This window comes from Phoenix dactylifera, chromosome 2 (genome assembly GCF_051530095.1).
Source record: "Phoenix dactylifera cultivar Ajwa chromosome 2, Ajwa_hap1_PhDact_Kaust_v1.1, whole genome shotgun sequence".
Taxonomy (NCBI): Eukaryota; Viridiplantae; Streptophyta; class Magnoliopsida; order Arecales; family Arecaceae; genus Phoenix; species Phoenix dactylifera.
In genome coordinates this window covers 54904412-54976500 of record NC_143191.1, presented here as the reverse complement: position 1 = coordinate 54976500, position 72089 = coordinate 54904412, and the positions used below count along the sequence as shown (strand labels likewise).

Below are 72089 nucleotides of genomic sequence, written 5' to 3'. Positions count from 1 at the left end.
CCCTTTGAGTTCCAACCTGATTAGGACCTCTCCTAATTAGCCACGCCACCCACATAATTTTAGAGTGTTGCCCAAGGTGACAAGCCAAGAGGGGGGGGGGGGGGGTGAATTGGTTTCTTTTAATTTTAACTATCTTACTTATGTTAATTAATGAGTTAGTGAAATAAACAACTCACAATACAAACAACAAGAAGTATAGTGGTTCGGTGCTCTCCTTAGCACCTACGTCCACTCCCCAAGCGACCCCTTGGAAATTCACTATAATCCCGCGGATTACAGTTGGATTGTTTTCCGGGCTCACAATCCAAAAACCTTTACACTTTGGTTTTCCGGGTTCACCAAAAACCTATGTTGGTTTTACGGGCTCACCAACGAACCTATGTTGGTTTTTCGAGCTCACCAACGAACCTTTACAATTGGTTTTATGGGTTCACCAATCAACCTATTCCGTTGGTTTTGCGGGCTAACCAACCAACCTTTACAAGTAGTTTAATAAACAAAGGAAGAAGATTTAAACTCCTAGATGAGCAAATATAACAATATAATCTACAAAGAAGAGTTTAGAGAATATTTATCGCTTGATGTGACTTCTCTCTTCTTTGTCAAGGATGCTCCACTCTTCAAAGGTGGATGGAGCTCTTGATGACTCTTTGAATCTGCTCAACCACTTTCTTTTTATTCTTGAATGAAGCACTTGGATGAAGAAGATTAGGGCACTTTCTCTTTCTTGTGTACTCTTTGATATTCTTTGGAAAGGTTATTCTATCTGATGAATAGTGCCACTTTAAATAGTTTCCTTCATTCATTGGACAAGCCCCAATGGTTAGAATTCAAAAACTAGCCGTTACTCACTGTTGGAAGGACAAAAAGTACTTCTGCAGAACTAGCTGTTATGCTTCTGCCCGTGTTTGGGTCGGCTCAACCTGTCCTTGGGTCGACCCAACTTTCACTTGGGTCGACTCAAACTTTCCTTGGGTCGACCCTTTCAGAAACACAGAAACTTGCAATTCAGCCTTCCTTCACTTGGGTCGACCCAACCTTTCTTTGGATCGACTCAAGGTTCAGTTGGGTCGACTCAACTTCTTCTTGGGTCGACCCTCTCAGGGTTTCCAGAGAACCTTTTCTGTCATCTGTTCTGTCTTGCCTTTGGGTCGACCCACTCAGGGTTTGGGTCGACTCAAGCTTGGGTCGACTCAACTTCATCTTGGGTCGACCCTCTCAGTATTTTCAGAGAACCATTTTTTGAGTTGTTGAGAAGCTTGATGTTTGGGTCGACTCATGCTTTCCTTGGGTCGACCCAACTTACTGTTCATCTGTGCCATATTTGCAGAAGTGTGCCAAATATTTTCTTGATGTGCCGGGGTCGACCCAATCATCCTTTGGGTCGACTCAATCCATACTTTGCTGCATCTCAAGGTTAGATTCATTCATATAAACAATGAAATGTATCTTCATCAATTTATACAAATATACTAAGAGTAACAGACTTATAAATGAAGTATCAATTTAACTTATAACATGCTCTCGATTATTTCTTGTTAATCATCAAAATAACACTATCATCCTCAATCTCCCCTTTTTGATGATTACAAAATATAGAGTATGAGCCTATTGATACTTATCTTAAAATCAGTTTTAAAAGGGCTTAACTTGCTGAATTTCAGCTTTTCAAAATATAAGAGTGAAGTCTCCCCCTATATCATTCAAATGTTTCCAATTTGACTTTTTGAATTGCTCCCCCTTTCATTTATGTTTTATTAAAGATGAAACTCCAAAAAATTGAGATAAAGCATGAGTTTCAGGTTATGTATCGAGGTGTGAAAGGTGCGTGCCAAATTCTGAAATTCTATGTGCCAAATTCTGAAATTTGATAGAAATTTTTGATTTGATCATTTTCATTGTTACAAATTGCTCTCCCTTAAATGTATATGCTTTTCTTTATAATTTTTAATTTGTTTTACAAGTTATTTCTCTTTTCTTACACAATTTCTTTACTTCTCCCCCTTTTTGTTATCATCAAATAGGTGCATGGGAATAGACACAATAAATAACATGCATTCAAACTTCATTGATCAAAATAGGAACATTTTAGTACATTAATATCAAAAACAAAAGCAAATACAATGTTCCTCAATCAAAGTTTAAAGATACATGATAAACACAAAATACATATGAGAACTAGATACCTATCCTAGGCTCTAAACAGAAGTACTAATATCAGCCTCGGGAGTATCTAATGGCTGGGATCTAGTCCTCATCCTCCTAGTGTATGTAGCGAGGGGAGGTCGAGCCTGGTGAGACTGTGTCTGGCGTGGAGCACGACGAGCCTGGTGAGTCATCCTACTCCAGAACTCATCTGTATCTCTCGGAGGAACAGATGACGATGGTCCAGCCTCTGAAGGTGCAGTAGGATGATCCATATGCTCCTCATCCTCAGGGATAGGGTCTCCAATATCTGGTGCATCACCCTCTGGTGCCTCATCCTGAATTCCTGCTCCAGTATGAACCCACTGCCCGTTCACTTTCTCATAGCCCATACGTATAAGTGTCCGTGCAGTGTATGTATCAGTAAAGAACAGATGCATGGATGCCTCCCCCTCGACAGATATGCCGTGCTGTCGAAAAATCAAAGTGAGTATCATACCATAAGGCAGGAATACTCTGGAGTTGCAGATCACCTTCCTCATCTGCCTCAGGATCATGGCCGGGAGATTCAGGGGAATACCTTGAATAATATGCTCCATCACTACTAGATCTCGCTCTGTGATGAGATCGAATCTTCCGCTCTTCGGAAATAAAATCCTATTTATGATACTGAGCAGTAATCTCATTTCAGCAGATAGAGAGCTTGCTATTACCTTCTCCGAAAAGTCGAAGTCTTCATTTTCCATTATCAACTGCAGGGCTCTCATCTTGTTTTCTGGCTTTTCTGGAGTGGCTCCTTCGCAGGAAAGATGAAGTAGCTCACTCAAACTCTCCTCGGAAAATCGAACCCTAACTCCTCGAACTTCCGAAATAAGCCCTCCCATTCCAGTTTTGAGGAAGGCATAGAACTCCCGAACTAATTCGGGGTAGATCATCACATCTAGGGAGCAAAGATACTCCCAACCTTGCCTTTGGATCCATTCCCTCAAACGGAACCCTTCTTGATCAAAGAACTCGGAATGGATCCTTCTCCCCGTTGTAACTGGTCTCCCCGCAAATCTTGCAAGTATTACTGAGGGGGAAGGAGGAGGAGGTGGCTCTGCACGTGCCTCACGTTGTGGAGACACTGTAGATGGCTCCGTAGCATGTCTTTCCTCACGTTGGATCCGTGAGACTCTTCCGGATCTCTTGGCTACGGCTCTTTTGGGTCCCATTTCTCCAAGATCATAAAGTAATCTACTGTTTGGAGATGATTGGAGGAGTTTGGAGGTGGCTCTGCACGTGCCTCACGTTGTGGAGACACTGTAGATGGCTCCGTAGCATGTCTTTCCTCACGTTGGATCCGTGAGACTCTTCCGGATCTCTTGGCTACGGCTCTTTTGGGTCCCATTTCTCCAAGATCTTAAAGTAATCTACTGTTTGGAGATGATTGGAGGAGTTTGGAGAGTGGAGAATAGGATTTTCAGAAGAGGACAAAGGCAAACAGTGCCCTCTAAGAGCTCTCGGGTCCCCCTTTTAACAGTGGGGTCCCGACGTTGGGTCGACTCAAGAATTTTCTTGGGTCGACTCAACGTTGGGTCGACCCTATTCTGGGTTGGGTCGACCCAAGTGCAGAATTTTTTCTTTTCTCTTCCTTTTTGCTTCTAAAAATTTTCCTTGCTTCCAATCCTTATAAATTCTTTCTGGGACAATGATACATGAGTAGGGAATCTATAGATGACAAGTTTGACTCATGTTTCATGGGTTTTTAGAAATGGGAGGAATGTATCATGAGACAGCTTGCTCCCTTTTATATCTCTTCAATAAAAAGGATCGCATATGCCTAATTCCCTCCTTAGTGTGCAGAATTTATCTTCACTCAAGGGTTTTGTAAATATGTCGGCTAATTATTTTTCAGTGCATATATGTTCAATACATATGTTTCCATTTTGCACATGATCCCTAATAAAATGATACCTTATTTCTATGTGTTTGGCTTTAGAATGTTGAACCGGATTTTTAGTAAGATTGATGACACTCGTATTATCACACTTAATAGGAATATTATCTAGCTTAACTCCATAGTCCTCTAGTTGTTGCTTAAGCCATAGTACTTGAGCACAACAACTACCAGCAGCTATATATTCAGCTTCAGCTGTTGACAGTGCCACTGAATTCTGCTTTTTGCTAAACCATGATACTAAGTTGTTTCCTAAGAATTGATATGTACCACTAGTGCTCTTCCTATCTAATTTGCATCCAGCAAAATCAGCATCTGAGTATGCAAGCAAATCTAGACAAGAGTCTCTTGAGTACCATAATCCAATATTCGTAGTTCCTCTTAAATATCTAAGGATTCTTTTAACAGCACTTAAATGTGACTCCTTAGGATCTGATTGGTATCTAGCACATATTCCTACACTAAATACGATGTCTGGTCTACTAGCAGTAAGGTAGAGCAAGGATCCAATTAGTCCTCTATAAAGCTTAATATCAATACTCTTCCCTTTTTCATCTTTGTCTAGCTTACTAGTAGGATTCATTGGAGTACCTACTCCTTTATGATTTTCATTCCCAAACTTCTTTAGTATCTCCTTTGTATACTTAGTTTGATGAATGAAAATTCCTTCTTTAGTTTGTTTGATTTGTAATCCTAGAAAGAAACTTAGTTCTCCCATCAAACTCATTTCGAATTCTTCATGCATTAAATCAGCAAATTCTTTGCAAAGAGTATCATTTGTGGCACCAAAGATTATGTCATCTACATATATTTGTACCACTAATAGATTTTTGTCCTTTCTTTTGAGAAATAGTGTTTTATCTACATTTCCTCTACTAAAGTCATTATTAAGCAGAAATTTGTTTAATCGATCATACCAAGCCCTAGGTGCTTGCTTTAATCCATATAATGCCTTATGTAGTCTAAACACATGATTTGGCAATTCATGATTCTCAAAATCAGGAGGTTGTTCTTGTTAGGAACCCGCCCATGCCGCTGATATTTCAAAAAAAATCAGATGGCAGCGGAAGAGGCATGTGCGGGATCGACGTTCATCGCATGAACGTTATTTCATGAACCGCTCGTAGTTAGGCAAGAATTAAAAACTTTAAAAATATTTAGAAGATCAGATCTTCACCTTGTGCGGTAGATGATCACCGCAAACTGAAGTTCGTGGTTTTAGGATGAAGGTTCGTTTGAAGCCGTTCAAACGTCCGGCCTCTACGGGTATCCACACGAAGCAGAGGACCGATCAAAGCTTTCTTGTCTTCCCGGGGTGCTAGCTCCCTTGCAAAGACTTCTTTTGATGGCTGATTTCCTCTCTTTCAATCAACCCTTGATTGTGCTTGAGAGGAGGAAGAAGAAGGATGAAGAATAGGAAGAGGAACGAAGCCCCTGCAGCCTTTTGCTTTCCCTTGCATTGGATGAAGCAAAAGAGGAGGGAGGAGGCTGCCTAGCTTTCTTCTTTTCTTCCTCTTTGCATGCGGCTGAAGACCAAGGGAGGAGAGGGGGCGACGACTGAAAATAAGAGGGCTTCAATCCCCTAGGGTGCCGCCACTCACTCCCTTTTAAAGGCATCTAGGGCTCCTACAATTTAGGAGCCCTTGATGTTTTACCAAGAGGGGCGCCGGCCCCTCTTGTGTTGCCGCACCAAAGAAGAAAAGGAGGAGGGGCGCAAGCCCCTCCTTCTTGTGATGCCCTAATCCTCTTTAAGTTAGGTTTGGAAGGCCCTAATGTGGCTAAGTCCTAATCCAATTAGGCTTAGTCCAAGGGTGAACCAATTTGGGTTCAATCTAGGTAAGTCCTAATCCAATTAGAACTTAAATCAATTTTGACTCAATTGAACTCTTCAATCCTAATCCAATTAGGAGTCTTATTGATTCATTAGATTAATAATTAATTGTGACTTAAGAAATCCTAATCCAAATTAGGACATATTTAATTTTAGTCCTAATCCAATTAGGACTCTATTTGAATCCGAAGTCCTAATCCAATTAGGTCTTCTAGGAATCCTATTCCAAGTAGGAATTCAATTTTAATTCAAAAATTCTAATCTAATTAGGATTGTAGGAATCCTATTCCAAGTAGGAATCCCAGTCCTACTCCAACTAGGATTCCCAGTCCTAATCCAATTAGGACTCTAGGAATCCTACTCGAAGTAGGACTCTTGTTTTAAGTCCAATTAATTAATTCCCTTTATTCCTTCTTCAACTGAATATCAATCAAATTGATTACTTATGATTCCTAATCACGATTCAACCATCGGATCGGTCAATACTTCTAGTTTGTGTGACCCCATAGGTTCTACTCTGACTGGTAGTGAGATATATCATGATCTCTATCATGATATCATTGAAAACTCCTTTCAATGGATTGGAACGATTCCAACTCTACTCATTAGGGTTTATCGATCATCGAGATAATCCCTATGAGTCCCACCATCCACCAGTGACACCTAGCAGCATGTAGTGGCTACCCAGTAGAATAGAATGATGAACCTCTAGGTGCAGTTATCATGTGATACAGTCCTACTATCGTGGATCCCTACAGGACGGAGGTCATGGACAACTCGTCAAACCCCATCGTCTGTCATATGTGAAGATTTATTCGACTTAAGTTCGAGAGTGGAAAACTCCTTTTCCACTGTGCATACTGCCCCGGCCGAGGTCTTACGAACTCAGTCTTATAAATCACATAGGATCTCTCCTTATCTATCAAGGTCGATAGATTCCTTATAGGTGGATACCCTACTCCTACAGTGAACTTACTGCAGCCAATCTACACTGCATGGACCCATATGGCTAGAAACCATGTATGTGTGCAGTCAAACTACAATAACCTCACTGTGAGTAGCCGAAGTGTTGCCCAAGGTGACAATCCAAGAGGGGGGGGGTGAATTGGTTTCTTCTAAGCTTTTGGTGCTTTTAAAACTTTCTTAATTGAATGCAGTGGATGCTTTCTTAGGTTATTTGAGTAAGTGAAACTAATGCAAGAATAAAGGATAACACAAGAGAGAATAGAGACACAAGCACAATGCAAACACCACAATATATAGTGGTTCGGTGCTCTCCTTAGCACCTACGTCCACTCCCCAAGCGTACCCTTGGGATTTCACTATAATCACGCGGATTACAGTTGGATTGTTTTCCGGGCTCACAATCCAAAAACCTTGTTGGTTTTGCGGGCTCACCAACGAACCTATACACTTGGTTTTCCGGGCTCACCAAGAACCTTGTTGGTTTTGCGGGCTCACCAACGAACCTATACAACTTTGGTTTTACGGGTTCACCAAAAACCTTTGTTGGTTTTGCGGGCTTACCAACGAACCTTTACAAAGTGTTTAAGCAAATGAGAATAAAAGATTTAACTCCTAAATGAGCATATAAGACAATGTGAACAATAAGAAGAGTTAGAAAGAAATTATCGCTTTGAAGTTCGCTTGCTCTTCTTTGCCAAGAATGCTTCACTCTTCAAGGGGGGAAGGAGCTCTTGATGCCTCTTTGAATGTGCTCAATCCCTTCCTTTGATTCTTGGATGAAGCTCTTGATGAAGAAGATTAGGGCTCTTTTGGTTTTCTTGTGTATGCTTTGATATCCCACTCAAAAGTTGTTTATCCTAATGAATAGTGCCCCCATAAATAGTTTTCAACCTTCCTTGGACAAGCCCCATCCGTCAGATTTGAAAAACTAGCCGTTACAAGCCTTGGGAAGGACAAAAAGTACATCTGCAGAACTAGCCGTTACTGTTCAGCCCGTGTTTGGGTCGGCTCAACCTGTCCTTGGGTCGACCCAACTTTGCCTTGGGTCGACTCAACCATTTCTTGGGTCGACCCTCTCAGTAACCACAGAAACCTCAATTTCAGCCTTCCTTCCCTTGGGTCGACCCAACCAATTTTTGGGTCGACTCAAAGTTCACTTGGGTCGACTCAACTTCTTCTTGGGTCGACCCTCTCAGTAACTCCAGAGAACCGTTTTCTGTCTGTCTTTCTGTCTTGCCCTTTGGGTCGACCCTCTCAGGGTTTGGGTCGACTCAACCACTGTGTGGGTCGACCCTCTCAGTGAATCCAGAGAGCATTTTTCCTTGGCGTTTTGAGGTTCTTTGGAGGTTGGGTCGACTCATCCTTGCCTTGGGTCGACCCAACTCACTGTTAATTTGTGCTGTTTTTGCAGGAGTGTGCCAAATGATTCCTCGATGTGCCGGGGTCGACCCAATCAACCTATGGGTCGACTCAATTCACACTTTGCTGCATTCTTAAGGTTAGAATCATCCAAATGAACAAGATCATATATATTTTCAATTAAGCAAATGTACTGAGAGTAATGAACTTATAAATGAAGTATCAATTTTAACTTATAGCATGCTCTAGATAATTACTTGTTAATCATCAAAATAACACTATCATCCTCAATCTCCCCCTTTTTGATGATTACAAAATAAAGAGTATAAGTCTATTGATACTTGTCTTTAAAATCAGTTTATAAAAGGGATTGAATTTCAGAATTTCAGCTTTTCATATATATAAGTGAAATCTTCCCCTATATCATTCAAAATTTGCCAATTTGACTTTTTGAATGCCTCCCCCTTTCATTTATAATTCATTAGTAATGAAACTTCAAAAATTTGAGTTAAAATATGAGTTTCAGCTTATGTATCGGGGTGAGAGAGGAGCGTGCCAAATTTTGAATTTATATGTGCCAAATTCTGAATTATGATAGAAATTTTTGATTTGATGGTTTTCATTGTTACAAATTGCTCCCCCTTAGATATATAAGCTTTCTTATGCGATTTTCAATTTGTTTCCCCATTTGTTTCTCTTTTCTTTTCATAACTTCTTTACTCACTCTTTCTCACAAAAGTAATACTCTTTCTTCTCAAATGAAATACTCTTTCTTTTCGTCTCCCCCTTTATATACTCTTTCCTTCTCTTCTCTTTTATATACTCTTTCCTCTTCTCCCTTTATATACTCTTTCCTCTTCTCCCTTTATATACTCTTTCCTCTTCTCCCTTTATATACCCTTTCCTTCTTTTCTCTTTTATATACTCTTTCCTCTTCTCTTCTCCCCCTTTTTGTCATCATCAAAAACATATATATGGGAAAAGATGCAATAAAGAGCAAATTTCAGACTTCATTGATCAAAATAGGAACATTTTCATACATTAATACCCAAAACAAATATAAGTACAATGTTCCTCAATCAAGATTTAAAGATTTAAAGGAAAGACAAGATACATAAGGGAAGAAAGAAAAATACACATGAGAAAAGGCAAGATACATATGAGAACTAGATTTCTAGCCTAGGCTCTAAACATAAGTGCTAAAATCAGCCTAGGGGGAATCTAATGGCTGGGATCTAGTCCTCATCCGCCTAGCATAAGTGGCGAGGGGAGGTCGAGCCTGGTGAGACTGGGTCTGGCGTGGAGCACGTCGAGCTGGATGACTCTGTGCCGATATCTCTGACTCAGCAGCCTGTGGCACAGAAGGTCCATGTGTCTCTCTCTCTCTCCTGAGTGCTCCAATCTGCTGCCTCAGATCACTGATATCAACAGACATGACATCCAAGCGGGCGTCCAATCGGCTCGTAAGCCCGTCAGTAATAGTCCTCGCCTGAGCTGTCATGAGCTCTGTCATCCTGCTCCAGAAGTCATCCGTATCTGTCGGAGGAGCAGATGACGATGGTCCAGCCTCTGAGGGTGCAGTAGGAAGATCCATAGGCTCCTCATCCTCACCCTCTAGTGCCTCTCCCTCTGGTGCCTCACCCTGAATGCCTGCACCAGTATGTATCCACTGCCCGTTCACTTTCTCATAACCCATGCGTATGAGTGACCGTGCAGTGTACGTGTCTGTGGGTTGCAGATTCTTGAATGCTTCCTCCTCGAGAGGTAACCATGCTGACGGAAGATTAAAGTAAGTATCATACCATAAGGTAATGATACCCTGTTGCTGCTTATTACCTTTCTCATTTGCCTCAATATCATGGCCGGAAGATTTAGGGGAATCCCCTGAATCATACACTCCATAACTGCAAGATCTCGTTCTGAGATGAGATCGAATCTCCCGGTCTTCGGAAATAAAATTCTATTTATCATATTAAGCAACAACCTCATCTCGGCGGAAAGAGAACTAGCTATTACCTTCTGAGAGAAATCGAAGTTCTCATTTTCCATGATCAGCTGAAGAGCTCTCATTTTGTTATCTGATCTTTCAGGAATAGCTCCCGTGCAAGGTAGGTGTAGAAGCTCACTCAAGCTCTCCTCGGATACACGGATCCGAATCCCTCTAACATCTGAGACAAGCCCTCCCATACCAGTCTTGAGGAAGGCATAGAATTCTTGGACTAGCCCGGGGTATATCACTACATCAAGGGAGCAAAGATACTCCCATCCTTGTTTTTGGATCCATTCCCAAATGCGAAATCCCTCTTGGTTCAAAAACTCCGAATGGATCCTTCTCCCGGTAGTAACGGGCCTCCCCGCAAATCTTGCAAGAATCACTGAGGGGGAAGGAGGAGGAGGGACCTCCGCACGTGCCTCACGTCGTGGAGACACGGGAGAAGGCTCGGTAGGGCGCCTTTCCTCTTGTTGGACTCGGCTCACTCTTCCGGATCTCTTGGCTACGGCTCGTTTGGGACCCATTTCTCCAAGATCTTAAAGAAATCTACTGTTTGGAGGAGTCTAGTGGAGATTGGAGAGTGGGGACAAGGATTTTCGGAAGAAGACAAAGGGCAAACAGTGCCCTAGATGTGCTCTCGGGCCCCCTTTTAACAGTGGGGTCCCGACGTTGGGTCGACTCAAGAATTTTCTTGGGTCGACTCAACGTTGGGTCGACCCATGTTCTGGGTTGGGTCGACCCAAGTGCAGAACTTGGTTTTCTCTCCCTTTTTGCTTCAAAAAAGTTTTCCTTGCTTTTAATCCTTATAAGCTCCTTATGGGACATTGATACATGAGTAAGAAATCTATAGACAACAAATTTGACTCATGTTTCATGGGATTTTTGAAGTTAGAGGAATGTATCATGAGACTACTAACTTCCTTTCATATTCATTCAATAAAAGGATCACATATACCTAATTCTCTCCTAAGCATACAGAATCTATCTTCACTCAATGGTTTTGTAAATATGTCGGCCAATTGTTTTTCTGTGCATATATGCTCAATACATACATTTCCATTTTGCACATGATCCCTAATGAAATGGTACCTTATTTCTATGTGTTTGGCCTTAGAGTGCTGAACTGGATTTTTAGTGAGATTGATAGCACTCGTATTGTCACACTTAATAGGAATATTTTCTAGTTTAACTCCATAGTCCTCTAGTTGTTGCTTGAGCCATAATACTTGAGCACAGCAACTACCAGCAGCTATGTATTCAGCTTCGGCTGTGGATAGTGCTACTGAATTCTGCTTCTTACTAAACCATGATACTAAATTGTTTCCTAAGAATTGACATGTGCCACTTGTGCTCTTTCTATCTAATTTGCATCCGGCAAAATCTGCATCTGAGTATGCAAGCAAATCTAGACATGAGTCTCTCGAATACCATAATCCAATGGTGGTGGTTCCTCTTAAATATCTAAGGATCCTCTTGTTGGGAACCCGCCCATGCCGCTGATATTTCAAAAAATTTCAGATGGCAGCGGAATCGGCATGCACGGGTTTGACGTTCATCGCATGAACGCTTGTTTCGAGACCTTTCGTAATTAGGTAAGAATTAAAACTTTTAGAACTAATAGGAAGATCAAATCTTCACCTTGCGCGGGTAGATGATCACCGCGAATCTGAATTCGTGGTTTTGGAAGAGGGTTCGTTTGAAGCCGTTCAAACGTCCGGCCTCTACGGGTATCCACACGAAGTAGAGAACCGATCAAAGCTTTCTTGTCTTCCCGGGGTGCTAGCTCCCTTGCAAAGACTCCTTTGATGGCTGATCTCTTCTCTTTCTTTCAACTCTTGAAAGTGCTTGAGAGGAGGAAGAAGAAGAAGGAACTCAAGGAAGAAGAACACAGCTTCTGCAGCCTTCTTTCTTTTCCCTGCGTTGGAAGAAGGATTGGAGGAAGAGGAAGACGCCAACGCTTGGACCTTGCTCTTCCTTTGCTTGCGGCTGAACCAAGAGAGGAGAGGGGTGGGTGGCGGCAGCAAGAGGAGGATGAAAAGCTCACTTCGGGCGCCGGCCTCTAGTCCTCTTTAAAAAGGGATTGGAGCTCCTAACTTTTAGGAGTTCCAATGACAACCTACCAAATAAGAAGGGGGCGCCGGCCCTAGCTCCTCTCTTCTTGTCGCCCCAAGCATTTGGAGAGGGGCTGATGCCCCTCTTAGTTGGTTAACCTAATCCTCTTCCAAAGAGGATTAGGTGCCTCTCTCATGGTTTCATCCTAATCTAATTAGGATTGGCCAAATTGGGTTCAATCTATGCTAGTCCTAATCCAATTAGGACTTGAATGAACCATGACTCAATTGAACTCTTCAATCCTAATCCAATTAGGAGTCATGTTGATTCATTAGATTAATAATTAATTTAGACTTAAGGAATCCTAATCCAATTAGGATTTGTTTAATTTTAGTCCTAATCTAATTAGGACTCTATTTGAATCCGAAGTCCTAATCCAATTAGGATTTCTAGGAATCCTACTCCAAGTAGGAATCCAATTTTAATTCAAAACTCCTAATCTCATTAGGATTGAGGAATCCTATTCCAAGTAGGAATCCCAGTCCTAATCCAATTAGAACTCTAGGTATCCTACCCGAAGTAGGATTCTTGTTTCAAGTCCAATTAATTAATTCCCTTTGTTCTTCTTCAACTTCTTTCAATCAAATTGATTTCTTGTGATTCCTAATCACGATTTCAACCATCGGATCGGTCAATACTTCTAGTGTGTGTGACCCCATAGGTTCTATTCTGACTGGTAGTGAGATATATTGTGATCTCTATCACTATATCATTGAAAACTCCTTTCAATGGGTTGGAACGATTCCAACTCAACTCATTAGGGTTTATCGATCATCAAGATAATCCCTATGAGTCCCACCATCCACCAGTGACACCTAGCAGCATGTAGTGGCTACCCAGCAGAATGGAATGATGAACCTCTAGGTGCAGTTAAACATGTGATACAGTCCTACTATCGTGGATCCCTACAGGACGGAGGTCATGGACAACTCGTCAAACCCCATCGTCTGTCATATGTCAAGATTTATTCGACTCGAGTTCGATAGTGAAAAACTCTTTCTCCACTGTGCATACTGCCCCGGCCGAGGTCTTACGAACTCAGTCTTATAAATCACATAGGATCTCTCCTTATCTATCAAGGTCGATAGATTCCATATAGGTGCATACCCTACTCCTACAGTGAACTTACTGCAGCCAATCTACACTGCATGGACCCATATGGCTAGAGACCATGTATGTGTGCAGTCAAACTACAATAACCTCACTGTGAGTAGCCGAAGCACCGCAGGTCAAAGGACCAGTCACACTACTGCAACATCAAGCAAGTCACTGACGAGTGGATAGACATCCAAGTGACTTCTTGTATTGGTCACGCTCAGTACCCTTGTTCTCTAACAAGCACCTGCACTATCACTTCAGTGTCCCTACACTGTGGACTCAAGTCTCGTCCATCCAGAAGGAGAGTGATCTGTGCACTGATCGGATCGATCACCGTCCTCGTGATGATCCTTTGATCAGGAGCATTTAGAAATTAATCATCAATGATACATGGCTCAAATTCTCAACTCTTGAGAATATGTATCATCATCTTATTAATTTCTTGGACGATTCATAGACACATAAACAATATGAATGAAAAAGATGCCTTTTATTTATTCAATAATAAATAGTCAAGTACAAAATTATGTCCCTAGAATCAACAATGTGTCAGCCAAATTGGCTTCTAGGGCATACATCTAACAATCTCCCACTTGCACTAAAGCCAATTGGTCATATATCTTAGGCCCATCTTCTCAAGGTGGGCTTCAGTCTTTTGCTGACTCAGCTGCTTAGTGAAAGGGTCTGCCACGTTATCCGCGGAGTCTACTCTCTGCACCTCTACATCATAGTCGCGTATGAAATGGAAGTGCCGCTCTATGTGCTTGGACTTCTGATGAGACCATGGCTCCATAGCTAGTGCTATGGTGCCAATGTTATCGCAGTAAAGTGTTATGGCATCTAATGACATTACACCTAACTCTGCAATTAACTTTTAATCAGAAGGTTTCCACTGCATCCTTAGATACGGCTTAAGATTCAGCTTCTAAGGTAGAATCTATAATGATCGGTTGTTTGGAACTCTTCCAATTTACTGAACCACAATTGCACATATTCTGATGTAGACTTTCTATCATCAATATGTGTGCATCCTTCTACCTTCAACTCTGATCTTCTCCCAAAGACCAAGAACATGTCCCTAGTTCTTCTCAAGTACTTAAGACTGTTCTTCACAGCTATCCAGTGCTTCTTGCCTGGATTCGACTGATATCTGCTTGTGACACTCACAGCAAGAGCTATATCAAGTCGTGTATACAGCATGGCATACATGAGGCTTCCTATTGCCGATGCATAGGGAATCTTGCTCATGCGTTGAATCTCTTCAGATGTGTTGGGGCACATCTTCTTGGAGAGATGAATTCCATGTCTTAGGGGTAAGAGACCCCTCTTGGAGTTTTCCATGCTGAACCTCTTCAGCACCTCCTCTATGTACATTTTCTGTGACAGGCCAAGCATCCTTTTAGATCTATCTCTATAGACCTTTATTCCCAAAATATAGGATGCTTCCCCAAGGTCTTTCATGGAGAATTCTTTTGACAACCAGACCTTGACCGAGGTTAGCATGGGAATATCATTCCCAATCAGGAGAATGTCATCTACGTACAGTACGAGAAAAACGACAGCACTCCCACTAACCTTTTTATAAACACATGGTTCCTCCTCGTTTTTGATGAAATCAAACGTTTTGATTGCATCATCGAAACGAGTGTTCCAACTCCGAGAGGCTTACTTTAGTCCATAGATGGATCTTTGCAGCTTGCAGATCTTGTGATCTCCATCACTGGAAGCGAAACCCAAAGGCTGTTCCATATAGATATCTTCATCATGATATCCATTCAGGAAAGCAGTTTTTACATCCATCTGCCAGATTTCATAATCATGAAATGCTGCAATGGCAAGCAATGTTCGGATGGATTTTAGCATGGCTACAGGTGAAAAGGTCTCCTGATAGTCAATGCCTTCGCGCTGACTATACCCTTTCGCCACAAGCCTTGCCTTATAGGTCTCTACCTCTCCATCCGAACCTATCTTCCTTTTGTAGATCCATTTGCATCCAATAGGTACAATACCTTCTGGTGGATCTACTAAGGTCCAGACTTGGTTGGAATGCATGGAGTCTATCTCTGACTTCATAGCTTCCAGCCATTTCTCGGAATCGATATCAGATATCGCCTCGTTGTAGGTTTTGGGATCCTGTATGTGATCCCTATCTCCCACTAGGAACATTTCCTCAGTATCCTCTTCAAGTATACCTAAGTATCTATCGGAAGGATGGGAGACTCTACTAGATCTACGAGGTGGTTGAGGGACATCGTGTACTGGCTCTGTATGAATGGGTTCAATAGGATCCATGACTCGTTGCTTTTCAGAGACTTTCTCTTCAAGCTCAATTTTCCTCCCACTGCCTCTATCAAGGATAAACTGATTTTCCAAGAAGATGGCATGACGGCTCACAAACACATTGTGATCCTCTGAGACGTAAAAATTGTATCCTAATGACTCTTTAGGATATCCTATAAAACGAGCACTTATGGTCCTAGCCTCTAACTTGTCCGCCTGTAGTCGCTTGACGTGGGCCGGACATCCCCAAATCTTGAGATGACCCAGACTTGGTTTCTTACCATGCCATATCTCATACGGTGTGGTAGGAACGGATTTAGAGGGAACTCTATTTAACAAATAAATTGCTGTAAGGCATCTCCCCAAAGGAACATAGGTAAATCAGTGAAGCTCATCATGGACCTGACCATATCCAATAGGGTCCGATTCCTCCTCTCTGACACCCTGTTGAGTCGAGGTGTACCCGGAGGTGTCCATTGTGAGACTATGCCGTTTTCTTTGAGATAGTCCCGGAATTCTCCACTAAGGTATTCTCCTCCCCGATCTGATCGAAGAGCCTTAAGAGGTTTTCCAGTTTGTTTTTCTACTTCATTCTTGAACTCTTTGAACTTTTCAAAAGATTCAGACTTGTGTCTCATAAGATACACATACCCATACCGTGAATAATCATCGGTAAAGGTAATGAAGTAGGAATAACGTCCCCTGGCTAGCATATCGAATGGGCCACATACATCTGTATGTACTAGGGTAAGTATTTCAGTGGTCCTCTCCCCATGTCCTACAAAGGGCAGTCTAGCCATTTTTCCTTGAAGACAGGACTCGCAAACTGGATATGACTCGGAAGTCAATGAGCCTAAAAGCCCATCTTTATCCATTTTGTTCATTCTATCTTCTCCAATATGGCCAAGTCTGAGGTGCCACAAATATCTTTGGTTTATCTCATCTCTGGATCTTTTGGATCCTTTGGCACTCACATCTTGCTCGGTAACATTCACAGATACATCCATATGTAAATGATAGAGACTGTCAATCATAAAACCACGTACGACTATTTTATTTCTCAAATAAATAGAACAGCAGTCTTTGTCAAATGTAAAAACATGACCTTCCTGTGCTAGACATGAAACAGAAATCAAATTTCTGCTAGCAACAGGTACATAATAACAGTCTCTAAGTATTAAACTAAATCCAGACGGTAGTCGCAGATGGTAGGTGCCCACAGCCACAGCAGCAACTTTTGCCCCGTTGCCAACCCGAAGGGTTACCGCACCTTCTGCCAGCCTTCTACTTTCCTTTAGACCCTGCATGGTAGTGCACAAATGAGCACTAGAACCAGAATCTATAACCCAACTAGAAGTAGAAGAAACCGTTAGATTAGTTTCAATAATGAGCAAGTCTATACCTTCTGAAGGTGTGTCACCTTTCTTGTTCTTTAGGCTCTCGAGGTATGAAGGACAGTTTCTCTTCCAGTGGCCTTCGACATTGCAGTGGAAACATTTTCCTTTGTCGATAGCCTTTTTCTTTTGAACTTCCTTCTTTGGCTTCTTGTCTTTCTTCTGCTTCTTTGCAGGCTTCTTTTTCTTCCAAGTAGACTTTCTCTTGGAACCAGAAGTCAACTCAGCAGCGAGGACATTGCCCCTTGAACCTTTCAAGGCTCCCTCAGCAGTTACCAACATGTTGATTAGTTCAGTCTTAGTGCATTCAATCTTATTCATGTGGTAGTTTACTATAAACTGACCAAATGAATCAGGAAGTGACTGTAGGATCAAATCCACTTGCAATTCCTTGTGCATGTCCATACCGAGCTTCTCAAGCTCCTCTAGGTCCTTGATCATGGTCAGACCGTGATCATGGACAGACTGCCCTTCGCGCATCTTCGCTTTGAAAAGCCTCTTGGACACTTCAAAACGAGCTGTGCGACTCTGCTCACGATACAACTCTTGTAGGTGTGCCAGTATGTCCCTAGCAGTCTTTATATTTTCATGCTGGCATTGGAGTTCATTAGATATAGATGCCATCATATAGCATTTTACTCTAATGTCATCGTCCAACCACTTTTTATGCATCTCACGCTGAACATCAGTGGGACGTGCTGGTAATGTGGAGATATCTGAATCGAGTATATAGCCTATCTTCTCACAGTCCAAAACTATTTTGAGATTTCTAAGCCAGTCCTTGTAATTGGTTCCGGTCAGTCGGTTGGTCTCAAGAATACGGGTCAAAGGGTTTGAAGCCGACATTGTATCTGCAGAGAGTAAAGATTCTAGTTAGACTTTTGTACTTGATCCTAATCTGTCCTAAGGTCTTTTAGAACAAATTGTGACTCCCACTATTTTCTCGAATTCCTCACACTCCCCTGGTAGGAAAACGGAAATCCCACACGACTAGGGTTTCTAGTGGGTACTGCGGTCCCACCGATTTACATGCCACCTCACCTAACAGTTATTGGTGACACATAGATGGATGAGTGTACAACTTTTGTACAATGCTTCTCAAGCATGTTGCAGTGCAACTTGGTCTCTAAGCCATGAAGACCTCACCTAACAGTTATTGGTCCCATTTCTTAGTTAAGTCAGACCCACTGTATAACCGTAGGAATAAAGTCGTCATTGGGTCCTCACCTAACAGTTATTGGTGCCCAACCCCACCTTTACCCTACAACATCTCATGTCTATAGAGAGGTTGAGCCCCCCAATGCAACTTGACCACTGTATCCAGCCGAGACAAGTCAACATCAGAAAGGCCTTAGCAGCTCTACTACAGTGGAAGACCTATTGACTTAATATTGGTTAATCAGGTCTTAGTGTTTGCAACTTGAGCCTTTCATAAGAGGTAATCGAACAATTGGCCAGGTAAGCAGGTGGGAGGCTCCCCTTACTCAGAGAGTAAGGTCCTAATTAAGTAACCACCTTTCATGCTTTCCTAGACACCAATTAGATCAATTAATCTAATATGACTTGCTCATGTCGGTTCACTCTCGACTTGATTGAGGAGGTTTTGATTTAGGTCTCAATTGGGTTTGCTACATCACATGTAAACCTATCTACCCGACTCTCATTCACATCACATGCAAACGGCGCATTACAGGCAGTTATAATCGCGGCAATAATTAAAGCTAAACTTTAACTAGGTGATGATCATGGATTCTAATTAGGTCGTATTACAAGCACATGCACATCAATCGATCAAGTGGTCTTCAACTCTTGAATTGGATCCAAGCTTCTTTGATTCGATCCTTGATCAACTCTTGATCCCATCGCCATCAACCGCTTAGACCCCTGTTCATCCCATGCATCGTCTTCGACTTGATCGTTGATGTACATCACATCACAGAAATACAACCAGATGTAAAATAAAAATAAAAATAATTTACATCTCCTTTTAGGAGGCACGCAGGCCTCTCAAAACATCAAATAAGATGCATGCAAGCATCTGAAAAATTACATGACATCGCAGATCACATCGCAGGTCATTACATTTGATACCAAAAGGGGTTGAATCCTATGATCATCACCGTATGCTACAATTATAATTTCAGATCTGAAAACTAACTGATTATATCATGACATAGGTCGCTGATCATGCTAATCATGATTCTAAACTTTGTAATCCCATTAACAATGCAATTAGAATCATCTTTTTATCACATAAAAATCAGCATGTAAAAAATCAGCACCCCTGAAAAAATCTGCATGCAGAATTTTTCAGCATGCATGATCATTTAATTTTCAGATCTAATATGCCTTTAGATATTTAATTCTTACCTTAATCTACGAAGCCTAGGCTCTGATACCACTGTTGGGAACCCGCCCATGCCGCTGATATTTCAAAAAATTTCAGATGGCAGCGGAATCGGCATGCACGGGTTTGACGTTCATCGCATGAACGCTTGTTTCGAGACCTTTCGTAATTAGGTAAGAATTAAAACTTTTAAAACTAATAGGAAGATCAAATCTTCACCTTGCGCGGGTAGATGATCACCGCGAATCTGAATTCGTGGTTTTGGAAGAGGGTTCGTTTGAAGCCGTTCAAACGTCCGGCCTCTACGGGTATCCACACGAAGTAGAGAACCGATCAAAGCTTTCTTGTCTTCCCGGGGTGCTAGCTCCCTTGCAAAGACTCCTTTGATGGCTGATCTCTTCTCTTTCTTTCAACTCTTGAAAGTGCTTGAGAGGAGGAAGAAGAAGAAGGAACTCAAGGAAGAAGAACACAGCTTCTGCAGCCTTCTTTCTTTTCCCTGCGTTGGAAGAAGGATTGGAGGAAGAGGAAGACGCCAACGCTTGGACCTTGCTCTTCCTTTGCTTGCGGCTGAACCAAGAGAGGAGAGGGGTGGGTGGCGGCAGCAAGAGGAGGATGAAAAGCTCACTTCGGGCGCCGGCCTCTAGTCCTCTTTAAAAAGGGATTGGAGCTCCTAACTTTTAGGAGTTCCAATGACAACCTACCAAATAAGAAGGGGGCGCCGGCCCTAGCTCCTCTCTTCTTGTCGCCCCAAGCATTTGGAGAGGGGCTGATGCCCCTCTTAGTTGGTTAACCTAATCCTCTTCCAAAGAGGATTAGGTGCCTCTCTCATGGTTTCATCCTAATCTAATTAGGATTGGCCAAATTGGGTTCAATCTATGCTAGTCCTAATCCAATTAGGACTTGAATGAACCATGACTCAATTGAACTCTTCAATCCTAATCCAATTAGGAGTCATGTTGATTCATTAGATTAATAATTAATTTAGACTTAAGGAATCCTAATCCAATTAGGATTTGTTTAATTTTAGTCCTAATCTAATTAGGACTCTATTTGAATCCGAAGTCCTAATCCAATTAGGATTTCTAGGAATCCTACTCCAAGTAGGAATCCAATTTTAATTCAAAACTCCTAATCTCATTAGGATTGAGGAATCCTATTCCAAGTAGGAATCCCAGTCCTAATCCAATTAGAACTCTAGGTATCCTACCCGAAGTAGGATTCTTGTTTCAAGTCCAATTAATTAATTTCCTTTGTTCTTCTTCAACTTCTTATCAATCAAATTGATTTCTTGTGATTCCTAATCACGATTTCAACCATCGGATCGGTCAATACTTCTAGTGTGTGTGACCCCATAGGTTCTATTCTGACTGGTAGTGAGATATATTGTGATCTCTATCACTATATCATTGAAAACTCCTTTCAATGGGTTGGAACGATTCCAACTCAACTCATTAGGGTTTATCGATCATCAAGATAATCCCTATGAGTCCCACCATCCACCAGTGACACCTAGCAGCATGTAGTGGCTACCCAGCAGAATGGAATGATGAACCTCTAGGTGCAGTTAAACATGTGATACAGTCCTACTATCGTGGATCCCTACAGGACGGAGGTCATGGACAACTCGTCAAACCCCATCGTCTGTCATATGTCAAGATTTATTCGACTCGAGTTCGATAGTGAAAAACTCTTTCTCCACTGTGCATACTGCCCCGGCCGAGGTCTTACGAACTCAGTCTTATAAATCACATAGGATCTCTCCTTATCTATCAAGGTCGATAGATTCCATATAGGTGCATACCCTACTCCTACAGTGAACTTACTGCAGCCAATCTACACTGCATGGACCCATATGGCTAGAGACCATGTATGTGTGCAGTCAAACTACAATAACCTCACTGTGAGTAGCCGAAGCACCGCAGGTCAAAGGACCAGTCACACTACTGCAACATCAAGCAAGTCACTGACGAGTGGATAGACATCCAAGTGACTTCTTGTATTGGTCACGCTCAGTACCCTTGTTCTCTAACAAGCACCTGCACTATCACTTCAGTGTCCCTACACTGTGGACTCAAGTCTCGTCCATCCAGAAGGAGAGTGATCTGTGCACTGATCGGATCGATCACCGTCCTCGTGATGATCCTTTGATCAGGAGCATTTAGAAATTAATCATCAATGATACATGGCTCAAATTCTCAACTCTTGAGAATATGTATCATCATCTTATTAATTTCTTGGACGATTCATAGACACATAAACAATATGAATGAAAAAGATGCCTTTTATTTATTCAATAATAAATAGTCAAGTACAAAATTATGTTTCTAGAATCAACAATGTGTCAGCCAAATTGGCTTCTAGGGCATACATCTAACACCTCTTAACTGCACTTAAATGTGACTCCTTAGGATCCGATTGATATCTAGCACATATCCCTACACTAAATACAATGTCGGGTCTACTAGCCGTAAGATAGAGCAAGGATCCAATAAGTCCTCTATAGAGCTTAATATCAACACTTTTTCCTTTTTCATCCTTGTCTAGTTTACTAGTGGGATTCATTGGAGTGCCAATTCCCTTATGATTTTCATTACCAAACTTCTTCAGTATTTCCCTTGTATACTTAGTTTGATGAATGAAAATGCCTTCTTTGGTTTGTTTGATTTGTAATCCTAAAAAGAAGCTTAATTCTCCCATCAAACTCATCTCAAATTCTCCATGCATTAAATCAGCAAATTCTTTGCATAGAGTATCGTTAGTGGCACCAAAGATTATGTCATCTACATATATTTGTACCACTAGTAGATTTTTGTCCTTTCTTTTGAGAAATAGAGTCTTATCTACATTTCCTCTACAAAAATCATTATTAATGAGGAATTTACTCAATCTATCATACCAAGCCCTAGGTGCTTGCTTTAAGCCATATAATGCCTTATGTAATTTAAACACATGATTTGGCAATTCATGATTTTCAAATCCTGGAGGTTGTTCTACATATACTTCCTCCTCAATAATGCCATTTAAGAATGCACTCTTTACATCCATTTGATATAATTTAAAATCCATAAAACATGCAAATGCTAGAAGTAATCTAATAGCTTCTAATCTAGCTACAGGAGCAAATGTCTCATCATAATCTATTCCTTCTTCCTGATTGTATCCCTTAGCTACAAGTCTGGCCTTATTTCTTATGACTACACCATTTTCATCTAATTTATTTCTAAATACCCATTTTGTTCCAATTACTGAATTATGCTTTGGTCTTTCAGTTAATGTCCATACATTACTTCTTTTAAATTGATTTAGTTCCTCTTGCATGGCATTTATCCAGTTAGTATCTTTTTCAGCTTCTTCATAAGTTTTGGGTTCTAATTGTGAAACAAAAGCAAGATAATCATTTAAATTTCTAAGAGAAGATCGAGTTCTTACCCCTTGAGATGGATCACCAATAATTAAGTCTTTGGGATGTCCATGTGCATACCTCCATTCTTTTGGCACATCTTGGGGTTGTGGTGGCACGCAATCTTCTCCCTTATCTTGATTTGGCACATCATCAATTTTTAACTTCTCAAAGTCGATAATTCCTGTATCATCATCAACAGAGTTTTCTTTCCTAGCAGACTCACTATCAGACTCATCAAATATGATATTGACCGACTCTTCCACTACTAGGGTTCTTTTATTGAATACTCTGTATGCCTTGCTAGATGTGGAGTATCCTAAGAAGATACCTTCATCTGACTTGGCATCAAATTTACTTAAGTCCTCCTTGCCATTATTTAAAATAAAACATCTACACCCAAACACTTTAAAATATTTTGCAGTTGGTTTCTTATTCTTCCAAAGTTCATAAGGAGTTTTCTTAGTTATAGGTCGTATTAAAACTCGATTTAAAATATGGCAAGAGGTGTTTATAGCTTCAGCCCAAAAGTACTTTGGAGGATTTGACTCGCACAACATTGTGCGTGCCATTTCTGCCAATGTCCTATTTTTCCTTTCAACAACCCCATTTTGTTGAGGCGTTCTAGGTGCTGAAAATTGATGTGATATTCCATTTACAGTGCAAAATTCCTCGAAGTGTTGATTTTCAAATTCCGTGCCATGATCACTTCGAATTGCTATCAATGTAATTTTCTTTTCATTTATTATTTTATTATACAGTTTCAAGAATTCAGAAAATGCTTCATTCTTATGTGCCAAAAATGAAACCCATGTATACCTTGAAAAGTCATCAACAATAACTAGTCCATATTTCTTTCCTCCTAGACTTGTAGTTCTAGTAGGTCCAAATAAATCCATATGTATGAGTTCAAAAGGTCTAGTTGTTGATACTACATTTTTAGATTTGAAAGATGATCTAGTTTGTTTTCCTAGAGAACATGGTCCACATATTTTATCTTTTTCAAAAATCAATTTTGGCACATCCTTTATTAGTTCCTTCTTAACTAGTTTTGATATTAATTCCATACTTGCATGTCCTAGTCTTCTATGCCAAAGCCAACTAGTTTCATTCTTCTTTTCTTCATTAGTCATTAAGCATAAACCATTTTTCTTACCTAATTCATGAAGATCTACTAAATAAATGTTTCTTTGCCTTTGTCCTACAAGTACAATGCTATTATCCTTAGGATTTGTGATAATGCATACAGATGCTTCAAATGTAACTTTAAATCCTTTATCACAAAATTGACTTATACTAAGAAGATTATGTTTCAAACCTTTAACTAATAAAACATTTTCTATAAAAATAGATGGAGCAATGAAAATTTTACCCTTTCCAATGATATGACCTTTACCATTGTCTCCATAGGTAACTACTCCACCTTTCTTTGGTTCCAAAGTGACAAACTGATCTTCGTCACCGGTCATGTGTCTTGAACAGCCACTATCAAGATACCATCGTTTTTCCATTTTATCAGCTGTAAGACACACCTGCAATCAAGATCAAGAACAAACTTTAGGTACCCAAACTAAGTTGGGTCCTTTAGGGTTAGTACTCCATGTTCCTTTTGGAACCCAAATTTTCCTGAATTTAAACTTTTGATTATTACTTGATTTGTTTTGACTAAGCTTTTTAAAGTTACATTCATATGCTTTATGTCCTATCTTATTGCAACAATAGCAAGTAACATTTTTATTTTCAGCTTTTACAAAAATATTCTTTAAGAATTTTTGTTTTGTATTTGGTCTATAGCCTAAACCTGCTCTATTATATACAGCTCTTTGACTATCAAGTATCATATTTAACTTGGTAGAACTAAGAGTGAATTTATCTACCAAGGATTTATACTTTTCAGCATCTTCTTTTAACTTAGTATTTTCAGCAATTAGATTCTTGTTTTCATTTTCAAGTTTCCTACTTAATGTTTCATAGTTATTAGATAGTTTCATTTTATCTTTAATGAGAGATTGATTTTCTTCTTTTAGAGCTTTATTTTTATTAATTACTTTCTTATGTTCTTCCATAAGTTCTAAAAATGCATCATGTAATTCATCAACAGTAAAATCACAGTCAAGTTCAGAATCTACCTCATCGTCATTGGCCATATGACATATTTGGGCCGTGTCTTGATGATCTTCATCCTCTGAACTTGATTCCTCACTCTCACTCCAATCAGCCATAAAATTTTTCTTTTTCAATTTCCTTGCCATCCACTTCAAGTCTGGGCAATCTATCTTATAATGCCCGGGTTTATTACACTCATAGCAAATAGGGGTTTCTTTCTCCTTTTCTTTATCCTTACCCTTTTCTTTGTCCTTACCCTTCTCTTTGCTTGAGTTACCTTTAGAGAAGGGCTTCTTTTTATGGAATCTATTCTTACCTCTCATGAATTTTCTGAACTTCCTTCCAAGTACTGCCATCCCTTCCTCATCCATATCCTCATCATCATCTGAATCTTCTGATTCAGATTGTTGTCTAGGGGTGGTAGTCTTTAGGGCAAGGGGCTTTCTTCTCTTGACCTCATCTTCTGAGTTTTGCCTCATTGTCAACTCATGGGTCATGAGTGACCCTAGAAGCTCCTCTAGCTGCAGTGCGTTGAGGTCCTTCGCTTCTTGTATGGCGGTTACCTTGGCCTCCCAATTCCTTGGTAGAGACCTGAGAATTTTACGCACCAAATCAGAGTTAGAGTAAGATTTTCCTAAACTTTTGAGTCCATTTATAATATCAGTAAAGCGAGTAAACATATCAGTTATGGATTCGGTAGAATCCATTTTAAACAATTCATATTTATGTACTAATATATTTATCTTTGACTCCTTGACTTGATTGGTCCCTTCATGTGTGACCTCAAGTCTATCCCAAATTTCTTTGGCAGTGGAGCAAGTGGATATTCTATTGAATTCATTTACATCTAAGGAGCAATAAAGTACATTTATTGCTTTTGCATTTAACTGTGCAAGTCTTCTATCATTTTCATTCCAATCCATTTCTGGTTTGGGTATGATGGTGCCTTCTATATTGAGGGTGGGTGTGTGAGGTCCTCTAGTGATTACTTGCCATACCTCATAATCTGAAGCTTGAATGAATATCCTCATTCTAGCTTTCCAATATGCATAATTTGTGCCATTAAATAGAGGTGGTCTATTTGTGGATTGCCCCTCACTCATTGCACCTCCCACTTGGGTTGCCATGATCTTTAACTCTTGATGGTTAGATCAATGAGCACTATTAGAGCACCTCGCTCTGATACCACTTGTTGCCCAAGGTGACAATCCAAGAGGGGGGGGGGGGGTGAATTGGTTTCTTCTAAGCTTTTGGTGCTTTTAAAACTTTCTTAATTGAATGCAGTGGATGCTTTCTTAGGTTATTTGAGTAAGTGAAACTAATGCAAGAATAAAGGATAACACAAGAGAGAATAGAGACACAAGCACAATGCAAACACCACAATATATAGTGGTTCGGTGCTCTCCTTAGCACCTACGTCCACTCCCCAAGCGTACCCTTGGGATTTCACTATAATCACGCGGATTACAGTTGGATTGTTTTCCGGGCTCACAATCCAAAAACCTTGTTGGTTTTGCGGGCTCACCAACGAACCTATACACTTGGTTTTCCGGGCTCACCAAGAACCTTGTTGGTTTTGCGGGCTCACCAACGAACCTATACAACTTTGGTTTTACGGGTTCACCAAAAACCTTTGTTGGTTTTGCGGGCTTACCAACGAACCTTTACAAAGTGTTTAAGCAAATGAGAATAAAAGATTTAACTCCTAAATGAGCATATAAGACAATGTGAACAATAAGAAGAGTTAGAAAGAAATTATCGCTTTGAAGTTCGCTTGCTCTTCTTTGCCAAGAATGCTTCACTCTTCAAGGGGGGAAGGAGCTCTTGATGCCTCTTTGAATGTGCTCAATCCCTTCCTTTGATTCTTGGATGAAGCTCTTGATGAAGAAGATTAGGGCTCTTTTGGTTTTCTTGTGTATGCTTTGATATCCCACTCAAAAGTTGTTTATCCTAATGAATAGTGCCCCTATAAATAGTTTTCAACCTTCCTTGGACAAGCCCCATCCGTCAGATTTGAAAAACTAGCCGTTACAAGCCTTGGGAAGGACAAAAAGTACATCTGCAGAACTAGCCGTTACTGTTCAGCCCGTGTTTGGGTCGGCTCAACCTGTCCTTGGGTCGACCCAACTTTGCCTTGGGTCGACTCAACCATTTCTTGGGTCGACCCTCTCAGTAACCACAGAAACCTCAATTTCAGCCTTCCTTCCCTTGGGTCGACCCAACCAATTTTTGGGTCGACTCAAAGTTCACTTGGGTCGACTCAACTTCTTCTTGGGTCGACCCTCTCAGTAACTCCAGAGAACCGTTTTCTGTCTGTCTTTCTGTCTTGCCCTTTGGGTCGACCCTCTCAGGGTTTGGGTCGACTCAAGCTTGGGTCGACTCAACCACTGTGTGGGTCGACCCTCTCAGTGAATCCAGAGAGCATTTTTTCTTGGCGTTTTGAGGTTCTTTGGAGGTTGGGTCGACTCATCCTTGCCTTGGGTCGACCCAACTCACTGTTCATTTGTGCTGTTTTTGCAGGAGTGTGCCAAATGATTCCTCGATGTGCCGGGGTCGACCCAATCAACCTATGGGTCGACTCAATTCACACTTTGCTGCATTCTTAAGGTTAGAATCATCCAAATGAACAAGATCATATATATTTTCAATTAAGCAAATGTACTGAGAGTAATGAACTTATAAATGAAGTATCAATTTTAACTTATAGCATGCTCTAGATAATTACTTGTTAATCATCAAAATAACACTATCATCCTCACGAAGCACTGCAGGTCAAAGGACCAGTCACACTACTGCAACATCAAGCAAGTCACTGACGAGTGGATAGACATCCAAGTGACTTCTTGTCTTGGTCACGCCCAGTACCCTTGTTCTCTAACAAGCACCTGCACTATCACTTCAGTGTCCCTACACTGTGGACTCAAGTTTCGTCCATCCAGAAGGAAAGTGATCTGTGCACTGATCGGATCGATCACCGTCCTCGTGATGATCCATTGATCAGAAGCATTTAGAAATTAATCACCAATGATACATGGCTCAAATTCTCAACTCTTGAGAATATGCATCATCATCTTATTAATTTCTTGGACGATTCATAGACACATAAATAATATGAATGAAAAGATGCCTTTTATTTATTCAATAATAAATAGTCAAGTACAAAATTATGTCCCTAGAATTAACAATGTGTCAGCCAGATTGGCTTCTAGGGCATGCATCTAACAATCTCCCACTTGCACTAAAGCCAATCAGTCATATATCTAAGCTCCATCTTCTCAAGGTGGGCTTCAGTCTTTTGCTGACTTAGCTGCTTAGTGAACGGGTCTGCCACGTTATCCGTGGAGTCTACTCTCTGCACCTCTACATATTTCTTCTCAACATAGTCGCGTATGAGATAGAAGCGCCGCTCTATATGCTTAGACTTCTGATGAGACCTTGGCTCCTTAGCAAGAGCTATAGCGCCATTATTATCGCAGTAGAGTGTTATGGCATCTGATGTCATCACGTCCAACTCTGCAATGAATTTCTTAAACCAGAAGCCTTCCTTAGCAGCTTCAGAGGCGGCGATGTATTCAGCTTCCATAGTAGAATCAGCAATGATCGGTTGTTTAGAACTCTTCCAATTCACCGTACCACCATTGCACAAGAACACATATCCAGATGTTGATTTCCTATCATCGACATCAGTCATGAAGTCTGAATCTGTGTACCCTTCTACCTTTAACTCTGATGATCCTCCAAAAACCAAGAATAAATCTTTAGTTCTTCTCAAGTACTTAAGAATATTCTTCATAGCTGTCCAGTGTTCTTCACCTGGATTCGACTGATATCTGCTTGTGACACTCACAGCAAGAGCTATATCAGGTCGTGTACACAGCATGGCATACATGAGGCTCCATATTGCCGATGCATAGGGAATCTTGCTCATGCGTTGAATCTCTTCAGATGTGTTGGGGCACATCTTCTTGGAGAGATGAATTCCATGCCTTAGGGGTAAGAGACCCCTCTTGGAGTTTTCCATGCTGAACCTCTTCAGCACCTCCTCTATGTACATCTTCTGTGAAAGGCCAAGCATCCTTTTAGATCTATCTCTATAGACCTTTATTTCCAAAATATAGGATGCTTCCCCAAGGTCTTTCATGGAGAATTCTTTTGACAACCAGACCTTGACCGAGGTTAGCATGGGAATATCATTTCCTATCAGGAGAATGTCATCTACATACAGTACGAGAAAAACGACAGCACTCCCACTAATCTTTTTGTAAACACACGGTTCCTCTTCATTTTTGATGAAATCAAACGTTTTGATTGCATCATCGAAACGAGTGTTCCAACTCCGAGATGCTTGCTTTAGTCCATAGATGGACCTTTGTAGCTTGCAGACCTTGTGATCTCCATCACTGGAAGTGAAACCCAAAGGCTGTTCCATATAGATATCTTCATCAAGATATCCATTCAGGAAAGCAGTTTTCACATCCATCTGCCAGATTTCATAATCATGAAATGCTGCAATGGCAAGCAATGTTCGGATGGATTTTAGCATGGCTACAGGTGAAAAGATCTCCTGATAGTCAATGCCTTCGCGCTGACTATACCCTTTCGCCACAAGCCTTGCCTTATAGGTCTCTACCTTTCCATCCGAACCTATTTTCCTTTTGTAGATCCATTTGCATCCAATAGGTACAATATCTTCTGGTGGATCTACTAAGGTCCAGACTTGGTTGGAATACATGGAGTCTAACTCTGACTTCATGGCTTCCAGCCATTTCTCGGAATCGATATCAGATATCGCCTCGTTGTAGGTTTTGAGATCCTATATGTGATCCCTATCTCCCACTAGGAACATTTCCTCGGTATCCTCTTCTAGTATACCTAAGTATCTATCGGGAGGATGGGAGACCCTACTAGATCTACGAGGTGGTCGAGGGATATCGTGTACTGGCTCTGTATGAATGGGTTCAATAGGATCCATGACTCGTTGCTTTTCAGAGACTTTCTCTTCAAGCTCAATTTTCCTCCCACTGCCTCTATCAAGGATAAACTGGTTTTCCAAGAAGATGGCGTGACGGCTCACAAACACATTGTGATCCTCTGAGACGTAAAAATTGTATCCTAATGACTCTTTAGGATATCCTATAAAACGAGCACTTATGGTCCTAGCCTCTAACTTGTCTGCCTGTAGTCTCTTGACGTGGGCCGGACATCCCCAAATCTTGAGATGACCAAGACTTGGTTTCTTACCATGCCATATCTCATACGGTGTGGTAGGAACTGATTTAGAGGGAACTCTATTCAATAAATAAATCGCTGTGAGTAAGGCATCTCCCCAAAGGAACATAGGTAAATCAGTGAAGCTCATCATGGACCTGACCATATCCAATAGGATCCGATTCCTCCTCTCTGACACCCCGTTAAGTTGAGGTGTACCCGGAGGTGTCCACTGTGAGACTATGCTATTTTCTTTGAGATAGTTTCGGAATTCTCCACTAAGGTATTCTCCTCCTCGATCTGATCGAAGAGTCTTAAGAGGTTTTCCAGTTTGTTTTTCTACTTCATTCTTGAACTCTTTGAACTTTTCAAAAGATTCAGACTTGTGTCTCATAAGATACACATACCCATACCGTGAATAATCATCGGTAAAGGTAATAAAGTACGAATAACGTCCCCTGGCTAGCACATCGAATGGGCCACATACATCTGTATGTACTAGGGTAAGTATTTCAGTGGTCCTCTTCCCATGTCCTACAAAGGGCAATCTAGCCATTTTTCCTTGAAGACAGGATTCGCAAACTGGATATGACTCGGAAGTCAATGAGCCGAGAAGCCCATCTTTATCCATTTTGTTCATTCTGTCCTCTCCAATATGGCCAAGTCTGAGGTGCCACAAATATTTTTGGTTTATCCCATCCCTGGATCTCTTGGATCCCTTGGATCCTTTGGCACTCACTTCTTGCTTGGTAACGTTCACAGATACATCCATATGTAAATGATAGAGACTGTCAATCATAAAACCACGTGCAACTATTTTATTTTTAAAATAAATAGAACAGCAGTCTTTGTCAAAAGTAAAAACATGACCTTCCTGTGCTAGACATGAAACAGAAATCAAATTTCTACTAGCAACAGGTACATAATAGCAGTCTCTAAGTAATAATTAAAACCAGACGGTAGTCGCAGATGGTAGGTGCCCACAGCCACAGCAGCAACTTTTGCCCCGTTGCCAATCCGAAGGGTTACCGCACCTTCCGCCAGCCTTCTACTTTTCTTTAGACCCTGCATGGTAGTGCATAGATGAGCACTAGAACCAGAATCTATAACCCAACTAGAAGTAGAAGAAACCGTTAGATTAGTTTCAATTATGAGCAAGTCTATACCTTCTGAAGGTGTGTCACCTTTCTTGTTCTTCAGGCTCTCGAGGTATGAAGGACAGTTTCTCTTCCAGTGGCCGTCGACATTGCAGTGGAAACATTTTCCTTTGTCGTTAACCTTTTTCTTTTGAACTTCCTTCTTTGGCTTCTTGTCTTTCTTCTGCTTCCTAGTAGGCTTCTTTTTCTTCCAAGTAGACTTTCTCTTGGAACCAGAAGTCAACTCAGCAGCTAGGACATTGCCCCTTGAACTTTTCAAGGCTCCCTCAGCAGTTACCAACATGTTTATCAGTTCAGTCTTAGTGCATTCAATTTTATTCATGTGGTAGTTTACTATAAACTGACCAAATGAATCAGAAAGTGACTGTAGGATCAAATCCACTTGTAATTTCTTGTGCATGTTCATTCCGAGCTTCTCAAGCTCCTCTAGGTCCTTGATCATAGTCAGACCGTGATCATGGACAGACTGCCCTTCATGCATCTTTGTCTTGAAGAGCCTCTTGGACACTTCAAAACGAGCTGTGCGACTCTGCTCACCATACAACTCTTGCAGGTGTGCCAGTATGTCCCTAGCAGTCTTCATATTTTCATGCTGGCATTGGAGTTTATTTGACATGGATGCCATAATATAGCATTTAACTCTAATGTCATCATCCATCTATTTTTGATGCATCTGACGCTGAACATCAGTAGGACGTGTTGGTAGTGTGGGGCTATCAGAATCGAGTATGTAGCCTATTTTCTCACAGTCCAAAACAATTTTGAGGTTTCTTAGCCAGTCCTTGTAATTGGTTCCGGTCAGTCGGTTGGTCTCAAGAATACGGGTCAAAGGGTTTGAAGCTGACATTGTATCTGCAGAGAGTAAAGATTCTAGTTAGACTTTTGTACTTGATCCTAATCTGTTCTAAGGTCTTTTAGAACAAATGTAACTCCCACTATTTTCTCGAATCCCTCACACTCCCCTGGTAGGGAAACGAAAATCCCATACGACTAGGGTTTCTAGTGGGTACTGCGGTCCCACCAATTTACATGCCACCTCACCTAACAGTTATTGGTGACATATAGATTGATGAATGTACAACTCTTGTACAATGCTTCTCAAGCATGTTGCAGTGTAACTTGGTCTCTAAGCCATGAAAACCTCACCTAACAGTTATTGGTCCCATTTCTTAGTTAAGTCAGACCCACCGTATAACCGTAGGAATAAAGTCGTCATTGGGTCCTCACCTAACAGTTATTGGTGCCCAACCCCACCTTTATCCTACAACATCTCATATCTATAGAGAGGTCCAGCCCTCCGATGTAACTTGACCACTATGTCCAGCCGAGACAAATCAACATCAGAAAGACCTTAGCAGCTCTACTACAGTGGAAGACCTATTGACTTAATATTGGTTAATCAAATCTTAGTGTTTGCAACTTGAGCTGTTCATAAGAGGTAATCTAACAATTGGCCAGGTAAGCAGGTGGGAGGCTCCCCTTACTCAGAGAGTAAGGTCCTAATTAAGTAACCACCTTTCATGCTTTCCTAGACACCAATTAGATCAATTAATCTAATATGACTTGCTCATGTCGGTTCACTCTCGACTTGATTGAGGAGGTTTTGATTTAGGTCTCAATTGGGTTTGCTACATCACATGTAAACCTATCTACCCGACTCTCATTCACATCACATGCAAACGGCACATTGCAGGCAGTTATAATCGCAACAATAATTAAAGCTAAACTTTAAATAGGTGATGATCATGGATTCTAGTTAGGTCGTATTACAAGCACATGCACGTCAATCGATCAACTGGTCTTCAACTCTTGAATTGGTTCCAAGCCTCCTTGATTCGATCCTTGACCAACTCTTGATCCAATCGCCATCAACCGCTTAGACCCCTGCTCATCTCATGCATCATCTTTGACTTGATCGTTGACATACATCACATCACAGAAATACAACCAGATATAAAATAAAATAAAAATAAATTACATCTTCCTTTTAGGAGGCACGCAGGTCTCTCAAAATATCAAATAAGATGCATGCAAGCATCTGAAAAATTACATGACATCGCAGATCACATCGCAGGTCATTACATTTGATACCAAAAGGGTTTGAATCCTATGATCATCACCATATGCAACAATTATAATTTTCAGATCTGAAAACTAATTGATTATATCATGACATAGGTTGCTGATCATGCTAATCATGATTCTAAACTTTGTAATCTCATTAACAATACAATTAGAATCATCATCTTATCACATAAAAATCAGCATGCAAAAATCAGCACCCCTGAAAAATCTGCATGCAGAAATTTTCAGCATGCATGATCATTCAATTTTTAGATCTAATAAGCCTTTAGATAATTAATTTTTACCTTAATCTACGAAGCCTAGGCTCTGATACCACTGTTAGGAACCCGCCCATGCCGCTGATATTTCAAAAAAAATCAGATGGCAGCGGAAGAGGCATGTGCGGGATCGACGTTCATCGCATGAACGTTGTTTCATAAACCGTTCGTAGTTAGGCAAGAATTAAAAACTTTAAAAACATTTAGAAGATCAGATCTTCACCTTGTGCGGGTAGATGATCACTGCAAACTGAAGTTCGTGGTTTTAGGATGAAGGTTCGTTTGAAGCCGTTCAAACGTCCGGCCTCTACGGGTATCCACACGAAGCAGAGGACCGATCAAAGCTTTGTTGTCTTTCCGGGGTGCTAGCTCCCTTGCAAAGACTTCTTTTGATGGCTGATTTCCTCTCTTTCAATCAACCCTTGATTGTGCTTGAGAGGAGGAAGAAGAAGGATGAAGAATAGGAAGAGGAACGAAGCCCCTGCAGCCTTTTGCTTTCCCTTGCGTTGGATGAAGCAAAAGAGGAGGGAGGAGGCCGCCTAGCTTTCTTCTTTTCTTCCTCTTTGCATGCGGCTGAAGACCAAGGGAGGAGAGGGGGCGACGGCTGAAAATAAGAGGGCTTCAATCCCCTAGGGTGCCGCCACTCACTCCCTTTTAAAGGCATCTAGGGCTCCTACAATTTAGGAGCCCTTGATGTTTTACCAAGAGGGGCGCCGGCCCCTCTTGTGTTGCCACACCAAAGAAGAAAAGGAGGAGGGGCACAAGCCCCTCCTTCTTGTGATGCCCTAATTCTCTTTAAGTTAGGTTTGGAAGGCCCTAATGTGGCTAAGTCCTAATCCAATTAGGCTTAGTCCAAGGGTGAACCAATTTGGGTCCAATCTAGGTAAGTCCTAATCCAATTAGAACTTAAATCAATTTTGACTCAATTGAACTCTTCAATCCTAATCCAATTAGGAGTCTTATTAATTCATTAGATTAATAATTAATTGTGACTTAAGAAACCCTAATCCAAATTAGGACATATTTAATTTTAGTCCTAATCCAATTAGGACTCTATTTGAATCCGAAGTCCTAATCCAATTAGGTCTTCTAGGAATCCTATTCCAAGTAGGAATCCAATTTTAATTCAAAAATCCTAATCTAATTAAGATTGTAGGAATCCTATTCCAAGTAGGAATCCCAGTCCTACTCCAACTAGAATTTCCAGTCCTAATCCAATTAGGACTCTAGGAATCCTACTCGAAGTAGGACTCTTGTTTTAAGTCCAATTAATTAATTCCCTTTGTTCTTTCTTCAACTGAATATCAATCGAATTGATTACTTGTGATTCCTAATCACGATTCAACCATCGGATCGGTCAATACTTCTAGTGTGTGTGACCCCATAGGTTCTACTCTGACTGGTAGTGAGATATATCATGATCTCTATCATGCTATCATTGAAAACTCCTTTCAATGGATTGGAACGATTCCAACTCTACTCATTAGGGTTTATCGATCATCGAGATAATCCCTATGAGTCCCACCATCCACCAGTGACACCTAGCAGCATGTAGTGGCTACCCAGTAGAATAGAATGATGAACCTCTAGGTGCAGTTATCATGTGATACAGTCCTACTATCGTGGATCCCTACAGGACGGAGGTCATAGACAACTCGTCAAACCCCATCGTCTGTCATATGTGAAGATTTATTTGACTTAAGTTCGAGAGTGGAAAACTCCTTTTCCACTGTGCATACTGCCCCGGCCGAGGTCTTACGAACTCAGTCTTATAAATCACATAGGATCTCTCCTTATCTATCAAGGTCGATAGATTCCTTATAGGTGCATACCCTACTCCTACAGTGAACTTACTGCAGCCAATCTACACTGCATGGACCCATATGGCTAGAGACCATGTATGTGTGCAGTCAAACTACAATAACCTCACTGTGAGTAGCCGAAGCACCGCAGGTCAAAGGACCAGTCACACTACTGCAACATCAAGCAAGTCACTGACGAGTGGATAGACATCCAAGTGACTTCTTATCTTGGTCACGCCCAGTACCCTTGTTCTCTAACAAGCACCTGCACTATCACTTCAGTGTCCCTACACTGTGGACTCAAGTCTCGTCCATCCAGAAGGAAAGTGATCTGTGCACTGATCGGATCGATCACCGTCCTCGTGATGATCCATTGATCAGGAGCATTTAGAAATTAATCACCAATGATACATGGCTCAAATTCTCAACTCTTGAGAATATGCATCATCATCTTATTAATTTCTTGGACGATTCATAGACACATAAATAATATGAATGAAAAGATGCCTTTTATTTATTCAATAATAAATAGTCAAGTACAAAATTATGTCCCTAGAATTAACAATGTGTCAGCCAGATTGGCTTCTAGGCATACATCTAACAGTTCTACATATACTTCCTCCTCTATAAAACCATTTAAGAATGCACTTTTTACATCCATTTGATACAATTTGAAATCCATGAAACATGCAAATGCTAGAAGTATTCTAATAGCCTCTAATCTAGCTACAGGAGCGAATGTTTCATCAAAATCTATTCCTTCTTCTTGATTGTATCCCTTAGCTACAAGTCTAGCCTTATTTCTTCTAACTAACCCATTTTCATCTAATTTATTTCTAAAGATCCATTTTGTTCTAATTACTGAGTTATGCTTTGGTCTTTCAGTTAATGTCCATACATTACTTCTTTTGAATTGATTTAATTCTTCTTGCATGGCATTTATCCAATTAGTATCTTTTTCAGCTTCTTCATAAGTCTTAGGTTCTAATTGTGAAACAAAAGCAAGATAATCATTTAAATTTCTAAGAGATGATCGAGTTCTTACCCCTTGAAATGGATCACCAATGATTAAGTCTTTAGGGTGTCCATATGCATACCTCCATTCCTTTGGCAAGTTTTGAGATTGTGATGGCACGCAATCATCTCCCTTATCTTGAATTGGCACGTCATCAATATTCAACTTTTCAAAGTCGATAATTTCTGTATCATCATCAACAATATTTTCTTTCCTAGCAGACTCACTATCAGACTCATCAAATATAATATTAACTAACTCTTATACTCTGTATGCCCTGCTAGATGTGGAGTATCCTTAGAAGATACCTTCATCTGACTTGGCATCAAATTTACTTAGATCCTCCTTGCCATTGTTTAAGATGAAACATCTACATCCAAATACTCTAAGATATTTAGCAGTTGGTTTCTTATTCTTCCAAAGTTCATAAGGAGTTTTCTTGGTTATTGGTCGTATTAAAACTCGATTTAGAATATGGCAAGCAGTGCTTATAGCTTCAGCCCAAAAGTACTTTGGAAGATTTGACTCACACAACATCGTGCGTGCCATTTCTGCCAATGTCCTATTTTTCCTTTCAACAACTCCATTTTGTTGAGGCGTTCTAGGTGCTGAAAATTGATGTGAAATACCATTTTTATTACAAAATTCTTCAAGTGTTGATTTTCAAATTCAGTACCATGATCACTTCGAATTGCTACTAAGGTGAGCTTCTTTTTATTTACGATATTATTATAAAGTTTCAAGAATTCTGAAAATGCTTCATTCTTATATGCCAAAAATGAAACCCATGTATATCTTGAAAAATCATCAACAATAACTAGTCCATACTTCTTCCCTCCTAGACTCGCAGTTCTAGTGGGTCCAAATAAATCCATGTGTATGAGTTCAAAAGGCCTAGTTGTTGATACTATATTCTTTGATTTGAAAGATGATTTAGTTTGTTTTCCCAATGAACATGGTCCACAGATTTTGTCCTTTTCAAAAATCAATTTTGGCACATCTTTTATTAATTCCTTCTTGACTAGTTTTGATATTAATTCCATACTAGCATGTCCTAGTCTACGATGCCAAAGCCAACTTGTTTCATTTTTCTTTTCTTCATTAGTAATTAAACATAATCCATTTTTCTTGTCTAAATCATGAAGATCTACCAAGTAAATATTTCTTTGCCTTTGTCCTACAAGTACAATGCTATTATCTTTAGGATTTGTGATTATGTATACTGATGCTTCAAATGTGACTTTAAACCCTTTATCACAAAATTGACTTATGCTAAGCAGGTTATGTTTCAAACCCTTAACTAATAAGACATTTTCTATAAAAATAGATGGAGTAATGAAAATTTTACCCTTTCCAATGATATGCCCTTTATCATTGTCTCCATAGGTTACTACTCCACCATTCTTTGATTCAAAGGTGACAAATTGATCTACGTCACTGGTCATGTGTCTTGAACAGCCGCTATCTAGATACCATCGTTTTTTCACTTTATCAGCTGCAAGACACCCCTGCAATCAAGATCAAGAAAGGGCTTTAGGTACCCAAACTATGTTGGGTCCTTTAGGGTTAGTACTTGATGTTCCTTTTGGAACCCAAACTTTCTTGAATTTAATCTTTTGATTATTACTTAATTTGTTTTGACTGGACTTTCTATAGTTACATTCATATGCTTTATGTCCTAATTTATTGCAGCAATGACAAGTAATATTTTCATTCTTAGCTTTTACAAAAATGTTCTTTAAGAATTTTTGTTTCCTATTTGTTTTATATCCTAATCCAGCCTTATCATATACAGCTTTTTGACTATCAAGAATCATATTTAATTTGGTAGAACTAAGTGTAAACTTATCTACTAAGGATTTATATTTTTCAGCATCTTCTTTTAACTTGATATTTTCAACAATTAGATTCTTGGTTTTATTTGTAAGTTTCCTACTTAATGTTTCATAGTTATAAGATAGTTTTAACTTATCTTTGATAAGAGATTGATTTTCTTCTTTTAGAACTTTATTTTTATTGATAAGTTTCTTATTTTCTTCCATGAGTTCTAAGAATGCATCATGTAATTCATCAACAGTAAAATCACATTCAAGTTCAGAATCTACCTCATCGTCATTGGCCATATGACACATTTGGGCCGTCTCTTGATGATCTTCCTCTCCGAACTTGACTCCTCACTTTCACTCCATTCAGCCATGAAGTTCTTCTTTTTCAGTTTTCTTGCCATCCATTTCAAATCTGGGCAATCTATCTTATAATGCCCGGGTTTGTTACACTCATAGCAAATAGGAGTTTCTTTTTCCTTTTCTTTGTCCTTACCCTTTTCTTTGCTTGAGTTACCTTTGAGGAAGGGTTTCTTTTTATAAAATCTATTCTTACCTCTCATAAATTTTCTGAATTTTCTTCCAAGCATAGCCATCCCTTCTTCATCAAATTCATCATCATCATCTGAATCTTCCGATTCAGTTTGTTGTTTAGGGGTGGTAGTCTTTAGGGCAATAGGCTTTCTTCTCTTGACCTCATCTTCCGAATTTTGCCTCATTGTCAACTCATGGGTCATGAGTGATCCTAGAAGTTCCTCTAATTGCAGTGTGTTGAGGTCCTTAGCTTCCTGAATTGCGGTTACCTTGGCCTCCCAAATTCTTGGTAGAGACCTGAGAATTTTTCGCACCAATTCAGAGTTAGTGTAAGACTTTTCTAAACTCTTAAGCCCATTTATAATTTCAGTAAAACGAGTAAACATATCAGTTATGGACTCAGTAGATTCCATTTTAAACAGTTCATACCTGTGTACTAATATGTTTATTTTTGACTCCTTAACTTGATTGGTCCCTTCATGAGTGACCTCAAGTTTATCCCAAATTTCTTTAGCAGAGATGCAAGTAGATATTCTATTAAATTCACTTACATCTAATGAGCAATAAAGTACATTTATAGCTTTTGCATTTAACTGTGCCAATCTTCTATCACTTTCATTCCAATCCATTTCTGGTTTGGGTATGATAGTGCCTTCTATATTAAGTGTGGGTGTGTGAGGTCCTCTAGTAATGATGTACCATAATTCATAGTCTAAAGCTTGAATGAATATCCTCATCCTAGCTTTCCAATATGTGTAGTTTGTGCCATTAAATAGAGGTGGTCTATTTGTGGATTGCCCCTCACTCATAGAACATCCCACTTGGGTTGTCATGATCTTTAACTCTTGATTGTGAGATCAATGAGTACTATTGGAGCACCTTGCTCTGATACCACTTGTTGCCCAAGGTGACAAGCCAAGAGGGGGGAGGGGGATGAATTGGTTTCTTTTAATTTTAACTATCTTACTTATGTTAGTGAAATAAACAACTCACAATACAAACAACAAGAAGTATAGTGGTTCGGTGCTCTCCTTAGCACCTACGTCCACCCCCAAGCGACCCCTTGGGAATTCACTATAATCCCGCGGATTACAGTTGGATTGTTTTCCGGGCTCACAATCCAAAAATCTTTACACTTTGGTTTTCCGGGTTCACCAAAAACCTATGTTGGTTTTACGGGCTCACCAACGAACCTATGTTGGTTTTTCGGGCTCACCAACGAACCTTTACAATTGGTTTTACGGGTTCACCAATCAACCTATTCCATTGGTTTTGCGGGCTAACCAACCAATCTTTACAAGTAGTTTAATAAACAAAGGAAGAAGATTTAAACTCCTAGATAAGCAAATATAACAATATAATCTACAAAGAAGAGTTTAGAGAATATTTATCGCTTGATGTGACTTCTCTCTTCTTTGTCAAGGATGCTTCACTCTTCAAGGATGGATGGAGCTCTTGATGACTCTTTGAATCTGCTCAACCACTTTCTTTTTATTCTTGAATGAAGCACTTGGATGAAGAAGATTAGGGCACTTTCTCTTTCTTGCGTACTCTTTGATATTCTTTGGAAAGGTTGTTCTATCTGATGAATAGTGCCACTTTAAATAGTTTTCTTCATCCATTGGACAAGCCCCAATGGTTAGAATTCAAAAACTAGCCATTACTCACTGTTGGAAGGACAAAAAGTACTTCTGCAGAACTAGCCGTTATGCTTCTGCCCGTGTTTGGGTCGGCTCAACCTGTCCTTGGGTCGACCCAACTTTCACTTGGGTCGACTCAAACTTTCCTTGGGTCGACCCTTTCAGAAACACAGAAACTTGCAATTCAGCCTTCCTTCACTTGGGTCGACCCAACCTTTCTTTGGGTCGACTCAAGGTTCAGTTGGGTCGACTCAACTTCTTCTTGGGTCGACCCTCTCAGGGTTTCCAGAGAACCTTTTCTGTCATCTGTTCTGTCTTGCCTTTGGGTCGACCCACTCAGGGTTTGGGTCGACTCAAGCTTGGGTCGACTCAACTTCATCTTGGGTCGACCCTCTCAGTATTTCCAGAGAACCATTTTCTGAGTTGTTGAGAAGCTTGATGTTTAGGTCGACTCATGCTTTCCTTGGGTCGACCCAACTTACTGTTCATCTGTGCCATATTTGCAGAAGTGTGCCAAATGTTTTCTTGATGTGCCGGGGTCGACCCAATCATCCTGTAGGTCGACTCAATCCACACTTTGCTGCATCTCAAGGTTAGATTCATTCATATAAACAATGAAATGTATCTTTATCAATTTATACAAATATACTGAGAGTAACAGACTTATAAATAAAGTATCAATTTAACTTATAACATGCTCTCGATTATTTCTTGTTAATCATCAAAATAACACTATCATCCTCATAGAGCCATCCAAATAAGCCCAAAATCCAAAAACAAGTCAACCGCCCCATAGACTAGTCCAATTTCCTCTAGCCGCACACACCCAATTGAAACCAATTCATCCCAACCTCACACCCATCTTCTTCCTTCCAACATGACACCATCCCCTCCCCTAGAGCCCTAGCTGCCATTGTCAGGGAAAGAAAAAAAAAGAGAGCAAAGCTCATCATCTAAGGTTCAAGATCCTTAGCCACAACCGTACTGCGCCAAATTGGTATCAGAGTGAAGTTCACCATGAGTACTCGCAGCAAATGCCCCTACAACATGGAAAACAACTTGCTGAAGCTATGCATGAACTTACCCAGCAAGTGGCTACCTTGAATCAGAAGGTGGACACTGTTTGGGATCGCCTCCTCCCCGAGCAAAATCATGAAGGAGACGGCCCCGACGTTGCTGAATCTGCAGAAAATTCAGACGTGCCGTTTGATGGAGAGCCCGACATTGAGGCCTTCTCCCCTAGGGATCTTCCACCCTAATGACACCCTAGAGGACCCCAAGTTCCTCCTCCAAATAATTCTCGAATGGGGATTAATTTTGGGAACCTCTATGTGCAGCAAAATTAGCGGGAGCGCAATGACTCCAATGACGCTATGAAATGGGTGCGTATAGAAGTTGCCGACTACAGCAGAAGTATGGACCCAACCTACTTCCAGGATTGGCTGATGTCTCGTACCCTGGGTGTAGTTCAAACAAAATAAGTATGGCTTCCCAAAGGAGGAGGGGGGGTAGGGTCGCTCCGCTCTGCTTGCTATGCATGTTGCGCTATATTCCAATCACTTAGCTCACTCCACTTCAGAAAAAGATTTCCTTTTGCCTCTCTAAAATTTGTAAACTCAAAAAATACTCAACATAATTGTTGCAATCTACCTACTATTGGCAGACCATCGAGTGGAGTACCTTTAAGATCGAGAGTCCTTAGATTCATCAACCCTAGAGCACCTTTAAGGAGCTTTTGCAAAGATTTATAATCCTTAGGGATCATGAATAAGAGATTTTTAAGATCTCCTATATTCTGGTATCTCTCTTACGTGAGTACTGATATTAGCTTTTTTTTATTATTTTCCTGATTTTTTTTGTGATTTCAAATCAATATTGGATAGTTTAATGCAAATAGATGTGTATTTAATGAACTCCAACAATTCGAGGCTTAGTTGGGCTTTATAAGTTCTGAGCTGCTGATCATGAAGTAAAGCTCGGTCGATCATGTCGTGCATGATATGGATATGTGCATAGCTAACATTTTTGGCCATGCTTTCATATAATTCAAATTTTAAAATTCAATTTGAGGTGCCACACTCCCATTTAATTCAAATTTTAAAATTGAATTCAGATCTTAGTCATCTTGATTTCACTCTTCCACATATAACATTGGCATTATGGGTCTCTAGCTATAAGATGGTAGCAAAGGTAGGCAATTTACGACCTTCATGAGGTTATTGTTGAGGCCTTTATAGACCTCTTTACGGATTACCTAAGCCTGTATAAAGGCTCCAAGTCTGCATGCAACGGTGGTATTATCAGCCTTTATGAGATGCTAGCACCTGTAGGCCTCTGTAGCCTCCATGAGATAGTTGTGGGTTACTGAGAATCAGTTTATATAAAGATTCTAGGTCTGAGTCTTAAATACATATCATAAAACTAAAATTTCATGAGAAATAAACTTCCTAAATTCTCTTCATGCTTCCTAAATACAGATCTTCGGCACGGCAAAGGGTGGATTTTCGCTCGAAGTAGCAATGGATACCAAGAAATTATACACAAAGCTCCTGGAACACCTCCTGATTTTCTTAATCTCATCCTCTTTGTAATATGTTCAAGGCTGTGTGTTGCAGTCACTTGGTAGTGTGGAATGCAGACTTTAGTATTCAACATGTATTTGGATGTTGGCTAGAAGTGCCACAGCTTTTGCTCCAAACTTGTGTGTAGGAAAGAAAAATATGTAGAAAAGAAAATATTGTGGAGAACTTCTTCTATCTACCTCATGAGGTAGTCATTATGTATATTTATAGTTGAGAATGTACAGAAAATTATTACTAAAATGAACAAAGATAGAAAAAAATAACAAATGGATTCTTAGGATCAATCCTAAAATTATGCTATTTGAAATTCAAAATTTAGAATTTAAAATTTTGAAATTCATAAAATCATGGATTTTTGATATGTGGCTTGATATGGGGTTGAGATGAAGATACTGCAGATATTGTAAAATCTCTTTCTATGATAGGACTTAATGAAGCCCAATAATTCAAAGTCTATTTGGGCTTTATAGGTTTTTGACCGATGACTGTGCATGAAGGCTCTCGTGCAATTTGGTTGGTTGTGCCATGCACGATATGGACATGTGCATGGCTAACATTTTTGGCTATACTCCCATACAATTCGAATTTTAAAATTCAAATTGAGATGCCACACTCCATTTAATTCAAATTTTGAAATTAAAATTCAGGTGATCGTCATCTTGATTTCACTCTTTCATATGTAATGTCGGAGTTGCAGGATATAGTTCACTAATGCATTCCATCTTCACCTACTCTGCTTACACATTTGAGTTCTATAAAAGAGGCCATATGGCACGCCATCTTGTCCATCCACAATCGGTACTATTCCTCCAACATGCAGAATTTGCAGAGTTATGATGCATGCTCGGCCATGGCAAATGCAAAAAGGCAAGTTCGGTGGTGTGGGGGATCTACAAATGACACCCATAGGTCCTATGATTCCTTGAGTGTTGTAATCTTCAACAAATATTGATGAGATACAAATGTGAAGGCCTTTTTCTGTTGAGGGGCCAAGGCACACCTGTTGGATCTACATGATAAGAAGGAATTGAGGGGAGGTGGCCATGATATGGAGAAGAGGAAAAGAGAGCACTCCAAGCTCGAGATGCAAGTGGGTTAGGTTGGGTCGGGTCATGAGTGACCTCGACCTAATTCGGTTTCTTGTTTGGGTCCAAATTTTTGATTTAGACCCAATCCAATTGAAAATCGGGTTGGGTTAGGTCACATCCACCGCTATAATTTTTGACCCAATAGGTCATTGAGGTAGGGTCGGATTCATGTATAATCCGAACCCAACCCAAAAAATTTAGGTCCGGCTCGGGTTCGGGTCGGGTTCGATTCGGGTCAACCCATCCATGGCTATAAAACTTGTTTGCAACCTCGCGGGCTGCGACTTCCGAGCCCAAATAATTTTGCAGATGCGGATTAGGTCGGGTCGGATCGGGACGTAGGATTGAAAATCCAAAATTATCCAAATTTCAAATCGGTCGGATCGGGCCGGGTCTGAATTTAGTAAACCCAGACCCGACCCAGAAAATGGAATGAGTCCAATTTTAGGTCCCGACCCGGCTATATGGGTCCTCCAAAATGGGTCGGGTCGGGTCACGGGTCAACCCGATCCATTTGTAGCCTTACTCCAAGCACTTCCCAAGGTTAAGAGATATATATATATATATATATATATATATATATATATATATATATATATATATATATATATATATATATATATATATATATATATATATTGATTCTTGTTTCCTCGCTAGTCTTTTATGTCTATTATCTATAAGAAAAGCTTGCAAAGTTATCTTGATTAGGCATCCAGTTGATATTGATTATTAGGTATCTTTGATCAGTTACTAAAACAAGGAGTCTCAAAGTTAAATAGGATTGACGTCCTGAGCTCACTCTTCATTCATCATGCTGAGCTCGGGCCACAAAATGTCGAATTGGGTATGGGCTGGATTAAGCATGGATTATACTAACTTCGAGTAAGCTTGAGACTACATTTAACCTGGCCTAACCTGCGGAATTTGGTATCACTAGGCATAGAATCCATCATATAAATAGCATCATCATCTAATGAATAACAGCCCAATTATCAGTCTAACGGTTTTCATATGGTCACATTGATAGATGCATCAAAAGAATTTTTTCAATAGATCATAGACATACAACATGTTTTCTCTATCACATGTTTTCGGGTACTAATTTGCTTTAGAAAAATCTTGTGGAATGCTCCAGGGAATTGAGAGAATTTTGCTGTTATATGTTCTCACATCCAAGTACAAAATATGGTTTGTGGATTCATAAATCCATCTGCTCATGCATTCATGCAAATACACTCTAAAAGAATGTTATCTCTTTCCAATCCTTGTCCATTCAAATGTGGCCATAATACGTCGAACATGATTTCCGCAGCCAAATCCCCAAAACAAATGGTCCCAGAATTTGATAATGTATTTGCTCGCAGACTCCATACTTTCATTCACATTTTTCCATTCTCTAATACTCCCAAGTATGATACACTGATCTCATAAGATTTGGTCCATGATGCTAACTTCTTCCGCCCAAGCGGGTGAAGTAATGAAATTGGGAACACCATCATCTTGCGGTCATCGATGCTTTTTCTGCACGAGAACAAGAAAGAGGTTTAGTCTTGATTCTACTGATTAGTCATTGTTGATTAATGCATGTTAGCAGCCAGTGGTTTTCGGAATTAGTACCATACATTCTGTAATTGGCTGTTGCTAGAATAACAGCTACCAATACAATTGGAGAGAAGCTTCTATAAACAAGGGATTTCAGCTGACCTGTTGGGCCTGCAAGAACATACAAAAGCTGAAGGAAGGGTGTAAAAACAAACAACTTGATAGATCTTTGCTTATCATACGGTATTCAAAGTGACACTAAGATGAGCAGTCATACAGTAGCCAATTAATGTAAGGAATTGCTCTGCATATCATCCGGTCCCAGACTTTTCTTCTTTCTTACTGCAGTCCTTGGGTCCAAATCCTGCACAAAAAGCTGTAGATCATACAAAATGCGCACAAGGATTTCTTGTATTCAATAAAAGAAGGCAGCCAAGAAAAAAAAAAGAAGAAAAAAAAAACTGGTATCAGATACGGTGTCTTGAAAGGACATGCGAAGAGGATTAGGTATCAGAAGAAAACGATCGAGCGATCAGGCTGGGATATGTACCTGAAAGGACGAGAATGATGTAGAATATCAAATAGTTGCCGAGTAGTATAACTTCCATCCCTCGCTTGCTGAAGCAGCTGTAAAATATGAGGAATAAATTGATGGGCCTGTTTGCCAATTATCTTCCATTCATTGCTACAGAAAGAGTAAAGAAAGGAGACACGGGTGGAAACCATTTCTGACCTTTTTCTTGTACGGTTGACTGTCGTTGGCCTATACTTGCTGATTGCTTCAACATGAGATGGGTGTTGTTTCATCGGATTGAAGGCCAATCGGGCAGCCCTCGGCGACAGATTTTGTCGGAGAGAGTCAACTTGTGGAGGGAAGGGAAGCATGGTTGGTCTTCGCCAGCACCTACTAACCACTCTGGGAGAGAGACTGCTTCTCGATCATCGAGCTGTATGTGCTCCACGGCATTCACACCCTCCACAACCTTCAATTCCTCACAATCATAAACGTCTAAGTGTTTGAGTCTAGGAAAGTTGGACGCTCTCTCCAAACTCGAGTTGCTCATCAAGATCAATTCTGTAAGAGAGGGGAGGTTTTGTATTTCTCTCAGGCTGTGGGCACTTCTAATTCGTAAGTCCTTCAGTGCGGTGGCATGACAGAGGAGGCTCTCCGGAAGAGACCTCAACTTCGGACAATTATAAATATGTAATTCCTTAAGAGAAGGTAGCAACGATGTTGTCTGGTTGTCCTCCTCCTCCAACCGCCACCACCATTCTTCCCAATTAGGCATGTTATTAAATCCAAGTTCCTCTAGTTTGGGGAAGCAGGAGTCTGTTTTTCTTCCACCAGCACTAGCACCTGCCAGCACCAAGAATTCAGGCCCGATGCTCGTGACTTCAGAAGCACCTTCAATCCAGAGGTAATCTAGTTGGGGCAGCATTCCCAAGGATGGAAGTTGTTGGCATAGAGCAAAATACAGCAGATCCAGCCTTCGTAGGTTGCGGAGTGATGACGAGGAGGGTGTCATCATCCAGCTGGGAAACTCACGGCCGAAGTAGCCATTGATTTCAAGCTGTTGAAGGCATGGCGGTGGGCAGAGTTCCTCGAAGACCTCCCCTATTCTCTTGATATCTTCCTCGTCGTAATCATTTGCACGAGGCTGCTGCACATCAGAAGATCTGCTCGGTAGCGTGCAATACAATTCTAGGTTGATAAGATGGGGCTTGGCTTGAAGTGCAGCGACTTTTGCTTCAGCCTTGTCTGATACCCTCTCCAAGTTTACTATTGTCAAAATTCGGAGTTGAGAGAGGGATTTCAACTCCTCCAAGGTGCAGAATCTCCTGTGCTGATGTCCCTTGTGCTCTTGCTCCTGCTCCGTATCATCTTCTCCCACTCTAGATTTGCAGCCCTCACTACCACTCACCACAAATCCCAATAATTTACTTAGTTGTTTCAGTCTCCCTATTCCCATAGGGAGACCATCAAGTGGTGCACCCCTGACGTCTAGAATCCTTAGATTGATTAACCCCACGACACCATTAGGGAGGTTGTGCAAATATTTACAATCATGGTGGAGCAGGAATTGGAGATTTCTAAGATTTCCTATGCTCTCTGGTATCTCTCTTATTGGAGTCGCACGGAGATCAAGACGTCTAAGGTGCACAAGATCTCCCAAGGAAGTTGGGAGATTGCAAATGGCAGTTTCACTTAAGTTCAGGACCCTTAAACTCCTCAGCTTTTTGAAGAGATCTTCTGGAAGATCCCGAATAAGTGGGGAATAAAAGAATGACAAGGTTCTCAAGGATGTCTGTTTCATTATAAAGTCTGGTATGGTTACTAATTTTTCATCTACAAGCGATAAACGGCGTAATTTTATCGATGCTGGTGAGGAGGAGGAGGACATGATCTTGTTTTCAAATGCTCGTGCATCTCCGATGAAGCACTCATCCCCTGCTATATGCTGAGCTAGAGATCGCAGGAGGTCATGCATCCTGCAACCTGATTGATCATACCAATAAGGATCCGGCTGTAGGAGGTTTCTTTGCACCAACTCCTTCCAATATCCTTCCGCCACAACTTCCAAGGGCGTATTGTCTTCGGATGTTACAAAGCCCTCTGCAGTACTACAATTATTAAGAAAAATATTTCGATGAATTAGGTAGTCCTCGGGAAATAATGAAAAGCAAGTGAAGCACTGCTTGAGAGGAGGTGGTAAATGCAGATAGCTCAAGTACAAAGCACCCATCGCCCCATCCGGAAGCTTAGTAAAAGACCATGCTGAGCTAGAAAGGACCTCTTCCCATTCTGATTGCCTTTTCGCCTTGGTTCGAAGAACCCCTCCAATCGTCCTAAGACCAAGGGGAAGGCCATCACATTTTTCTGCAATTCTCATCCCGACATCCTTTAACACATCCCTTTCTCCTTCCTCGCCTTCCTCAAACACCATCTTGCAAATTAATGACCAACCATCCTCTCGAGACAACTTATCCACTATATGAGTTTGTATAGCACCCATCTGTTGAGCAATATTTATATTTCTAGTTGTTATCAAAATTCTACTATCTGCCAGACCACTCTGCAAAGGATTTCTCAATAGCTTATCCCATACTTGTGCATCCCAAACATCATCCAAGACTGCAAAGAATTTTTTGTTCCTAAGTGATTCGCTAAGCATGGGTTCAAGCACTTCCTTCTCTTTAGCATGTCCAGGATCACCACCAGCTTGTTGTACGATGGATCTCAGTAAATCGGACTCTGAGAACTCTTGGGACACGCACAACCAAATCCGTGGCATTTGGTTGAAGTTGTCCCGAAGCTTTTCATCATTATAAATTTTTTGAGCAAGAGTAGTTTTGCCTATCCCACCCATGCCGACAATAGCAAAGACTGGAATTTTTTTCTTATATTCTTTTGTCAACAAGTCCACCAAACTCTTTGTATCATCCTGAATTTTCTCTCCCACAAGATCAGGTTCAACAAGTACAGGAGATGTCTTGGGGCTAATTCTACTCTTATAGTGGTCATCACGAGGAGCAGGTGTAAGATGGAGGTCGATTTTGTCCTTGGCAATTTCATCAAGCCTAAGGATAAGATCCCTAATTCTGTTGCCAATCTTATGACGGAATCCAACTTTGTGCAAGCAAGCAATAGGAGGAAAGCAACAACGTACCAACTCAGCATAACGAGATGAGGATGAGTTTGAGCTGAGAAGCTTCTCACCCTCGATCCGGCATTCATCAATGATGTCATCTGCATCGTACATGAGATCTCGCAACTCGTTGAGCCAGCGGTTGATGCTTTGGTTGTGGAAACGTCTATTCTCTGCATCAACAAGAACATCCTGCATCCTCTCCAGCTTCCTATGGAGCTTCTTGATTTCATCGGGCACACCCAAAATCTTGGCAGCCTCTTCCTTTCCATAGGTTAATAGCATCTCACACAATTTGGAGACGAAGGCATCTGCGATCATGGCCATCTTTTGTTTCTCCAGGTGCAAGATGATGGGAGGATGGAGAGCTGGAAATGGTAGGATACTGCTTGCGCTCTCCAAAAAGACGACTATTTAATGGCCGCTAATACCCTTCTACGTACCCTCCGAAACACGACAGGCGATATGGAAGAGCTATTTCCATTATTTTACTCCGAAGATGCTATGAACTAACATGCGACGTGTTGAGGGGGTCTGCCCTTACTTTATGTGGGAACTGTCATTTATCTTTTTTTTTTATTTTTTTTTAAATTTTTGGTTTGGTGTAAATAGCATTCATAGTGGGATTAGCATGGTCCATCGCCTATTTATTTTCTTTCATTTTTGATTTTAGTGTAGGAAGTGGACCATTGAAGGCCTTAATGCAGCTCGGTCATGCATGCCGGTGCCAAAATACAGAGGACGGACGTCCGAACGCAAGCTTTCATGTATCTCAATGCATAATCTAAGGGCCTAAGCTGCATTGGGTCATGAAAATGGTTCCATGCATGACCGTTGGACCCAACCTTTGTCCTCTGATGTAAGAGCGTCATCAATGAGATAGGTATGGCTGTTCATTTGCAATGCACCTGCTAGTTTCTTTGGCCAAAGTTTTAGTTTGGTGTAATATCATTATCAATAGGATAAGAATGATTTATTTTATTCTGGAGTTGTCAATCTCTGCCTTCTCTTTGTTTATTATTTTTCAGTTGGTGCAATAGCATCATCTATGGAGTACACTTTGTTTTGAAAAATTCAAAGTTTTTGTCTATTTCTGTGGTTTTTTTATATATTATTATTATTGTTGCTATTGTTAGAATAAGCTTGAGATGCAAGCTAAGGTTCCAATAACCTTGACTCCTCCATTCATTAAAATTATTACATTGTATTACAGTAGAAACACCGGCATTATTTCTGCACTTTAGTTTTATATTGAAAATGAGAAGACAGTTGTTGCTAATACTAATAATATATATAAAAAATACTAGGTGCTAGTTGGTTGTCACAGGTCGTTGGTTATTATTAGCTGAAAGTTTATCCTACTTTTAAAATATAATCATGATATTATTTAATAATATTTTAAATTAAATTATGGAGGTTTGAAATTTTTTAAAAATATTATTATGACCAAAAAAAATATAGAAACGAAGGTTTCCAAATTATTCCAAGTGCAGAAATTCTAAACTCTTCGATATGCTGCTAGAGGTGAAAGTGGATTGGATAATATCTGAGAATCCGACTAATATCAATATTTGTATCCATATCCGCTAAAGAGAAATCGATATGGATATGGACAAACAACTATCCGATCTGTATTCGAATATCCGATTCTATTTAAAATCCTATTTAATTATATATAACACTTATTTATTTTTAATAAATAAATAAAATGTTATTAATTTTATTCATCATTATTTAGTAATACTTTGATTTTGTGGTCATAAAGTTTAATTATTTCATTTATATTTGTATCCATACCTATGGTATTCGATTCGTATTCGTATTTATTTAAAATAAATATTAATTTAAATTTTTGAATATAATTAATATTTATATTTATATTATATTTATTAAATAAAATAATTATAGATGCATTAGTATCCGGTTCGACTGGTTCGCGTGCGGCGGTGGAAACAAGATTACTGTATCCGAAAAATATATTAAAAAAATGTGGAAAACCCACAACTTGCTCGTGGAGACAGGTGTTATGGCTAAGGCTGCAAATGGGTCGGGTCGACCCGTGACCCGACCCGACCCGACCCGCGTAGACCCGACCCGATCCGAATTTTAGGACCCGCGGGTCCGAGTCGGGTCCTAAAATTGGACCCGAATCATTTTCTGGGTCGGGTCTGGGTTTACCAAACGGACCCGACCCGACCCGAATGGACCCGAAGAAAGAGAGAGGAAAAGCAAAAGAAAGTCATTTCTTTTTCTTTTTCTTTTTTTTTTGGCGTGGGTTGTGGTACTGTTGGTCAGTGTGGGAGGATAGCAAGTTAGCAACAAGCATAGGTCCACAGAATCCAAAGGAACGTCGGCCCGTCAGGATTCTCTCTAGATCTATTACACTGTTGAGACCTCTGGTGTCTCGGTAGCTGCCTTTTTTTTTTTTTTCCTTCTGTTTTTTGGTTTTTGTTTCTTTTAACTTTTGAAGGGAGAAAGTGAGGGAACACTGCAACTGAATATGGGTCATGTGCCAGTTTTCTGTAATGGAATTGGATTTTGGAAGAAGGTTTGGGATTTTTTTTTGTCCTCGTGAGAGGGGAGCTGGGAGACACCGAGTTCCGTCCAATCAGTCATATAGATAAAAAATAGTGTGATATGAAATTTGGCTTGTAGACCGACTTAGTTAGTAAGTCATGGGTCATCTGTTCTGGAGCTCAATTGCAAAGTCTTTCAAGTCATGGGTCACCCAGCACCTCATAATTATGATATGACCAAATTAGATTTGCCCAAATTTTTTTCCAAAAGCACAAAAAAATTGGACCCGATCGGACCCGAACCCGACCCGAATCAGACCCGGACCCGACCCGAACCCGACTCGGACCCGACCCGAACCCGACTCGGACCCGATCCGACCCAACCCGATCTTCAACCGGGTCGGGTCCGGGTCCAAAATTGGGACCCGAACAAAAAACCGGGTCGGATCGGGGTCACCTAGGACCCGACCCGATCCGACCTATTTGCACCCCTAGTTATGGCGGTGGAAATAAGAATACTGTACCTGAAAAATATATTAAAGAATGTAGAAATTTCGCAACTTGCTCATGGATATTGCTGTTAGGCGGTGGAAGAATACTGTACCCAAAAAATTATATTAAAAAATGAGAAAATCCCACACTTGCTCATGGATACAGCTGTTATGACTTGACTAAAAAAGGAAAAATAAAAAGGACACGTTGCAGCGATGGATCACTTTCTTCGGGTCCCAACTTGTCACGTAGTCTGCACACAGGCCTAGTCAAAAGATTCCTTCTCCTCGACACTCTCAACACGGGAAAAAATTATTAAAAATTTAACTTCTATAATCTCACAACTTTGTTGGTGTTATCATGTGGGTCCCGTCACATTTAGCTCTTCGGACTTTTTGGTTCACCAGAAAAGAATGAAAGGAAGTCCGCTAAATTAAAAAAATAAAAAAATATTTTAATATTTTGTTGAAGATTTTAGCAAAATAAAAAATAGCGTTTTAATAAAAACAAAGTTTTAAATTTTATAAAAAAATTATATAAAACATAAAAAAATTAATTTCTATCTGCTAGAATTTAAATATTTTTTTTTAAAAAAATACTCTTGAACTATGAGATAGAATATTTTTTTTAGTATAATAAATATTTTATATAATTTTTATAGAAAAATAGCAATCCAACTAAACCTAAGCCCCATGTTGTTGTGGTAGGAGACCACCGCTCCACAACAAGTGCTCATTGAAGATGCTCTCCTTCATGTGGAAGCTGTCATTTATTTCTTTTTTAATTAATTTCAGGTTTGGTGGAATAGCACTTGTAGTGGGATAATCATGGTTTATCAGTTATTTTATGTCAAATGTATTTTTTTAATTTTAGTGTAGGAAATGGGTTGGTTTTGAAGCTAAGTGGACCATCAAAGGCGTTGATGCAGCTTTGTGGAGTGATTGATTATAACTCTATTTGATTTTGATGAGCTCAAAGCATTTGAGTATATCTTTTGTTTACTAATGAATTCAATCGAGTGTTTCAGTGAAAATCTTGTAAATTTATGGCTAAGTGTCTCTAGATTTGGTTCAAGACATTTTGGATAAGTTAAGAAGTCAATTTGAACCAAAGTCTGAGACTCGAGTCGACTCCGGGATTGTACGAGTCGACTCCAAGCGTATCAGAAGCATTGGCACAGGCTCGAGTCGACTCTGGAACATTACGAGTCGACTCCGACTGAGAACAGACAGACGAACAGAAAGACTCAACTCAAAACCTGTCAGCGAGCCGACTCCTGAAGTGCGCGAGTCGACTCTGATGTTTGCCGAGTCGACTCCGGAGTAGTATGAGTCGACTCCAGGGAGTTACAGACAAAAAGTCAGAGAGCAATTTTCGGACCCTGAGAGCCGAGTCGACTCCTGAGGAACGCGAGTCGACTCCGATGGTTGGCAGGTCGACTCCAAAGAAAGCGAGAGTCGACTCTCAGTGTTATACAAGGCAAAAGTCAGAGAGCAATTTTTGGACGCTGAGAGCCGAGTCGACTCCCGCAAAGCTCGAGTCGACTCCAAGACAGCGCTACTCCAAAAGACAGAAGACAGTGTTTCTGTCTCTGAGACGCGAGTCGACTCCAAGATAGCTCGAGTCGACTCCAAGGCAGCGCTACTCCAAAAAGACAGAAGACTGTTTTTTCGGATACTGAGAGCCGAGTCGACTCTGAAACAGTCCGAGTCGACTCCAAGACTGCACGAGCCAAAAGACAGAAGATCGGGAGTTCGGGCTCTGAGCGCCGAGTCGACTCCCAGAATTTCCGAGTCGACTCGAGTGAGCAAAGTAGAAGAATACCCCTATGGATTCCTTGGAATGAGTCGACTCCAAAAGTGCCAGGTCAGCTCCAGATTTTGGCGAGTCGACTCCGGGCTAAGTCGAGTCGACTCCCAGTCGAGATGACAACTTTAATTCAAATCCGGAACAGTTGCCGAGCCGACTCCAGAAAAGCATGAGTCGACTCCTGCTACAGCCGAGTCGACTCCAGATCGGGCGAGTCGACTCCGACCCCAACGGACACATTGTCAGGATGTGCAGAATGTGCAGAACGGCTAGTAAAATGTGTCTAACGGCTAATTTCCATGGGAAATGGGTTAAATAGCCACAGAGGACTGTAGCAAAGTAGAGAAGTAACATTCCACTCAAAGAAAACAAGAATCCTCCATCTGCAAACTGATTTCAACGGAAAAGAAGGAAGAGGGCCATTAACTCTATTCAACCAACTCTTCCCAGCATTAAAGAAGTCTCCTCCTGCCTTCAAGTCTTCCAGACATTCAAGAGGAGACCCAGAGTTCAAGAAGCCCTCCTCTACTTCATCACAAACGTGTTTGAGGGCTCTTAACTTTTCTCTTATTTATAACGCTGTATATCTGCTTTTTAGAAGCTCTATTTTTCTATTTGTCTTTGTTCTTTCCATTTGGTCCTTACTTGATTCAATCAGGGGATTGAATCAAGGGTGTATAGGTTTGTTGGTGAGCCTAGGTTGAAACCAACGGTGTAAGGGTTTGATTGTGATCCCGGAAAAACAATCGGGTGGTTCTAGTCGGTGAGCCTGGGAAAACCGACCGAGTTCGTTGTGACCTCGTAAAACAACAAGTTGGGTTGTGAGCTTGTAAAACAACCGGCTGTAATCCGAGGGGTTATAGTGAATTCCCAAGTGAGGCTTGGGGAGTGGACGTAGGAGCAAGGGTTAGCTCCGAACCACTATAAAATCGTTGTGTTTGTGATTGCCTGTGTCTCTCTCTTACTTTCATTTCATTCACAGCACATAGCATCTAATTAATCAACTTGCAAAAAGTGTTAATTAGTTTTACACAAACCATTTAATTGTAATAATTATTTTAAAACCCAATTCACCCCCCCTCTTGGGTTGTCTATCTGGGCAACAAGTGGTATCAGAGCCGGAACTCTTCTACCCAAAGAGTAAAAGATCAAAATGACAACCCCATTTGGATCTTCCCACATTGAGGGCCAGTCCACCCAAAGACCCCCATACTTTAATGGATCCGACTACTCATATTGGAAGGCTAGGATGAGAATATTTATCCAAGCCCAAGACTATGAGATGTGGACCATTATACTAAATGGACCATACATCCCATCCATTTATGTAGAGAGTGTCACTGTACCCAAACTTGAAAAGGATTGGGATGATAATGACATTAGGAAGGCACAACTTAATGCCAAAGCAATGAATGTGCTTTACTGTGCATTAGATAGAAATGAATTCAATCGAGTCTCTACTTGCAATTCTGCAAAAGAGATTTGGGATAGACTTGAAGTGACCCACGAGGGCACAAATCAAGTAAAAGAATCCAAAATAAATATATTAGTACATAAGTATGAATTATTTAAAATGGACTCTAATGAAACAATCACTTGCATGTTCACTAGATTTACTGATATTGTCAATGGCCTAAAAAGCCTTGGCAAAAATTATACTAACAGTGAGCTTGTCAGGAAGATTCTTCGGTGTTTACCAAGGTCATGGGAAGCCAAGGTGACGGCAATCCAAGAAGCTAAGGATATAAACAAGCTGCTACTCGAGGAGCTACTTGGATCCCTCATGACGCATGAGCTAACAATGAAACAACACCATGAAGAAGAATCTTCTCACAAGAAAAAGGTAATGGCACTAAAATCGGTTTCCACTAACAAAGATATGTCTTGCAGCAGTAGCAGTGAAGAAGAAGACAATGAGGGAGATGATGATGAGGCTCTCCTTGTAAGAAAATTCAGAAGATTCATCAACCGGAAGAAGTCCTCACATCAAAGAAGAGGCCCCTCAAGTTCCTATCACAAGGATAAAGGTAAGGAGAGGAAAAATGAGGGGATTGGATGTTATGAGTGTAAGAAGCCGGGGCACTTCAGAGCTGAGTATCCTTTGCTGAAGAAGGGGAGCAAGTACAAGAAGAAGAAAGTCCTCGTCTCCACCCTATCGGACTCCGACACATCATCATCATCATCGGATGAAGAACAAGAAGAAAAGGCCAATCTGTGTTTTATGGCTAACGACAATGAGGTAACATCCGCAACACATTTAGATTTTACTTTTGATGAATTATATGATGCCTTCAATGAATTAATGGACGAGTACAAGACAATAAACCTTAAAAACAAAGAATTAAAACTAACTAACCAAACTCACCTCCGTAAGTATGATACATTAGTTAAAGAAAAAGATATTATTATCAAACAAAATTCAGAACTTAAGACAAGCAATCGAATGTTAATTCAAAAAACTAATACCTTGAGTAAAGATAACGAAAAACTATCCAAGGAAATTTCTGAACTTAAAAAGGATAAACAAACTATTGGAAGTAATTTCACAAAAGACTTTAATGATCTAAAAACAGAAAAACAGAAATTGACACTAGAACTTGAAAAGTACAAGCCTTTTGTAGAAAAGTTTACATATAGCTCAAAAAAATTAGAGATGATACTTAATAGTCAACGAGCAGTGTTCAATAGAGCTGGGTTAGGGTATAAATCCAAAAATAAGCAAAAACTCCTTAGTGATTTCTTTGTTAAAGCAGGAGAAAGTAAAACTAAGAAAATAACCTATTTTTGTTGTAGAACATTAGGACATAAAGCAAATGTATGTGATTATAGAAAAGGAAAAACTAAAAGAAAAATTAAAAGAGTTTGGGTTCCTAAAGGAACCAACATTACTAACCATGAAGGACCCAAGAAAACTTGGGTACCTAAAGTTGTATGATTTGCTTGTGTAGGAGTGTCTTGCAGCCAAGGTAGACAAAAATTGTTGGTACTTGGATAGTGGCTGCTCAAGACACATGACGGGTGACAAGGATCAATTCTTCACCCTTGAAGCTAAGAAGGGAGGTGCTGTGACTTTTAGAGACAATAACCAAGGTCACATCATTGGTATAGGTAAAGTACAAATTACCCCTTCAACCTTTATTGATAATGTTCGATATGTTGATGGTCTTAAGCATAATCTACTTAGCATTAGTCAATTGTGTGATAGAGGCTTTGATGTTTTGTTCAAACCATCTCTATGCATCATAACCAACTCAAATGACAATAGTTTAGTTTTTAAAGGAATAAAACGTGGAAATGTGTATGTTGTAGACCTTGAGGATCTTGCCAAACATAACCCATGTTTAGTTGTTAATGAAACTAAGGATAATGATGCTAGTTGGTTATGGCACCGTAAGTTAGGTCATGCAAGCATGGACACAATATCAAAACTAGTTAAAAGAGATTCCGTGATAGGTTTGCCAAAACTAAAGTTTGAAAAGAATAAAATATGTGAAGAATGTCAATTTGGCAAACAATCAAGGAACTCCTTTAAATCTATAAATTGTGTCTCTACCTCTAGACCTCTAGAACTACTACACATGGATCTATTCGGACCAACTAGAACCACAAGTCTAGGTGGAAATAAATATGGTCTAGTTATTGTAGATGATTATTCTAGATACACTTGGGTCATGTTCTTAACTCATAAGGATCAAGCATTTTCAGTTTTCAAGAAATTTCATAAAGAAGTAACAAATGCTAGAGATACTTTAGTCATAGCTATTAGAAGTGACCATGGAACCGAATTTGAAAATCATTTATTTGATGAGTTTTGTAGTAAAAAGGGGATAACTCATAATTTTTCTGCACCTAGGACACCACAACAAAATAGAGTTGTGGAAAGAAAAAATAGAACTCTAGAGGAAATGGCTAGAACCATGTTATGTGAAAGTAACCTCCCTAAGTACTTTTGGGGAGAAGCCATCAATACCTCATGTCATATATTAAATAGAGTTTTATTGAGACCCATTATAAAGAAAACACCTTATTAACTTTGGAAAAACAGAAAACCAAAAGTGAACTATTTTCATGTCTTTGGATGTAGGTGTTTTGTTCATAATAATGGGAAAGATAATCTAGAAAAATTTGACTCTAAATCTGATGAGGGTATATTTTTGGGGTACTCTACAACTAGTAAAGCCTATAGAGTCTTTAATAAAAGAACCCTAGTTATAGAAGAATCCATACATGTTGTTTTTGATGATTCTAGTGATATCTCTTCTAGCAAGAGAGTTAATCTTGATGATGACGCTGAAATTCTTGAAGAAAAGATTGATGAGATGACATTACAAGATGATGAACAAAAATTAATTGGAAATGCATCATCAAGCCAAGAGGCTATGATGGATCATGGGCTGACTAAGGCTTGGAGGTATGCTCACGGGCATCCTAAAGAATTGATTTTAGATGATCCATCTCAACCTGTTAGGACTAGAGCATCTCTTAGGAACTTAAATAATCACCTAGCTTTTGTCTCACATTTTGAACCCAAACACATAGAAGAAGCTGAAAAAGATGTAAATTGGATAAATGCAATGCAAGAAGAATTAAACCAATTTACTAGAAACAAGGTATGGAACCTAGTTGAACGACCCTCTGAATATTCAATTATAGGTACCAAATGGATATATAAAAATAAACTTGATGAAAATGGAATTGTAATAAGGAACAAGGCTAGACTAGTAGCAAAGGGGTATAATCAAGAAGAAGGTATAGATTTTGATGAAACTTTTGCTCCTGTAGCTAGACTCGAGGCAATTAGATTATTATTAGCATTTGCATGCTCTAAGGATTTCAAATTATTCCAAATGGATGTAAAAAGTGCATTTTTAAATGGGAATATTAATGAGGAGGTGTAGATAGAACAACCTTCTGGTTTTGAAAACAATCAATACCCTAATCATGTGTATAAACTGAACAAAGCACTTTATGGTTTGAAACAAGCACTTAGAGCATGGTATGAGAGACTTAGCAAATTTTTATTAGAACATGAGTTCTCTAGGGAAAATGTAGATACAACACTGTTTCTAAAGAAGAAAAACAAAGATATGTTAGTAGTGCAGATTTATGTTGATGATATTATTTTCGGTGCTACTAACAATCGCCTCTGCGAAGAATTTGCTGACTTGATGCAGAGTGAGTTTGAGATGAGCATGATGGGAGAGCTGAACTATTTCCTCGGGCTTCAAATCAAACAATCTGAAGAAGGGATCTTCATCAATCAAGCTAAATACATCAAGGAGATGCTTAAGAAGTTTGATATGGAGGGAAACAAGTCAATCAGCACACCCATGAGCTCATCATGCAAATTAGACCAAGATGAATCAGGTAAATCTGTAGATCAAAAGTTATATAGAGGTATGATAGGATCTTTATTGTATCTCACTGCAAGTAGACCTGATATCATGTTTAGTGTATGCATGTGTGCTAGATATCAGTCTAATCCTAAGGAATCTCATCTAATTGCAGTCAAGAGAATCTTTAAATACCTAATAGGAACAAAGAATATAGGTTCATGGTATTCTAAAGAATCTAGCCTGAACTTAATAGGATACACAGATTCAGACTTTGCTGGTTGTAAACTTGATAGAAAAAGCACCAGCGGGTCATGTCAATTCCTAGGAGAAAATTTAATCTCATGGTTTAGCAAGAAACAAAACTCGGTTGCATTATCTACTGCTGAAGCTGAGTATGTTGCTGCCGGGAGTTGTTGTGCTCAAATCATGTGGATCAAACAACAATTGGAAGATTATGGCATTAAACAAGATAAAATTTTCATTAATTGTGATAATACAAGTGCCATTAATCTAACTAAAAATCCAATTCAGCATTCAAGAACTAAACATATTGAGATAAGACATCACTTCATAAGAGATCATGTACTGAATGGTGATGTGACACTTCAATTTGTTTGCACTGATGATCAATTAGCTGATATCTTCACAAAACCCTTGAGTGAAGAGAGATTTAGTGTGCTTAGGAGAGGATTAGGAGTGATTGATCCATCCTAGTGATATTCTCTTCTAGTTCATTGATTTTGATGATTAGATTGTGCTAAATATAGAGTTTCTCATCTATGATCATCAAATCAGATCTTAACTTAGTGATTGTCCCTCATTTGGTACGAAAATAGCATGATTTTTAGGTGTGTGCCAGAGTTCGAGACGACTCGAGTAAGTTTCAGAGTCGGCTCATACGGGGGAGTTGACTCACACATAGACGGGAGTCGACTCGAGATCGATGGCCGCATAAGGGGAGTCGACTCGCGCATATTTTGGAGTCGACTCGAGGTCGAGTCGACTCGAGACTTACAGGAGTCGACTCGCGGTCGGGATCCGGGTTTTTAACCCTAATCCAAGCGTTTAATCAAAACTTCTATTCACCGCCGCCACTGTTCACAAACCCTAGAGCCGTCTCCTACGTCGTCTCCGACCGTCCTTAGGGCTTTTCCGTCGACCTTCTTCCGTCCCTTAGGTTTCATTCTTCTTCCCTAGGTCAAGAATGCCTTGTAAATCGGTTGTCTCGAGCCGGAAGAGGCCCCAACCCACGACCGGTGCCGAGCGACGGTCCAAAGCTCGGAACGATCCCGTGAGGCCACAACCTCCGGTTCGTTCCCCGCTGAGGCCGGTTCCCTCGCGACCGTGCGCCGGGAAGGCGGTCTCCACCGGGAGATACGTCAACTTTGACTATCTCTCCTGGGAGGGCTTCACCATAGGAGAAAGGTTAAGGGCCCAAGGTTTAGAGTTCTTTTGTTCCTTAGATCTCCCCACATACCCAGGGCTAGTTAGGGAGTTCTATGGTACAGTGTCTAGGGGCAATGGGGGGATAGAGGGAATCGTAGCGGGTGTCCCATTATTTATTTCGGAGGATTTCATAGCTCAAATCCTCCATCTTCCCTAAGTAGGGGTATCTCCTACTCATCCTGAGGATAGGACTGAGGCCCTTACGGCCATTTTAGGGAGTCCACCCCAGTCCCCACTCGATGAGGTGTCCGCTAGTTCACTGTCAGTGGAAATGCAGCTCCTCTTGAGCATCATCTCTAGGACCCTTTTTCCTAAGACTGGCCGATTTGACTTTGTATCTGAGAGGGACCTAGCCCTTATGTTCTACATCCTTCAGGACACTCCAATTAACTTCCCCAAACTCATTTATAGATACCTGATAGTCAACTTTAAAGACCACGCAATAGCACGTATCTAGTAGGATAGTGATTACGGGTATCGATCCACAGGGATTGGGGTATAGTTGTTTTTCTTTTAAAAATAAAAATATTTAAAAGGATGAATTTGTGAAGACTATTAAACTAAGCAATTTAATAAAAGAAAATGCAATTAAAGGGATATCAGTTTAGGAAAACCTAGGGCAAGGAATTCACCACTAACATCGAGACAAGGGTTATTTATATTTTAATTTATTCTTGGATAAACATGCAAATTGGCTACAAGCCTAATAAGCATTTGAATAAAATTTTACAAAAGTAATTTGGGCATAATCCATCTTCAGTTGGCATGAAATGTCTACCCTAATCTAAGGTGGCAGCACATCGCATCTTCCTTAAGCATGGACTATCTTATATTTACTCAGTGATCATGAAAAACAGTTGTACGAACATCATACTTAAAATCACAGAAATTAAATATGATTCAAAAGAAGATATCCATTAAAAACAATAAGTTCATACAACTCCAAGAACATAAAATAAAATATAAAACCCATATCCCTGTGTTAGGGCTGCATCCAGCCCTAGAGAGGAGATCAGCCTTCCATGGAGTTGGAGACAGCAGCAGCAGCACAGCAGCGGGCTTCCATCTCTCCCTCTTTCTTTATTTTTTTTCTTTGGGAAATCATTCCCAGAATGACCCAAACTTTTCTCTCCCTCCTCTGTTTCCTGTGGGACTTCCACCTGAGTCGAGATTGCCGAAGAGAAGTTGGGAGCATCCCCCGGTGGGGGAAGAGGGAATGCCTTCTCGGTTCACGCCTGGGCCTTTTATAGGCTGCAACTCCTCTCTCTCTCTTCTCCTGTTTCTTCACGGATAAGGATGGAAACGGATGGATGGGGCTGATCGGGTGAGGATGAATCACAGCGGGATGAAGGGTGGATTCTCTTGGATGCAGGGGATAATCTGGATGCCGTGAAGCTCGGGATGAACTCGGATCAAGCTTGGGAGCGGATTACGCTGATGGTTGGTTCCAAAACAGGGGAAGAGCACGTGAATTGGTTGTTGAGATGCTCGGACGCGGGCTGAAGAAATCAGGGGAGAGAAGTTGGGAGGATCAACGTGGAGGAGATGACGGAGAATAGGGGATGTTTCGGTTCTGGATGAATGTCGTGGAACAAGGGAGTTGGAAAGGATTCGTAAAATCTGGGACTTGGAATTCAATCAAACGCGGACGCTGGGATGTTAGGTAGATTAAGCCGGAAGATAAGATGGAGGAGTTGGATTTGGGATAAAGATGAGCTCGGAACAGGGGAACCGGGAGCTGATCCTTGAATCACGGACGGGATTACGGTAGAAGAGCTTGGGAACGAACGAGTCTTGATTCAGTGGGAACAGGGGATTCGGAAGATGAAGTTAATCCGGATGCTGATCTCACTAACGGAAGTAATGCTACTCAATCGCGGAGTAGCTGGGATTTGGGTTCATCCTGTGGATGAACTCTGTTCTTTAGATTCAAAAGAAGTAATCCAGATAAAGGAGGATGATCCTGGATATGCGCAGACGGTGGACATGATCTGGAAGGAGGTCATGCAGTTGGAAAAATAGTGGACGTGGGATAAGGATTTAAGAAGGAAGAGGATCACGGGGAAGATGGGATTGAGCTTTCCAACGGCTCTGTTCCTTGGATGTGGAGGTTCGGTTTTGGCTGGGAGGAGTGGATGGGAACAGGGGATAGCGAGGACGGGGATTTGGAAGAAGCTGGGAGTCTTCCATGAATCGCGGACGGTGGAAGGAATCTGGGAGAAGGTGACGTGGAAGATGAACACGGCATTGATGTGCACGGTAGAATTTGGAATGGGATACGGGAGCTGGGATAAACGTGAGGAAAACATGGGAGCTGGTTTGGTTGTTATCCGGAATGCTATCGGGATACTCGGATGCGGTGCATGGAGTTGGGGGTCACGGGAGGATGAAGCCGAGGAAGAGATATGCATCGCGGGATGGCTTGCGGATGAGGTTGAATACAAGCGGCTGTTGGCTTGGCTCGTGGACGTGGTACGGCTTTGTTCTTTGAACAGGCTCTAGAAAGGGACTCGGATTGGTTGAAGCTTTGGAATCCGTGTAACTAGATGATATACTTTGAGATATGCGAAACAAATAATTGAAGGGATTTTATTAAAATAGGATCATATGGAAAAAGAGTTGGAATGAGTGAGGAGAAATTTAGGTGAACGTATGAAGAGTCAGGAATTAATGGGAAGCACTGGGTTTTGGAAAAGAGTTATTGGAGTCGACTCTGAAAATATAAAATTGTGAAATGATGTAGTGTCCGTTTAGGCTTTACCTAATTGAGCTTGACTTGACCTGCATGCATTAAACTTAATCAATAAATAATCAAATCAAACTTGAATTACCTTTGATAATTCATTAAAATGCACTGGTGAAGGTAATACATTTTTTAGTTGAATTTACAAAATATGTGAATTAAAATAATGATAAGTGCTATGAATAAGATATTAATTTATGCATTATTTAGCACTTATCACACCCCCAACCTACATTTTGCTGGTCCTCAAGCAAAATAAAATAAAATAAAAAAAACTAACTCACTTTCGCAGGAATCGCGATTGCATTTACCGAATGCAATAAGGCTTTAAACCCCTAGGTGGCCCTAGTGGACGAGTTTTGTCTCATGAGGATTTCCGGCTCAGATACCCACAAACTGCGGTCTCTACCCAGTTTATTTTATTATTTTATAAAATCTAATTTCAAATGCATAAGTGCCAATAATTTCAAAAGCACACAAAGTTTTAATTACTAAGTCAGCCCAAATCCTAGGTCAAGATGCAACTTAAGTTGAAGTTATTAAGTTTCCGTTAGAGAGTTGTAAGGCTAATTTATACTTGGGTGCTCGGTGATGTCTGGACCATACACAAGCTAAGGCTTTAGCTTCTCCAAAATACTGCTAAGGCTAGTAGTTTCCAAGAATTGGTCAGATAAGACCTAATCACTGATTCAAAATTATTCTATCTTGCAGGATTTCGAGAGTTGTGGATGTTTACTTTAATACCTCATGGGCTTTATCTGTAATATTTCAGTTTACTTGAATTTTTACAACGATGGCTTTCACACTATCGTTTTTTCCAAGGTCAATATTATATTTTTTCTTTTTCTTTTTCTCTTCTTTTTTTTTTCTTTTTTTTTTGAGATTTATAAATTACACATTTTTACTCTTGTAATGATTCCTCCGTGTAGCGAGCACTCAGTCAACACTCCCACACCAGATGGCGTAAGGTGTTGGGCATCAAGACTCCCCTACGGACCTATGCTCGGGTTCCTCATTACAAGCCCGCTGACCTTTGACGATAGGTAGCCCTTTTCGATGTACCTGACCAAATTCACTTTTTTTTTAACAATAAATACGGGATAATAGTGAATTAGATAGGAATGATTCATCAGGACTCAAGGTTGCTACTAGACTTAGTAACATAATGTTGAACCTAATCCTTAGAAGTGCAGGCCATGTGTGTTGTGAAATTCCAAAGTAAAAATTATCTTACAACTCGCTAAAAGAATTTTTAATAAAAAGAACTCAAATTGACTTACTCCTGACTAGTTATTGGGCTTTTTAGATTTTATATACTTTGTATGTTTATCATTTCAGCACTAAAGCATAGAAATTAGGTTTTTTTTTTTGAAATTCACTTTTTTTTTTTGAAATTCACTTAAAAATGTGAAACATTCCTTCAAAAATGCGAAACATTCCTTCAAAAATTCGAACCCTATACCCCCCAACCTAGATCAGACATTGTCCTCAATATTTTTTTTTTAAGTATTATTATTTTTTTAATTTTTTGAATAATATTATATTATTATTTTTTTTATTTTTTTATTATTATTTTTATTTTGGATAAAAATATGATGCATATGGAGGATAGAAACATTGTATCTTAGTTGCATTAGTAATATGAGGACTTCTGAAAAAATACGACAAGAAAATGTGCAAAAATAATCTATGAAAATTGGGTTGCCTCCCAACAAGCGCTAAATTTAACGTCTTCAGCCAGACGCAGTGCATCCTTAATTATATCATGCCGGGTTCATGCCGAGTTTTCCAAAGAAGAAAATTTGTGGGAGACTGATTGTCGAGCACGGAGTTGACTGCCTCTATGGTCTTGTCGATATCAAAGTCAAAATGGGCCAAGTATGTTTTTAGAGGGTTATCTGCCAAAATATAGGAAATGGTTTCTTCTACAAGATCGTCCATTTTGTCTATTAGGAAGCACTCAACTTTCTTTGCAGGTTGATCAGAGGCACGAAATATATTTAACTTGACCTTTATATTCCCAAAGGATATATTCATCACCCCTGTTCTACAATTTATACTCGCATTGGCTGTAGCTAAAAAGGGGCGCCCAAGGATCACGGGGATTTGTTTCTTAGGATTAGGCTCATGTTCCATATCAAGGACGATAAAATCTACTGGAAAATAGAATTTGTCTACCTTGACAAGAACATCTTCAATTATTCCTCGTGGTATTTTTACAGATCGATTAGCCAACTGAAGGGATACCGAGGTTGGTTTTAACTCACCTAACCCAAGTTTCTCATAAACTGAGTAAGGTAAAAGATTGACACTTGCCCCTAGATCTAAGAGTGCTCGATCAATGAAATTATTTCCTAAGACACAGGAGATGGTGGGAGCACCAGGATCTTTAAATTTTGGTGGGGTGTTATGTTGGAGAATAGAACTCACTTGCTCAGTTAGGAAGACCTTTTTAGGTACATGTGTCCTAGATTTTCGCTTTTGGGTACAAAGATCTTTGAGAAATTTGGCATAGGAGGAAACTTGTCTAATAGCATCAAGAAGCGGGAGGTTGATTTTGACTTGTTTGAAAACCTCCATTATCTCCTCTAGTGAAGTTCCCTTTTTGCCAAAGGGAGATGGTGAATTAAGAGCTTCAGGAAATGGGGCCTTTGGGATATGAGTTTTGGCAGAAGGTGGACTAGATGAAGAAGAAGAAGAAGGTTTTAGATTTTCATTTGACACATTTCTATCCTCTTCTTTACCTTCCTTATTGTTATCCTCCCCGATCTTATTGTCTACTACACGTCCACTCCTTAGGGTAGTCAAAGCATTGGCTTGTTCATGATGAATTGTATTTAGTTGATTTTCTTGAGCCATGTATTGTCCCCTAGGATTACTCTCTGGTTGGCTTGGAAGCTTTCCTTCCTCTCGCTTGTTCAATGCATTAGCTAGTTGCCCCATTTGGGATTCTAGCTTGGCGATAGATTGCGTGTGAGAGTGCACCAATTGTGTAATGGTTTCCAAACCTTGAAGGGAGGTCAACACTTTCTCCTCAAAGGCTGTGTTTCTATGGGGTGGAGGAGGATTGTGTTGAAATTGAGTCGAGGGACGGTAGGGATGCATATTTTGTGGGGTTTGAAAATTCTGAGGGTTTTGAAAATTTTGGGAGTAGGGTTGGGCAGTATTCGAAGCTTGCTGCTTCCAAGAGGATTCTTTGATCTTAGTATTTAAATACATATATTCAAAGGTATACCAAGTACACATTCTCATGTTTATGATCAATAAAAATAATGCCATGGATAAAAATTCTTAATCAAGTATATAGAGAATTCATAGAGTTATTTTTAATAAATTAATTAATCATTTAGCAACTTATCCAATAGTGAGTAGAGAATACTATAAAATGAAGTGATTTGAATATATTTTCTTTTCATACCAAAAAATATCACTTATATCACAAAAATGATTAATACTTGCAAGTTATGTTTTAATCAACTAATAAAGTAATTTCAATATGAGAGGATGCAAGAATTACTTATTTCATTATTTCTTTCATTTAAATCATTCTTCTTAATTACATTTTAAATTCAATTCTTTAACACATGTCTAGAGCACCCATTGTTTAGATAACATCTTTCATTAGAACCTTGGATAGCTAGACATACTTGCTGAAAAATAATCATATTTTCAACTTAGGAACCCAAGCTCTTTTGGGTCCTTATAGGTTAGCTATAATTGTTCCTTTTGGAAACCATATTTTCTTAATAGCTATTTTGTCCATAAATTTATAGATTTTAGGATTACAAGGGATGTATTTCTGTATCCTCTTGTTGAATTTAACAAACATAGATCTAACATAAGTAGTAGATAAACCTTCAGTTTTCTGTTTTTGCCTTTTAGGTTCATCAAATTTGAAATGTATAGATTTAGGAACAATAGAAGAGATTTTACTTGGCTTTTGTTCCTGTTTATCAGTATTATAGGAATCAGTTTTAGAATAATTAAAAACTGTTTTAACAAACATATTCTTGAAAGATTTTTGGGTGTACCAAGGTTGATATCCTAATCCAACTTTATCAAATTCAGCTCTTTGATTATTTATCATTAGGTTCAATTTTTCAGAGCTGAAGGTAAATCTTTCAACAACAGGTTTTAATTTGTCAACTTCTTTAGTTAATCTTATGTTATCTTCTGAAAGTAATTCATTGTTTTTCTTAAGTTTATCATGGCTTTCAGTGAGAAGTTGATTTCTTTGATTTAGTTCTTGATTTTCTTTAATTAAGATTTCAGTTTTACTAGTTAGTTTCAGTTTTTCATCTATTAGAATTTGATTTTCATTCTTCAAGTTCTTGTTCTTACAAATAAGTTTCTTATATTCTAAATACAAATCAGAAAAGGCATCGTGAAGTTCATCAAATGTAAAATTGCTTTCAGTTTCAGCATGTACCTCATGTGCCATGAAGCATGGATTTGCAATATGATACTGCTCTTCTTCTACACATGATGTTTCAGATTTGTTAGTGCATTCATATTTGTCTTCAAGCATATTCCATATTTCTTTAGCAGTCATGCAAGAAGATATGCAATTAAACTCATTCCTATCTAATGCACAATATAATAGGTTCATGGCTTTTGAATTTTGTTGAACCATTTTCTCATTATGACTAGTGTTTGTGTGTGTTCCATTGACTATAATGCTCCATAAATTATAATCAAGTGATTGTATGAAAATGCGCATGCGTGCTTTCCAATGTGTATAGTTTATGCCATTAAATAGTGGAGGTGTATCAATTAAGTGTCCTTCTCCTAGAAAACTATCTATTTGAGTTGTCATGATCTTTGGCTCTTGATCGTGAGATCAATAATTAATCTTAGAGCACCTGCTCTGATACCACTTGTTGCCCAGTAGATACAACCCAAGAGGGGGGGTGAATTGGGTCTTTTAAAACTTTTATACTACTTCTAAAACTTTTCAATTAATTATGCTAAGTTGTATAGATGCACAGTGGAATTTAAACTTAGCAACAGTTTGATTTATTGAATGAGACTTGATTAAGTAAATTGAATATGCTTGCAACTAAAGGATGCGCGGATAAGAGTTAAGCAAGCAATTTATCTAAGTAAGTAAGTGAGCAAGTTAGACAATGACAAAAAGCATCACAAACACAACTAACATATAGTGGTTCGGTGCACCCCAGCACCTACATCCACTCCCCAAGACCTCTTGGGAATTTCACTATAATCCTCCAGATTACAGCCGGTTGTTTTACAAGCTCACAACCCAACTTGTTGTTTTGCGAGATCACAACGAACTCGGTCGGTTTTCACAGGCTCACCGACTAGAACCAACCGATTGTTTTCCCGGATTCACAATCAAACCCAGTTGGTTTTCCCAAAGGCTCACCAACCACAACCTTACAACGATTGTTTTCCGGGTTCACAATCAACCCAGTTGGTTTTCCCAAAGGCTCACCAACCACAACCTTACAATGTTGGTTTTCCCTTTGGCTCACCAACAAACCTTAACCCCTTGATTCAATCCCTTGATTGAATCAAGTTACAAGATATTAGAACACGAATTTAAAACAAATCAAAGCTTCTTAAACAAGCAAATATAACAATATAAACAAACAGGTAAAGAGAAGCACTCAAACAAGTTGTGTAGATGAGGAAACTCGGCTTCTTCTTTACTTGACCCTCTTCTGATTTCGCACGAGGTAGAGGATCACTGAGGCAGCACACAGTTGGAGAGGAAGCTTTGGGATTCACTCGGATGCTCTTCTTCTCTCTATTTTGCTTTGAATGGCCCTTTTGTGCTTTTTGGGAGATTCTTCTTTGAGATCTCTTTCCTAAGTGTTCTCTTCCACTTCGATCCCTTCTCCCCTAGCTCTCCTCTTGATTTTATAGCTTTAGATGGCGTGGAACCAAAAATCTAGCCGTTAGAGACAAAAATAGAGCCGTTGGACACAGTCTGTACCTCCTGACAATATTTCCGTTGGGATCGGAGTCGACTCGCGCGATCTGGAGTCGACTCGCCTGTTGCAGGAGTCGACTCGTGCTTGACTGGAGACGACTCGGCCACTGTTCCAAATTTGAATTAATGTGCATGCCTTGTCCTCGGGTCGACTCGGACCAGACTGGAGTCGACTCGCCAATAGCTGGAGACGACTCGGGCACTTGGGGTCGGCTCATTCTCAGGAATCCAGAGGACATACTTTCTGATTTTCTTTCTCGAGTCGACTCGGATTCTCTTCGAGTCGACTCGGCTCTCAAAGCTCGAAAACTGATCCTCTGTCTTTGGAGTTGAACTGCCTCGGAGTCGACTCGGACTTTGCGGGAGTCGACTCGGCTCTCAGTGTCCGAAATTGTCTCTCTGACTTTTTGCCTTGCTTTTCTCTGGGAGTCGACTCTTGCACAATTAGGAGTCGACTCGCCTGACTTCGGAGTCGACTCGTGGTCCTCTGGAGTCGGCTCGATTGCAGGGTCTAAAATTCTTTGTTCTGTCTTTCCTCTATTACCCTTTTGAGTCGACTCGAAAACGTTGGGAGTCGACTCGGCATGTATCGGAGTCGACTCGAATTTTCGAGGAGTCGACTCGAGAACTATTCTTTTGAATTTTTCTTTAGAATTTGCTCCTCCAACTTGAATACTTTAAACTTGAAACTTGGGCCAATAAATTGTAGCTTTCTTCCAACTTTTCTTGAGAGCTTTGGAGGCCTTCTTGTATTCATCCAACTTGCTATGTTCCTTGCAAAATAAATATCTTTCTCCTTGCAACACAAACATTAGTATTTATACTTCAAGGTTTTGTGATCATCAAAATCAATCTTTAAATCAATCTTTGGGTCATCAGCTGGGAAACAGTGGAAATGGGAGGCTGAGACGGCGGCTTGATCACAGCACGGGATCACAGCACGGGAAACAGTGGAAATGGGAGGCTGAGACGGCGGCTTGATCACAGCACGGAATGGAGCTGGGATCTGCCTTGCTGGGAGGCTGCTGGGTTTCCAGATCGCGGAAGGAAGGCGGGGACGCGGGCTGAAGAGGAAGGATGTGGCCTTGCTTGGACCACGGCCTGAAATCGGAAGGTGGGGACGCGGGAAGGAGTCGATCACGGATGGAAGGAGCTGGGATTTGCCTTGCTGGGAGGCTGAAGTGGAAGGTGGGGACGCGGGCTGGTGAATCCTTTCTTCTCCCCTTCTTTTGCATGGGATCTGGCACGCGGTTGGGACGCTAAGGATGCGGACGAAACAGGGACTCGGGACCACTGGAGATGCGGGGACGGTGCTTGGATCACGCTGCAGTCGGACGGGCATGGAAGGTTGGGGAGGCCGGGAGATACCAAGTTCCATTCAATTAGTCATATAGATAAAAAAAAAAATAGTGTGATATGAAATTTGGCTTGTAGACGGACGGACTGAGTTCGTCACGGTTCATCTGTTCTGACTGGAGGTCAAGTGCAAGTCTTTCATGGGTCACCCAGCACCTCATAGTTATGATATGGCCAAATTAGATTTGCCCAAAATTATTTCCCAAAAGCACAAAGGAAATGGACCTGATTCGGATCCGAACCCGACTCAGACCCGACCCGATCTTCAACCGGGTCGGATCTGGGAAGGGATCCTTCTTTAGTCAAATTTGTACTCAATGTGCATTTTATCTCTAATTTATGAAAATCTGTGCCAAACCCAAATATAATATTAATCTAGTGAATTTATCATTATCGGTTAGCAATAATACTAATTTAGGTGACATATAGGTCGCACTTTTGTGCTCTCATCACCCCCCGTCGGCTCCCTCTCAGCATATCATCATCTTTTTCTTTGGGAAATCATTCCCAAAATACTCAAGAAACTCTTCTCCCTCCTCTGTTTCCGTGAGACTTCCCAAATAAAAAAAACTAAAGGATGGGATCAGCCTTGGGGAAAAGAATGAATGGGACCGAGCCGAAGTGAAGTGCCCCCCCCCCCCCCCCCGGTTTCACATCTAGGCCTTTTATAGACTGCTACTTCTCTCTTCTTTTCCTATTTCATGTCAAGATAAGGATGGATCGAAGTCGTTGGCTGCATGCAGGGATTCGTGGGCTGCTGTGGTTTGGATCTTGATACGGAGAAGCTTGGCTGCGGACGTTGAAGGCTGCAGATTCGTTGCAGAAGGCTGGGTGTTTGAGGTGTTGTAGCTTATCCCATTGACGTGAATCCAGGGAGATGCTTGGAGTTGAGGAAGCTGGAGAGCTGATCCCTTGAATCGCGGATGATTCGAACGGGATGCTGATGATGCAGCTGTTGAAGATCGGATTGTTGCAGATGCAGGGAATGCAATCCACCGATGGGCAGCTGGAAGTTTGGTTGAACGAGATGTGAGGAGAGATGGCTCCACGCGGACGGGAGAAAGGCTGGTGCGTGGACGTTG

The 72089-nt window shown here is 40.3% G+C and overlaps 2 protein-coding genes across 2 annotated transcripts; one reads left to right on the top strand and one right to left on the bottom strand.

Moving 5' to 3' along the window:
- Window positions 1-46440: 46440 nt before the first annotated feature.
- Window positions 46441-49834, bottom strand: LOC148714936 (putative disease resistance protein RGA3). The gene has a single exon (XM_089929219.1). It carries the CDS (start codon window positions 49678-49680, stop codon window positions 46510-46512), a length of 3171 nt encoding a protein of 1056 aa, XP_089785345.1. The 5' UTR covers window positions 49681-49834; the 3' UTR covers window positions 46441-46509.
- Window positions 49835-54914: 5080 nt separating this feature from the next.
- On the top strand, window positions 54915-59959 carry LOC149768420 (uncharacterized). The gene is made up of 2 exons (XM_089929213.1): window positions 54915-57278; window positions 59325-59959. Exon 1 carries the CDS (start codon window positions 55324-55326, stop codon window positions 57103-57105), a length of 1782 nt encoding a protein of 593 aa, XP_089785339.1. The 5' UTR covers window positions 54915-55323; the 3' UTR covers window positions 57106-57278; window positions 59325-59959.
- The last annotated feature ends 12130 nt before the right edge of the window (window positions 59960-72089 follow it).

Bases quoted from the DNA above. Each gene is read 5' to 3' on its own strand.
- LOC148714936 (XM_089929219.1), bottom strand. From the start codon at position 49,680: ATGGCCATGATCGCAGATGCCTTCGTCTCCAAATTGTGTGAGATGCTA.
- LOC149768420 (XM_089929213.1), top strand. From the start codon at position 55,324: ATGACAACCCCATTTGGATCTTCCCACATTGAGGGCCAGTCCACCCAA.